Source organism: Thamnophis elegans, chromosome 14 (assembly GCF_009769535.1).
Source record: "Thamnophis elegans isolate rThaEle1 chromosome 14, rThaEle1.pri, whole genome shotgun sequence".
NCBI lineage: Eukaryota > Metazoa > Chordata > Lepidosauria > Squamata > Colubridae > Thamnophis > Thamnophis elegans.
Window position 1 is genome coordinate 21,170,227 of NC_045554.1, and position 58,129 is coordinate 21,228,355.

The window sequence follows — 58,129 nt, forward strand, 5'->3', positions numbered from 1 at the left end:
TTATCCACTTCTCTCTCCCAGAGTGTTGGAAATCGAAGCTTGGGAGAAGATGGCGAAGGGATTATGGAGGATTCACAAAGCAACGCAAAGGCTTATTCAAGAAAGTGGAGTTAGATAAACACAGAACATGGACTCCTGCTTGGAGTTTGTTTTGTGTAGAGGCTTTAATCAGACCCTGTGTGTACTTAGAACTTGAATATTACTCGACAAGCTTTTTTTTAGAAGAAAAGCAAGGCTAAGTAGGGCAAGCACAGCCATCAGTCACATTAAGCAGAGCCATTCCAGCCACAATCGCTCCTTTTAGGCCAGGCTTTTCCACTAAGAAAACCTTTTAATTTTTACTAAGATTGTGGTAGATTTCTTTTTCTCCCAGGGTGTACACATGCACATACACACAATTAACAGCCGGATGTGTGATCCTTTGTGTCTCTGCGGCAAGAGTTGGAGCAGAAAAAACGAACTGTTGCATCTGAAAATTACTTCACCAAGAGCACCTCTTGAATAAATGAGAATTGCCAGGTACGGGGATTGCCTATACAACTCTGGAAGGGTACTCAAGGCTTCAAAAGTGAGCACCGCAATCAAAACCTCTTGCAGCAGCATCAAAGCAAGGGGCGGCCTCTGGCTATATCACTGAGGAACAGGATCCCAGCACTGAACCCATGCCCCGTGAGTGGGAGAAGCAGCCCTGGGCACTGGCCTCAAAATGGCCAGAAAGACCCGTCAACCCACGGCTGCCGTTTTATGATAGTCCGTCGTGCTTGCTGCCTAACTTAAAAGGAGGAAGACCTGGAATAACTAGCCACCCTCAGCATTTAGAGGCCTGTGAGTGTTGCTGCAGCCCTAAACTTTACAGGAACTAAATGGGAGGTTGCAATGGAAGAAATACTGTTCTGGATAAAATCTAACATTGTAGAAACACTAGAAGTCCAGATTATTCCATAAAACCACTCCAGTACCACAAACATGAATTAGCTGCAGGGCTATACTGTTGTTTATCTGATCCAAATTATGAGAAATTTAAAGAAATCCAGGAGGTTGCAATTACTTTGGCAGATTCGGCATTTATCCCACTGTTTGATTCTCAGAGGGGGATTCTTCAGCCCTTTGTGAAAGCGGGGGAGGGCAAGTTACTAAACTGCACATGCTTCCCCTCAGAGGACCCTATTTAGGGCAGTTGCATCCTTCTCTCACCACCACCTTTACCTGGGCAGAGCAGATAAAACAGAGGGACCTCCAGATATGCTGAACCTTTTGAGCAGCTCAGGGACACCCAACTTCAATTCTGGACCACCTTAATTGGCTGTGCCTTGAAGCAACCAGGGCACAAGCAGCTTTAAGATTACCCCGATAGTTAACATCATTGGGCCAATCAAGGCCAATCATAATACTACAATATTGAGTGAGGGGGCAAGGAGCTGTCTGCTAGCAACACCCAGCAGTCGCTTGGACTCCCCAAGGAAAGTGTTTCCCAAGAAAGCTTTTACCTTGGATGCAGGCCCATACCAGATAGGTGGAAAGGAAAAGAAAGTTTTACTGGCCAATAAAGGGGTTACTGGGAAGCAATTTCCGAGGGGGTACCCCATCCCCCTTGGAGTGGACCCTTATAGCAATAGCACTTAGACTTCTATACCACTTCACAATGCTTTACAGCCCTCTCTAAGTGGTTTACAGAGTCAGTCTATTTGCTCCCAACAATCTGGGTCCTCATTTTACCAACCTCAGAAGGAAGGAAGGCTGAGTCAACCTGGAGCCTGGTGAGATTCAATATAGCAATAGCAGTAGACTTATATACCGCTTCATAGGCCTTTCAGGCCTCTCTAAGCGGTTTACAGAGAGTCAGCATATTGCCCCCAACAATCTGGGTCCTCATTTTACCCACCTCGGAAGGATGGAAGGCTGAGTCAACCCTGAGCCGGTGAGATTTGAACCGCTGACCTGCTGATCTAGCAGTAGCCTGCAGTGCTGCATTTAACCACTGCGCCACCTTGGCTCATACTTGGATTCAAACTGCCAAATTGCAGGTAGCAGAAGTAGCCTGCAGTACTGCACTCTAACCACTGCACCACTGTGGCTGATATACAAGTCATGAGCCAGTCAGGCAAAGGCACAGCTGTTAAAAGCCATCCTTCAGGACCAACGTCATCGGCCAAAGGTGACCAGGTAGATAAGAATTTTGTTTCATAACCAACTAAAAGCTCAGCCCAGCACCTGGGGGATTGTCATCGCCTTTCTCTCAAGCAGGAGGAGGCAGAGCGCAGGCGACTCCAAGGGGTCTCCCTTCTCTTCCCAAAGCTCCAGGCCAAGAGATGCCAGGAGCCGCGGCTTTTCCGATCTGCTGCACAGTCAGAATTAATCATAGATTCAAATAGTTTTTCCCAACCTTGGTAACTTTAAAGGGTGTGGACTTCAACTCCCAGAATCCCCCAACCAGCATAGCAGAGTTCTGGGTGTTGAAGTCTAGGCATCCTGAAAGTTGGCTGAGAAAAAGCTGTCCCCCCAAGAGCCGCCAGACTCAACCAGGGTCTTCGGGGGGCGGGGCATCGGCTGAACTCGCCCAAAGGAGCGGGGCTTGGGCCTACAGATGGCGAAAGTTCCTCCCCTGCCGCCGCAACCCCGCCCACGCAGCGACTCGGAAGTGGCAGCGCGGCCAGCCCGCCCCCTGGCGTCCTGCTGGGTGAACGCCGCGCAAGAGCAGCGGCGGTGGGAAGCGACCGTCTGCGCAAGCGCGGAGCTCCCGCGGCGCCTTTGAGTGACGCCTGGCGGGCGCCGCTCCGGCCAGACAGACTCCGGGCGGGCGGGCGGGCGGGGGAGCGGGTAGGCGCGCCATGAGCGGGGACGGGGCGGCCTGGGCGGCGCTGGAGCCAGCGGAGGTGCTGCGGGCCGCGCGGGCCGGGCCGGGCGTGGGGGCGGCGGAGGTGGGCGCGGGCGCGGCGGCGTTGCTGAGCGAGACGGCGGCGCTGCTGGGCCAGGCCGAGGCGGCGGACGGGTGGCCGGCGGCGGCGCGGGACAGCTGCCTGCGGGCGGCGGAGCGGCTGGGCGACTGGGCGTGGGAGCGGCTGCAGGAGGGCCCGTGGCACTGTGTGGGACGCGCCTGGCGCCGCCTCTTCGCTTACGCCTGCCTGCTGCGCGCGCTCTGCCTGTGCCGGGCGCGGGGGCCCTGCGCCGAGGCCCTGCGCGCCTGCGACATGGGGCTGCTGCTGGGCGCGCCTGGCCCCGAACTGCCCCGCCTGGCCGCGCTGCTGCAGCGCCTGCTGCCCGCCCCGGAGGCCCCGCCCCGCAAGGTAGGATGGCGGGAGGGAGAGGAGGCGGAGGGGGCCGCGGGGCGCCCTCTCACCCCTCCCCTCCACCCACCGCAGAAGCCGCGCACGGAGCGCCCGCCGGCCCAGCAACAGGAGGAGGAGGAGGGAGCGGCGGCGGCGGAGGGCGCGCCGGTGACTCGAGCGCGGCGCCCGTCCCTGCAGCTCTTCCGCGAGCGCTTCCTGCTGCCCGGGGCGCCGCTGGTCCTGGAGGGCGTGGTGGAGCACTGGCCCTGCCTGCGCAAGTGGAGGTGAGGGTCCCGCGGCTGCTCCGCTCTCCCTGCCCGCCCACCCTGGATCCGCAGCAAAGGAAGCGGGGGTGAAATCTCTCCAACCTTCGCCTTTTCTTGCCGCAGCGTGGATTACCTGCTGCAGTTGGCCGGCAACCGCACCGTCCCTGTGGAGCTGGGCGCTCGCTACACCGACCAGGATTGGTCCCAAAATCTCATGACGGTGGCAGAGTTCATCAGGCAGTTCGTCGAGCAGGCGGTCTGGGCTCTTCCTTCAGCTTCTGACCTCATGGGGAATTCTCCCCAGCAGGCAGAGCCCCTCTTCATGGGGAGAGGGAGGGGCAGGCAGGGCCTGTGATCTGGGTCAGCCTTGACAAGGGCAAAGAGGGAGGTGGGAGCCTGCTGCAAAGGCTGATTTTGCCTCTCATGACTCGTCTATTTTTTCTGCCTCTTCCTTTTCATGCCAGAATCCCAAGGGATACCTTGCTCAGCACCAGCTTTTTGACCAGGTAAATGCAGAAATTCCTGTGGATCCTAGAAAACAGGGCTTCTCTTTGCCCCAAATCACCCCAGTGTGTTCTCAGGGGCCAAAGGACTCAGCCCCCCCCTCCCCCCAGGCACCCTTCACACACACAGATCTCTTGATGAAAAAGAGTTGTCAGAAGCCTAATCCTGCCCCACCCCCAATTCATTTATTTATGAAAAATATGCTGCCTGCCTGAGTCAGTGACTCTGGGCATAAAAGGATAAAAGCCCAATACAAAAACCATAAACCTGTCACTCTCCTGGCATAACAATCAGATAAGCCACTTGATGGGCTCCATCTCACTTGGGTCTCCTGGCCCGTTGGCAAAACCGAGGGCTTCAGGGCCTTGCAAGAATGGGGGCCAATCTTAACTCCATGGGGATGGTATTCCACAGGTTAGGGAGCCACCACAGAGAAGGCTGTTCTTGGTCCTGCTTCCCTGCTGTGGTGAGTTGGTAAATGTGATGGACAGTCCTTCAGATAACCTGCTCCCAAGACATGAAGGGCTTTGAACGTGACAACCAGCACTTTGAATTGCATCCAGAAGCAAATCAACATCTTATTAAACCTTACTGGGGAAGATCCTGTCCCTTGTAGACCAGCCATGTTGTCTCATGCTGCTGCAGTAGCTCCCTGCATCCTGGAGCACTTTTGGATGTTTTGCATCCTGACTCTGGATGCAGATCATCCACCACACTGGCCTGGATTGATGGCAGCTATGCCCCAAAGCACCCCACTGGGGAACGCTGCAGCTGCCACTCATCACAGGAAGGAGTTGAAAGTAGACTCCCTCGGATTCCATAGCAAAAGCCCATTGCCCACCCCAGTGGTAAAGCTCCATTGGTATTGTTGCATAGGGAGTACTGTATTGGTGCTTCTTGCTGTGGAAATATATTTGTATGAGATAGCCATGCTTGCTCTAAACGGCATTGAGTGTATGGCTACATCCAGTATTATTTCTATTTTTAGCAACCTCGTCCTGCCTCCCTTTTTCTTACTCTTTACCAAAGAGGTACCCTGAGCAAGGAGGGGAAGGCATCAGTGTTGGGACTGAGCATGGTGGATCCCAAGGCAGAAATAACTGCCTGTGAATTGCCGCAGAGTGGCATACATCAGATGGAAGGTCTTTGGGGCAACATCCCACAAGCTACGGGGGGGGGGGGGGGTATCAGACTGGAGTCCAAATTTTGCTATCGGTCTCTCTGATTCAAGGCAAAGGAGCAGGGTGCACAGGGTGATTAAAAGGCCAGGGCCCTGTCGAGGTGGAGAAGAGGAGCAACTGCTGCTGGCTCTTGCAGGAGCCAATAGGGTTGATCCAGCAAACAGGCATGCTAGCCTAATGCCTCCCAATATCACTGGAGAAAGTTACCCTTCCACATATGCAATTTACCGCTGAGGTCATATGCTGGTGAGAGACATATAAGTGTCCTCTCCTTTCTCTTTCTGATGCTTTCACGCTATATATTTTACAGTGTAAATTTTACACTCCCATAAGATGCCTAAGATTTTAATGGCAAGGTACCTACAGATCTTGTTCTCTGCATGATGCAATACCTCAGACACACTCTTGACATTTACTTCTGATGGGACATCACCAGATCCCAGAGCTGAAGGAAGACATTGGCATCCCGGACTATTGTTGCCTGGGCAAAAATGAGGAAGAAGAGATCACCATCAATGCCTGGTTTGGCCCATCAGGGACCATCTCACCTCTCCACCAGGATCCGCAACAAAATTTCTTGGTCCAGGTTTGTTTACATCCTTCAGAAGTTTTTGCCAGGGCAGACACAATGCCGACCCTTTGTCATTCTTCACATAACATTTCAGGCAATAAGTTCCTCTGGACCACCATCTTTACCCAACTTCTGGCATCGCCAAAAATTAATTTCCCACTGCTTCAATTGGACCAAATTATTGATGGGGCACTAGAGATATTTGCTGGGTGTTCCAAGTGCCTTCAGATCAGGCGGCTAACTTTGCCCTGTGAATTAGTAGAAAAAGGGACACCTTCCAGGGCTTTCCTTCTAACTCGGGGCATGAAAAAATCGTGCCATCCCTGCAGGGGCCTAGCCTGGAATGTCTGAATGTGAGAAGGGTGGGTAGAAACAAAAGTACATCTCCCCATCATGACAGCCAATTAACTTTTCATGTTCCCATTTTCAGGTGATGGGACGGAAGTACGTCCGCCTATTCTCTCCTGATCAGTCTGAAAAACTGTATCCACACGAAGGGCACCTTCTTCACAACACCAGCCAGGTGGGTGACACCTGCGACTTATGAAACGATGGCCACTAGTCCACTGCGATTTTTTAAGGCTTTGCCACAGGCACCTAGGGACAAAGACATTTACTGAGGTTGTAAGGAGGGCATTCTTGATCTTGAAGTGTCAAGTCTTAAAAAGACATTTCTTTTGCAGGTCGATGTGGAACACCCTGACTTAGAGAAGTTTCCTAACTTCAAGGCAGCTGCATTTCAAGACTGTATCTTGAGCCCTGGAGAGGTCCTGTTTATCCCAGCTAGTTACTGGCATTATGTTCGAGCCCTGGACACGAGCTTCTCTGTTAGCTTCTGGTGGTCCTAGTTTATGCTGAGAACAGAAGAACCAGATCAAGAGGAACCAAGAATAGGTGCAGGTACAGAATGTCATGGCTGATCCAAGAAAATCACACCCGCCCAAAGATGCAGCAAGCAGAATAATCTAGTCCTCTAGGTCCTGCTACTTCCAAATGCCCTGGAATAACACACTTTGCAATATTCAGTCCCAAGTTTATTTTGTCAGTAGAAAACAGGTCACTCGCAGCTACTAACATTACAGCTTAAGCAAGTCATCCTGCAGAGTCCCGAAAGGGGATCGATCCGCTCTTGGGTGAGGTATGCAAAGAAATTAAAATTCCCTAATGGATCTACAACCCACTCAAGTCCCTCCCATTCAGAGGGGGTGAGTGATGCCAAGAGTAAAATGTCTTTGGGAAGGCAGGGATGGCCCGCTGGGTGAGTGGAGTAAGTGCTCAGACATGTCCAGTTGTGCTCATTGGGACAAGATCTACAGTGATTCCCTTTATAAAATAAAGGAGAAATGTTGAGGACAATGCTCCACAGATAGTAAATAAGTGGTAGGCCAACTGCCCAACCACCACTCAAAGCAAAAAGAAGGCAATGTGGCGGCCAATAAAAATGGCACAAGCCCTTGTGCAGTTTCAGCTCTTAAGCCCCACAAAGGCCCACTTTGTCCAGGTCCGCCCAGAGAAAGAACCCGCTCCTCCATGTCATCCAAGAGGTCAGAGGCTGCTGCTGCTATTGCTGGTGCCTTAAGCCCATCCTGGAGGCCTTCCTACTCTCTCTCCTGGCACTTGAGGGCAACTGGCTGGGAGAATGCAGGTCTGCATAGCAAAGGAGAAAATGCAGGATGAGCTGAAGAAGGAAACTAAGCCAGAATGGTGTTGGTTCACATCCCAGAGCCAGCACTTTTATGGTGATGGCAGGACATCTCATGGGAAGAAAGGCTTTGGCTCTGAGGGGCAGACTAGTTCTCCACTTTTGAAATGTGGCCATTTTTGTTTGGTTCCCCCCTCTAAAGAGCCTCTATTTAAACGAGGCTGCCTCTTCCAGCCCAAAGCAAAGTCTCGCAATCTCATAAAATGAATGAACGGCCAAATTGCCTGTATTGACCAGACACTGCGGCCAGGTTGTCCTCCCTAGGAAAGAAAGATTCGCCAGACACGCCACCTTGCGGTTTTTACCTGGAATCCTGTGAGGCCAAAACTGCTTGCAGTGAGGGCAACGGGGCTCTGGTTGTGTTTGGAAGTACTTGGAAAGACAAGAGCAATGGAGCACAATTCCACAGTCCTCGCACACTTGACTCTGAAATGGAAGCTGTGCCGTTGAGTCACATGTACAGACCAAGGAGATGCCTCTGAGCAGATTATTTTGCCCCTTCAGGGGTTTTGATGGGCTGGGACAAAATGATGCTGCCAGAATCTTCAGTCCCTTGTCTCCCTCCAAGGGAACAAGGGGGTGGCAGTGTTCCATAAACAGACTTGGCTCTAAGCTTCTCCTCTATTCTAAGGCTCACTCAGCCTTCCATCCTTCGGAGGTGGGTAAGATTGTTGGGGGCAAGAGGCTGACTCTGTAAACTGTTTAGAGAGGACTAAAACATTGTGAAGTGATATACAAGTAAGTGCTGTTGTTATCACCACCAGCTGCTCTGTAGGAGAGTCTAGAAATGCATTTGATGGCTTCTAATTATTTTTAGCCTTGTGTGTTCAAGTGAGATGGCAAAGCTGTGTCGCTCAGGCTTCCAGAACAGAATCTTACAAGCAGGAAGACCCCCCTCCCCAAAAACTGCCCATCCACTGTCAGGGACCCTCCAGCCTTTGCTGTGCTGGGAGCCCTGACTCCAGAGGGGCCAAACCACTTGAACAAGGAGACTGCCTTTTTTGCAAGAAGTCCAAAGAAGAGTTGCTAAATGGGCAGGAATTCACTCAAGGGATTGACCATCTTAATGAGGAGGGTTTGGCCCATCACTTACTTACAGCTGGGAACTGCAGGGCAGCAGCTGCATTAGTCTGTGGTAGCCAAACATCAGGAGTCTGGTAGCCCTCTTGTCTACTAACAGATTTTGTTTACAAGGTATGACAGCTGCAACTGATGTAAAGGTAAAGGTTCCTCTCGCACATATGTGCTAGTCGTTCCTGACTCTAGGGGGCGGTGCTCATTTCCATTTCAATGAGGAAGAGCCAGCGCTGTCCGAAGACATTTCCGTGGTCATGTGGCTGGCATGACTCAATACCGAAGGCACACGGAACCCTGTTACCTTCCCACCAGAATTGGTTCCTATTTTTTCTACTTGCATTTTTATATGTGCTTTCGAACTGCTAGGTTGGCAGAAGCTGGGACAAGTAACGGGAGCTCACTCCATTATGTGGCGCTAGGGATTCGAACCACCGAACTGCCAACCTTTCTGATCAACAAGCTCAGCATCTTAGCCCCTGAGCCACCGTGTCCCTGATGAAAGGTTAGTTCACCATTATCAATCCACTACTGATTTTTTACAGGTGATCCATGTCTCTAGCACCTACCACAAGATGGGCTGGTAGAGTTACCTGAACAGAAAGGCTGTGGCAGATATGGCATTTCCGGGCAGACTCTGGGTAATGGCGGAAGATGTACTGTTCCAGTTCAAGGATGCTGCGGACGTGCAGGGTGTACTCCCCTTCTTTCTGTAAAACAAATCAACCAGTTGTCAATCCTCCTTGGAGGCCATCAGCCTCTCCTGTGTAGGAGGTGTGATGTGCCTGTCACCACTGAGACCTTTGCCCACCTCACACAGCCACTTCTTCTGCACCAGCTGTTGGAGCACTTGTTCCACCTCCATTTTCTTCATTTTCTTTGGCTTCAACTGGTCAGCCAAGTTCAAGATCTCGGTGGACGATGCAAAGCCGTTCCCGGACAGCAGGATCAGGTCCAGCTGCAAAAATAAAGGACCTAATGTTACTTTGGCCAAAACCTTCCTTGGCTCCAACATCTTAGGCACTCCCCATCCCAATAGTTTTCAATCGGGGATGGTGTGACTGATGGGTTATTCCCCTCTTCCCCTGGCCCAACAGGAGCCAAGAGGCAGGATGCATGTAGGAACTAAACTATCGTCAATTAGAACTTAATAAATGTGTTTTTCCTGGAATAGGTAATTATGGCTACAGTCCTGGGGAGATTTGTATTGTATTTTTGTTTTTATCTCTACAGACCGTTTTATACATCACATATGGGCCAAAACAGAAGAGAAAAAAGTAGCTGTATCCTAAAATTAGTGAAATGCTTCAAGAAAAAAACAAGGACAACAGAATGTCAGGTCAGGTCTACATCCTGCAGAATCCCCTCCGCTTCAGCAGTCCATTCCAGGAAAGGTTTTGTGATTGGTCATATCAAACAGTTTGGATTATTCTGAAGAAAGAATCTCTGTAGCTCAGAGTTTAACTATGGGGTCCTTGCTGCTTTGTGAGCTAGACTGCTTGCTTGCAGATGTTTCCTTACCCGAGTAGGGAACATCATCAGTGCAATTTACCACCCTCCTGTCAGTACCTATCCTTCCATCCCCCTATCACCACAACTGATGCATTTGCATCCAGTTGCATTTCTAAAAAAGCACATTTGAGATAACTATGATCTGGATGTCCATAAACATCCAGATCATAGGATGTTTATTCAGAATCTCCATAAACATCACCATTGCAACCAACAGCCAAGCTTGGAGACCACACAGAAGCCCTCATGGATTATTTAGAACATATTCAGGCCACTTGACAGCACAAAATACTAGAGATTGAGGAGCTGCTAAAACTTAACAGAAGGTATACAAGGCAGTTCCTCTCCTACTTGCTCTCCCAAATCTTTTAGCAGAATTAATGGAGAGGAAGCAAATAGCACATCCTGGCTGAGGGGAATCTAAAGCTGGACCACCTCATGGGTGCCAGAGCCTTCAGCTGCTCCAGCTCAATTCAATAAAACGTAAATGTTAAACCATGGGGTTACTGTGGTGTCCAGAATTTATCTAACTATCTTAGCAGAATCCCTCTACTTTCATCAGTAGCTCCAATTCACTCAGTTTCATTCTCAAAGTGCTACAAATTATGTGTTTCTGCTGTCTCTGCCGTGAATCAAAGCTGACCACCCTCACCAGGCAGATGGAGCAGGACAGGGGCAGTCACAGGAACAGGAGGAAGATCATGGCTGCCTTATCGTTCTGTTGCATGCCAAACCAAGATCTGAAGGCTATTTTGCCCAGAGTTGGGAAGAGGCCCCTTGTATCAATGCGCTGGACAGACTGCAAGCTCTGCCTTGGGCGAGTGCTCTGAAGTAGCTTCTATGCATGACCCGACAAAACCGCACACGACAAAACCGTGTCGCTAAAACTGCGACATCATCAACATGCCGACAACAGCGTGGAGACAAAAGGGCGCTTTACAACAGCGCGTCAACAGAGCCGATTTAACTTAAGGTAAGGGTTAGGTTTAGAGTTAGGTGTAGCATTACGTTTAGGATTAGGGTTAGCATTACATTTAGGGTTAGGGTTAGTTTTACAGCGCGCTTCTGTCACCGCGCTGTTGTCGGCACGATTCAGCGCTCATTCGTCGGAGCGCTTTAGAACGCGGTTTTGTCGTTCGCCCTTTTGTCAGTGAACCACTTCTATGCTGTTTCACAGAGCTTCACAGCCTTCCAAGCAGTTTACAGAGTCAGCCTATTGGCCCCAACAATCTGGGTCCTCGTTTTACTGACCAGGTAGAAGACTGAGTCAACCTTCAGCCTGGTGAGATTGGAACTGCGGTCCCGGTTATTGCGCCAACACCTCTGTGCTTCTCCTGAGTAACCGCAGCAGCAGCAGCACTCCTGGGCACTGGTTAAAGGCGGCTACTTACCGTCTTTTTGAACAGCTCCAGCTCGCTTTCAGAGAAGTCGCTGGCCATTTTGGTGATGTTGGTTTCCGCCAGATTCACCTGGGATGGAAAGGAATGGGGGGGCGGACTAAGGGCCGGCCTGGACGGCTCAGCGCTGCCGGGGACTCTGGGCGAGGAGCCCACGCAGCTCCGGGCTCTTCGGTTCAAGGGGTCACCATCCCCGAGGTTTCCGGCTGCCCGAAGGGGCCGGCACGCCGCCTCAGCCGGTAGCTCACCAGGGCGACGTAGGTCCTGCCGCTGTCTTCCGCCGAGCCTTTCCGGATCTCCATGGAGAGAGGCTGCAGCTGCTCGTTCAGAGCGCCCACGAAGTCGTCTAGCTGCTCGCTGCCGCCGGGTGCTGCCGGGAGACACGGGGGGGGGGGGAAGCGTCAGGCCGCCGTCGCCCCCCGAGCCCCCTCCCCCATCCCTCCGGGCCCAGGGCCGGCAGAGCCTCCGACCGCGAGCGTCGCCCCAGCCGGGCCAGGCTTGTGCGGAGGCGGCCGGGACCCCGCAGCGGCCCCACTGACCCGGGTGCCGCTGGCAGCACAGCCGCCGCAGCCGCTCCGCCTCGGCCGCCTCCACCACCCCGCGGGCCAGCAGCGCCTGCAGGAAGCGCCGGTGAGCGTCGCTCAGCGCGGCGGCCATGGCGAGGGCTCCGAGGGCGGGGCTTCTGCCCGCGCTTTCCGGCCAAGACGGCTCGTTAGCGCGCCTCCTCCAGTCTCCGCAGCGCCCTCTGGCGGCGGGGAGGAGGGATGTGCCCGTGGGCACCTTCCTGGCTGATGCGGGGTGGAGAGTGGGGAGGGGCGGGTGGCCTCTGTGGGGGCGGATGATCCCACGTCACCTGAGACTCCTTCAGGGTGGGCGAGGAAGGGGCGCCTGCAGTTCCCGGGGGAGGGGTCCCCCGGCTGACACAGAAACCAGAGCCCCCGACCCGAGCTTTGGAGGGGGGAAAGGGCCGCTCCGAGAGGCCTTGGAAACGCCGGCCTGGGAAGCGCGGGAACCCGCCTGGCCTTGGTGGCCCCTCCGGCCGTGCCCAGTGCTGGGCTGCTGGGTGGGACCCAGTAAGGAGCTGCCTCTCTGCCGTTGTATTTTCACCTGGCCCTTTTCATTTACGACTCAAGGCGGTGAACGTATCGAACATAGAAGCTTAGGGTTGGAGTGGAGCTCAGAAGTCTTCTAGCCCAACCCTCTGCTCAAGACAGGAGCCTTATGCCACCCAGCATAAGTCATCCCACTTATCCTTCTCTTCCAGAGACTACAGCAACCCAATCCCTGCAAGCGTTCACCATGCAATTTAGCATCCAGCCCCTGGTCAACTTTGAAGCTCTTCTCCACCTTTCTAGAGTCTCAACATCTTGTTTGCGTCATGGTGGCCAAAACTGGATGCCATATTCCAAGCGTGGCCTTCTAAAGTGCTATTAGCTCTTCACGTGATCCTGATTCTCTCCCTCTGTTGATGCAGCCTAGAACCTTGTTGGCTTTTCTGACCGTGACAGAACATTGCTGGCTCATACTTAAGTGGTGACCCACTGGGACACTTAACAGTTGCTGCTATTGAGCCAGGCACTTCCTATTCTATGCCTATGGACTTGGTTATACCTACCTAATACTCTTTTCTATTTTCTCCCCAACAATCATCCTGTGAGGCGGTTGGGCTGAGAGGGATTGGCCCAATGCTACCCAGTCAAGCTTCATGCTAAAGCAGGAGAATCCATGTTGCCATATTCTGGACAGAGGAAGCAACCCTGCCCTCTGGAACTCCATCCCCCATAGGCAGGCATGGGGGGACCCAAAGGTTGTATGTTGTTGATGGCTCTGGTTGTTTTTTTAACCCAGGCTGCCATGTGCTTGGTTTGGGGTTGTTTTGTTTTGTGTCTTTGAGTCACTATTTATTCTGTCGACTGTCTGGATGTTGTTTTCTTGTCAAACTTTTTAAGGAGTGATTAGCCCTTGCTTCTTTCCTAAGGCTGAATGAAAGCAACTGGTCTGAGGTGATTCGGCTGGCTTTGTGCCTAAGATGGATCTAGAACTCAGGACTTCTTGGTTTTTAGCCTGGTGCCTTAAATCAGTTTCCATCCAGCGTGATATTGTGGTTATGGCAAAAAGTGCTGGCTCTTTAACACATACACACACTTGGCAAATCATCAAAGGATTTGAAGTGCATGTTATGCAAAGAAGCAGAAGAAACAGTAGATCATATACTCAGCTCATGTAAGATGACACTAATAGATTATTAACAACATTACACGGTTGCCAACATGATTCACTGGAATATCTAAAAATTATTGTGCCAATAATAAAAAAATGGTATGAAAACAAAGTAGGAAAAGTAGAAAAAAGTGAACAGGTGAAAATATTGTGGGTTTTTGGGAAGAACACAATGCATCTGACAGCAACACCAGCTAAAAAACTGGTAGCTGTGGCTTCGTATTGTTGTGTATAGCATACAGAACATATGGCTGATTGTGACAAACCACAATAAGGTATACCATACTAGGGGTCTTTAGGGGTGCAATGACTCAACAATGCAGGATGCCGAGCTTGTCAGCTGGAAAGCCAATCTAGACCCAAGGGTTGCAGGATGGAGTGAGCCTCTGTGATTTGCCCCACCTGCTGCCCATGGAGCAATTTGAAAGCCTGCAAATGTGAGTAGCTAAATAGGTACCACTTTGGCAGGAAGCATTAGGTGTCCCTTGGCACATAGTCATGCTGGCCACATGACCACAGAGAACACTGGCTCCCTCAGCTAAGAAACTAGAGTTGGACATTACTGGACAGGTGAAACCTTTATCTTTACTGTATATCAAAATGATCTCAGATAATGTGAAATTATTAAAACTGACATTAATATAACCTATATAGGCAGTTGTGAGTTCCCAAAGATCTCTGGAGAAGATGCCCCCACTCATTATCCTCAGCTGAGGGTGAGTTTCCTGCCTGGAATTTAGGGTGTCTTCCCTCCTCTCAGACTGATGCGTCCTGGGCATCTATGGCTGGAAGAGAAATAACCGCGGCTACAAAGGCTGCTCGCGTTTTTATGGCATTTGAACCGAGCCCCCCAAAGGGATGCCCGGCTGTGCTTTTGGGAAGGGGAGGGTCAGAGCAGCCCAGGGGCCCTAGAATTGGCTCCGGTGCCCTCCTGCAACGGTGGGGCTGCCCCAAAGACCCGCCAACCGGAATCCCAGCCCAGGACCCCCTTGACCCGGGCCGTCCAAGAGGCTTTCTGCGCCACGGGCTCCGCTTTTTGGCAAAGGGCACAGACGGGCCGGTTAACGCGACCCAAGGCGGTCCCCACCCCACCCCCCGACCTAGGCTGGGCTTGGGACCGCGGGCAAAGTCCGGGGCGCCATCCGTCCAGCGCGGACCGTCTGCTCGGGCTAGCAGGCACCCAATGCCAGGAACGGCGGACGGCGCCCTCCCTTCCCTCGGCCTCCGCGGAAGGGCTCGGCCCCAGCAGAAGCCGCCCCCACCCGCGTGGCGCCCGCCCAACCTGCCCTGCCCTTTCGCGGAAGACGCAGCGGGACGGCCGGGTCGCTTCTGGGAAGCCGCGGCCGGCGGGGCTCGGAGGCTGCCTGCGCCAGCGGCGAAACGGACGGCGCGTCCCGGGCGGCGAGCGTCGATGGGCTCGTGGCGGAGCGCGGCGGCGGGGCTGCTCTGCCTCCTGGGGCACCGTAAGTCCCGGCGGCGGGTGGTGCGAGGGTTGCGACGGCCCGCAACTCGGCTTGACGGGGACAAAGGTTCGGTCGCTCCGATGGCCCCTAGTCTCCCCCGGTCAGCTTCGAAGAAGGCGGCGGCGCAGCCTGTCCTGGCCGCGGAAAGCCCCCCCCCCCTCGGAGGGTGTGGGGAGCGGGAGGGCCTCCCCCGGCGGCTGCCCCGCTTTGCGACTGGGTTTTCTTGGAGGGGAAGACCGGCGGGTGGGCGTCGGGTTCTGCTCGCCCGGGTTTCCGACGGTCATTTCGTTAAGTGCCGAGAGCGCCGCGGTGGAGACCGAGAAAGCAGAAACGGGGCCGAAGCTCTGAATGCGCTTCTCGCGGCCCTCCCGACTTTTGACTTCCGTAAACAGGCGTTGAGGTTCCTCCTAGTAAGTTCAGTGCTGAACTTCCACTCTGGGCAGCCCTGGCTCTCTGACTCCTCATTCAGCAAACAGTTCAAACAAATGCTGGAAGAAGCGTCCATCTGGGTTCACAGTGGGGAGGAAGACACTGGAAACACGGAGGCTGTTGGAAAGATGGTTGAACAAGATCACGTGGTTTGGGGTCCTGGGCAAAAAAGGGGGGTGAAGAAAACGGGAGGAGATGCTGAGAGTTCCTGGGTTTTATGCCCTCTCGAGGCTTTTGAATTTGAGCTTGTATTCTGATTGGTTGTCAGACTCCCATGGGACCATGCAGGGGGTAACTTTGTAGGTTGGGTTTTAGGTTCCAGGCTTGGTTGAGCCTTGCTGGGTGATGTAGTTTTCCCAGGTGCCATGCGGTGAGTTCTGTTGCTAGATGGGTCCTATTATGGCATGGAGGTCATATCTTGTGTGTTGTAGATAACCTGGCCTAGGCCTTAATGGCCCATTGAGAAGGCAGTGTGTGTGGCCCATTGAGAAGGCAGTGTGTGTGTGGGGGGGTGAGTTTCTGCCTTCCTTTTAGGGGAAATATTCTGCCTTTTTAATATTTCCTAAAATATCTCATTTCCTAGGAGAGGGTGGGTGCTAATTTCCTACACAAACATGCCCTGAATGAGACCTTACCCAAGTCCTTGACATTATGGCTGTTGTGTTGTCACCACAGTCACATGATCACAACTTGGGCATTTGGCCATCAGCCCTCATTATGAGCGTCCCATGTTTACATGATCAACATTTGACACAGCCGACTTCTGACTAGCAAAGTCAATGGGGAAGCTGTCGGGAAGTACAAGGTCATGTGACATTGTGCTTAACAATCCACAGTCATTCGCTTAACCACCGCAGCTAGATCCTATGAATTGCAGTCATGTGACTTTCACTTTATGACTGCCTCAGTGACAGAGTTGCTGGTTTCAACTGCAGTTACTAAGTGAGAATCATTTGTATTAAAAAGGGTTACTATATCACAAGTTACATTTAGTTTCTCCAAATCCTCCTAAACTAGTAGAAGTGATATGGACCAAATCTAAGATGAATCAGATTTGGACTTTAAAAAAAAAACTCTGCAAAAGTTTCAAAAATAGAACTGTATTTATATTGTAATTGGTAATTGTGAAAGTAGCTATGTTATCCCAAAATAACTGCAAATTCTGCCCAAATGAATTTTTCAAAGTTAAATTTTTCCCCAAAGTCAGCTTTTCGTGAGCACACAGGTCCTCAGCCCAGTCCTTTCCATGCCTGGGTTGTAGTCTGTTGCAGTGGGGAAAATGGAAGGCGTGTTGCTCACCACCTTGACTGATTTTTTTTAAAAATAAAAATAAAGGCAGGATAGGGGGGATGGAGGGAGCCCAGTGGGGCTCTCCAGAAAGAGGTTACCCTGACCGGGACTTGGAGTTAGAATGACCACCCAGTGTTAAATTGGAAAGTTCAACCCACCTGCAGTGAAATCCTCACCCTGGCCAAAGAAAGATTGAATGCCTGAACTCAGAATTAAATCAGCAGGTTTTATTGATTAGTCGCCTGAGCATATAAAAAACCTATAAAACCAGTACAGAGAAGAGAGAAGGGCACGTTCATAATAAGTGCAGCATTCAACCCAATCTCTCTTAGGACGCCTTCTTTGCCTTTTATCTTCTTTGACTCTGATGATACAAAAATTGCAGTCTTGCTAGCGATGTGTGTGTTTGTTCCCTGGAAGAAATGTAAGATGAAATAAGTGTCTCAATGTCTTTTAGGTTTTAAAAGAACACTAAGCAAACGGTTCTTTCAACAGAATGCCATTTGCAGCCAAACAGGATATGTGCCATGTCTCCAGGTGGTGCCCCAGAGATCCTTCTGTTTTTTCTTGATTAACTTGATTTCAAGTTCTGGGTTTCTCCACCCCCAGCAATTGATGAAGTGGGTTTCAGAGGCAGCTGGGGGAAATAGCTGCCAATCTACTACATGGCCTCGCTGAGACCCTGGTGGCTCCCTGGCATAGGGAGTCAGGCAGAGTCTTAGGCACAATGTGGCCTCTCCTGGCCCATCACTCCATATGGTTCCCAGAGGAGTTGGGGGAGCTGGAAAGGATCAAGAGATGCCTGGCATGGTGCTGGAGGAAAAGGAAGAAGTAACTCGACCAAACTGGGGTTAAGGCCACTATTAAGGTTTACTTTGTGGTGGTAAGAGCAGCTGAGCATCAATACCACGTTGCTTTTGTTGCATCTGCAGACTGGCACCCAGCGGCTTTGTTTAGGGTCGCACAGACTCTTCTTGGAATGGGTTACCCAGACCTCTACCTGCAGGGCTACGCAGAGGAATTTTCCAGGCATCTGGAGAATAAAATCACTCAGATTCTTTCCCAGTTGAATACCAAGCATGATGCAAGCCCTGTGGAGATGCCTGGGGACACTTGTCCATTTATCTGGGAAGGGTTTGATTCTGTTGCAGCTGAGGAAATGGACAGGGTGCTTTGGAATGCAAACGCCGCCACTGCGCATTCAATCCATGTTGCTCCTGGATGCTTAAGGCGCCTGGGATGGGTCCAAGCGACGGTGAATTCATCCTTGTTGGAGGGGATGTTCCCAGCTCTTTTAAAGGGGTCCTGCTCCCTACTTAAGAGGCCACTGCTGGCCCCACCATTCTGGACAACGTTTGTTTAGTCTCCCGCCTTTCTTTTTTAGGGAAGGTGACCGAGAAGGTGGTAGCGTTGTACTCCAGAGGATCCTGGAGGAAATGGATGATCCAGACTCTTTGCAAACCCTGATATGGGACTGAAACCTCCTTGATCTCTGTTGTTGCCCTCACCTAGGGAACATTCCTCTCTCCCCACCCACCCACCCCCACCTCAGTCTCCTGGCCTTCGGAAAAGGAGTGAAGGTAGGTCTCTACGGCCTTGCAAGGGGGAGCTTGCAGCCGTGCGGCTGCTTAATCCCCTAAACCTGTGATGCCAGAGGTGGCATGCACAGCCCTCTCTGTGAGCATGGGTACCATCGCCAGCTGCTTTCCTGGCTCTGGTGCATACATGCAAGGCGGGTGGTCTTTTGGTTTCCGGTGCTCTGGTGTACACCCAGTCCATTTTGGGCCCTCAGTGCTGAAAAGGTTCACCATCACTGCCCTAAACCCTCCCCTCACCTTTTGACTACTTTTTTAAAAAAAAGTTTTATTATTTTAATTAAACAAAAACACAAAAAAAGAATCTTCTTTTGTTACATCTTGTAGAAAGCATGTCGATTGGTTACAAATACATTTCATGTGTTTCTTCCACAATCATTACATACACTTCATTCAAATTGAATTGTACATTTTAAGTAAAAAAAATAATTATGTATTTTACTATCAATGTACCACAATTCTCATTTAATTACAATTATTTAAAAGTGCTTTTATCTAAAATCATTTGTATTTAAAGACACAACCACCTACTGGCATTCATTCGCAATTTCAATAAACCTCCAATAACATTACACCTTTATGACATATTCTGAAACAAATTCAGTTAGTAAAATAACTAAGCATTCTCCCCCCCCCTTTCCCCCCAACTCACAATTTAAAGCTTATATCCAATTTGCTTTTACTAGTACAACACACATAAATATATCATTAAACATTATCCATTAACATTTCCTTGTTATTATTGTAGTTAACTAAAAATTATTTACTATTTATATCACCTCTCCTCTCATCAGGCCCAAAAGAAATTATACCTTTATAGCAAGCTCTAAACAAGAATTTATTAATAAAATTTATAGGTCTTTTCCCTAAGTCCCAAATTACAATTTATATTCAAGTTATTTTTACTAATTAAAGATCATTTCATTATTATTATCGTAGTTAATTAGTTACAAGATGAACATTTAATAAGAATCTAAAACAATCTACAAAATGCTAACATTCCTACTTATTAATCACAAAAATATCCATTAACATTTCCTTGTTATTATTGTGGTTAACAAAAAAATTATTTACTATTTTTTTACCATTATTTACCAAGGTGGCGCAGTGGTTAAATGCAGCACTGCAGGCTACTGCTAGATCAGCAGTTCAGCGGTTCAAATCTCACCGGCTCAGGGTTGACTCAGCCTTCCATCCTTCCGAGGTGGGTAAAATGAGGACCCAGATTGTTGGGGGCAATATGCTGACTCTCTGTAAACCGCTTAGAGAGGCCTGAAAGGCCTATGAAGCGGTATATAAGTCTACTGCTATTGCTATATCACATCTCTTCAGACCCAAATTAATTATATCTTTATAACAAGATCTAAACAAAAAATTATTAATAAAATTTATAGGTCTTTTCACCAAGTCCCAATTTACAATTTATAGCCAGGTTACTTATACTAATTAAGGTTATCATTTCATTAATGTTGTCGTAGTTAGTTATATGTTAACGAATAAACATTCAATGATAATCTAAAACAGTCTACAAAATACTGAAATCTCTACTTATTAATCACCTAAAATTAGCTAACTTTTTATCGTCAATTTTCATTATCAACCTGTATCTTTCCAGTAACAAAACAGTCTTATCTCTCTTGCCAGTTGTGTCAATTCTCTTTTCAGCTCCTTTAAAACTTTATTGCTTAAAAGGTCTCTCAAATAGTCTTGTTGCCCTTGAATTTTGTTATTAACATTAGCTTGTCTTTGGTTGTCAAACTTATTTCTGAATAGGTTTCTCTTCTTAACTCCATCTTTATCACCCTTTTTTTTCTCCTGTATCTTGAAATCTGGGATAAAGCTCCAAATTGTCAAGTTCACTTTTCCATTTTCCCTTCTTTCCGCTTTCATCCATATTTGCTCTATTAATAAGTTCATCTATTGTCTTGTCTTTATCTTCTATATTTTCATTCTCTTCTTTAATTTTTGGGGCTCCAACCCCATCATCTTTTGCTGTGATAAACAATAGTCTATCCAACTTCTTCTCAAATCTCCCAAATCCCTCTAAAATATTTTGAATTCCAGCCAGGATGTTTTGAAATTTTAAGGTTTCCTCATCTGGCTATTGATCCATTTTTCCAAAAAAAAATGAAGTAGAAAAAAAGAAAAAAGGAGTCTGATAACCACTGCCACTCTAGCCTTCCAAGCTTTGTGTGTGTGTGTGTGTGTGTGTGTGTGTGTGTGTGTGTGTTAAGTCTTAAGCACAAGTTCTTTTGTACTCTTCAAAGGAGAAGGGTTCTTTTCTTTTTCTTTCCTTTTCCTTCTCTTGCCAAAATATTTTCCAAGAGCACCTGCAAAGAACAATTCGTGCCCTTGACTCTTTTTCAGATTTTGTGAGCTAGTTTCAAACCCTTCAGTTACAAAGTCAGTAAGATCAAATAGGAATGAACAAAGAATACATTGTTTCAAAGAAAGAACTTCAGACTCTGGCTTCCGAATGGCAGATTCCACTTTTTCATACTTTTCTCAATTTTAACAAAAATCTTTAATTGTCTTCGGTGAAATTTAATAACAAATAGAAGGGAGAATTTGTTAAAAATTTAATTTTTTTTTAATTTAAGCCAAAAAATAAGGTGGTAAAATAGAGGGGGAAAAATCAATCCATTCACTTCAAGCAGAGAAACAGGAAACGTTACAATCACTTCAATCCACAAAATATTGTTACAAGAAAGAACAAAAACTTTCCAAGGCAGTCCAATAAGAATTAAATTCATCCCTTTATTATTTTACTTAGAGGACTAATTTATCTTTAAAAAAAGTCTCTTTGGGCAATTTTTCTCAGAGTAAAAAAAAAAACCTCACCCGATGGACTCACTTTCACTTCCTTCCGGAGCCATCTCCGACTTCATCAGCCTGGGGGCTGCCTGTTTGCCGCCGGCTTGAAGCGCTTCCCTTGGGTCAATCAGGGACTTTGTGGTGTCCCTGAGACCAGCAAGGCTTTGTCTTCCTGATCATTGTCTCTCCGGGACAGTTTAGGTCCTGCTGGACCGTCCAGTGGCAAAAGTGTCAACGGCGGTCTCGGACTGTTGAGACGGCACGTTGTGTTGTCACAACGTTGGCTCCTTCTTTTCCGCCTTTTGACCATTTTTTTATGTCTTTCCTCCTCTTAAAGTGTTTACCTTTTATATTGTAACATTTTAATGTATACCTCCCGGAGACCCTTTTTTTAGAGAGATGGGCAGTTCAGAAATACGAAAAATAAATAAATAAAAACTTGTATGGAAGGTGAAGAAAGTGTGTCTGCCAGTCAGGGCAACATCAGAGCCTGGCATCCCCTCTGGGCCACGATACGCTTCTTCCCATGGAGCTCTAATCCTAGCGAGGCCCTGTTTGAGAAGGGGGGGGGGGTCTGGGGGTGCAGAGACATTGACAGCAGCTGCTCGGTGGTCCTTGTCCTCTGGCACGTAAAGCAGAAAAGACTCGTTCCTGTTTAGGACACTGTTTCTCAATCTTGGCAACTTGAAGGTGTGTGGACTTCAGCTCCCACGTCTTGTCCAAGGATTCATTCTGGAAGTTGAAGTCCACACATCTTCAAACTGCCAAGGTTGAGAAACACGGATTTAGGAGACCAATACAGTCCAAAGTGCTCCTTGATCTGTCTTGATGGTGAGAGTGGAAAGGGGAAAGCAGCATTCTGATTCTTGCCTACAGTTTACAGGTTCCACTGGCATTCCTGGTTTAACAACTTCATAATGGGTAGGATTCCTTTGTGGCTGCCTAAAAGGCCGTGGAAGTAGCAAGGAGTGGAATTCTTTGGGAAAGTTAATCTTCTTGTGTAATAAACTTGTGCAGGAGGTCCCAGCCTTGCATTGCAGTATGTGAAGTGACCTCTGCCAAGGTTTGTTCCAAATTCACCCAGATACCTGGAGAATAATATACAGACGTTTGGGGAGTGTATAAACATTCAATACCAGAGGCAAACCATAGATTTGCCTGGCCAAATGCAGGGTTTGTTTTTCCCTGGTGCAAAGTAGCCAATTATTGGACAGTGCAGAAAATTGGAACCTGTTTGTTTAATACAGTACAAAGGTGGAGGGAGTGGGGGCAGCTTAGCTTTTCTACGCCTTTGGAAAACAAAGGCACCTGACCATTAGCAAGCAGCAGGCAACAAGCCACAGAGGATTCACAGCCTGGCAGAGGCTGCCCCTCCCAGAAGATGGGCTCCTCAGCCTTTGTCCCTCACTGGTGGGGCTGGAAGGGAAGTATGCAAAACTCAAACTATCTGCAGCAGGAAAGGGGAAGTTAACCTGCGTCAACTTGCCAGCCTGGTTCAAGTTCTCTGATAAGACTGTCACGTAACCTTCCAAGGATTTTAGGGCATGGATGTGAGGCCCAAAAGGAAAACATCTGGAGAGCAAGAGGAAGGGTTTTACAACAAAATGGACTTTCTCTGGGTAAGACTTTCTACACCTGTCCTACAACCTTGAACTGGAATTTGGCAACTGAAAGATGAAAAGATGAAGAAACACCTATTACGGTAATTTTTTACTATTTTTATTTTTTATTCAAAACATTAAAGTACAAATCCAAAAAATGATAAAAATGAAAATACAAAATAAAGCAAAACTAGAGAAGACAAAAATGTTTATAAAAAGAAAAACAAACATACACACAAATTGTACCCCCAGTCGAATACTGATATATTTCAAGAATAATAGTTCCCCCAACCCCACAAAACAGGTGCGTAGTTAATGAACTTCTACAAGTTTACCTAATCCATTTGACCTGACATCTACCCACAATACAGTGATGTGCAGTGAGGCTTATGGCTGATGAGGCAGCAATTTTTTTAGATTTGTGGACTTCAACTCCCAGAATTCCACAGCCAGGCATGCTCAGTTCCAATTTAAAGCGACAGCATTTGTTTTTCTCCTTTGCTAAATAAGTTTCCTTCTTTCTTTTTCTTCTCCCTTCCCCTCCTTCCTCCCTCTTTCCCTCCCTCCCCACTCTCTCAAACACACACACACACACACACATACATACAGTTGCACCAGGATTCAGAAAATTTAGGTTTTCCTCCTCAGCCCATGTTAGCAATACCACTAGCAGCATTTTGGCTGACAGGTGTAAATAGAAGTAGAAATTCATTCTACTGAAAACTTTTTTTTGCTTATGATTGGATAATTAAAATTTCAGAAGACCCAAAGGCATAGTATTAGAGTGTTACATAGTGCATAAACTAAAGAACTGTCTCAATATGCTCCCTCCCCCCTCTCAAACACACACACACACACACACACACACACACACACACAAAGTTGCACCAGGAGGATGAAGTTTGAATTCCTCCCCCTCCCTCCGACACACACCTACCTTTTCTAGCTGTTTCAGAGAGGATTTCAACTCTGCTCTTGCCTGCCATCATGAAAAGAAAAAAAAAATGTAAAAGGAAAAAGGCAAGAGCTGAGGTCAGGCTGAGCTAGTTGCTGCCAGAGTCACCGTGGATGACCCTGCTTAACTGTTTAAAAAAGCCTCTAAAAAGCGCCCTCTACAAGAGGAGGCAGTAGAACGACGTGCCTCATCTACGTCAGGAGTTTTTCAGCTTTTAAACCTTGCTTAACTCTGCTGGAGTGATCATAAAACGCCAGATTAGATGAGGCATGTTGTTCTCCTGCCGCCTCCTGTAGAGGGCACTTTTTAGAGGCTTTTTTAAACAGTTAAGCACTAAGCAGAGTCATCCATGGTGACTCTGGCAGCAACTAATTCAGCCTGACCTCAGCTCTTGCCTTTTTCCTTTTACACTTTTTTTCTTTTCATGATGACAGTGATGAGGCTCTGCCTCCCCTGACTGCACGTCCCTGCCACGATATATGTTGAAAAAAATATAGATAACAGGTAAATCCTACAGCTAAACTTCAAAGTCCTCTGTTAAGAACCTAGAAGGTCCGCAAAGTCTTCTAATCTAGCATAATCTACCACTATAGTCTCTCATCTGTCCAGGATCAAATATCCTCCACTGATTCTTAATAATAAGGCTTTTCCCTAAAACTTTAGTTGTTTTGTTTTTCTAACACTTGGATCTCGGTCCCCAAAATCTTATGTCTTTCTTGTAGGTATTGCCACAGCATTTGTTGTTCAAAAAAATCTACAGGTTGAAAGTCTCTTAACATTTGTTCTCTAGTTAGAAATAACAAGATCATTTCCCAATCCCCATCAATCTTCTTAGAAACATCCAGTTCATCGCTTGTCAGTTCTGTCCACTTTTTTTTTTAGTTCTGTCCACTTTGAGTCTTTAGAATCCCTCCCCCTTTCAGTCTTTTCCACCGCCTCCTTCAAATCTTCCAGCAACAAATTAGATTCCAATCATCTGATTGTAAGTCTGGTTTAACTGCTGTTCCTTGCATCTGAATATCATTTTGGGTTGATTTAAAACCATTGTTATTTTATCAAACGTTTAATCTAAAATTTCAGTTTGAACGTGTACGTTGAAAAGCACTTTCTCAAGGGCTTTCCAAATGCATCTTTCTGTTGATGTATTCTTTGCATTTTTGGTATACTCCCAGCCCCTTCCTTTAGAGCCAGACATAAACAATTCCTCTCAATGAACAGGGGAAGCACCATAACAAAATAAACTTGGAGAACATTGAGATAATCTTTCCCACAATAAAAATGAATAGGAAAAACAGGGAAATTTCCACCAACAATTTAAAAAATAAGACCAGACCTTTTAAAAATTAATAAAATGTGAAATCCCTATAATGAAAATAGAAAGGTAAATCAAATCAGATTACTTTCACTACCTAGGGAATCACCATCAACTTCCATAAGGAAAAAGTAAAAGTGACTTGAAACAGCAAATAAAGCAGTAAAAGAAAACACAAAAAAAATCATTTTAATATCCAGCAAGGGGTTATAATAAAACAGCATTCAACCAGTCGATTAACATTTAAAAGGAAAAATCAAAAGGAAAAAGGAAACGTCAAAACGTGCAGTGAAAACCGAGGCATTCTTCAAGCAAAGAAACAAACAGCTGACAGGAAAAGATGGAGACCCGACTTCTGGCAGCTCCTACTGAAAATTCCCATCTTCCAGGAACTTCATCCCATGTAGATCCACGGTTGTCCAAGGGTCATTTTGGGTCATTCCTAATTGCTTCCATTCAAATCCAAGAGCCAACTTTGGTGGTGAAATTAGCTGTTTGTCAGCAGGAGAGAACAATCGCTCAGACAGCCTCTTCGAAGGACTTCCCCCACCCAGGACCCTGTCTCTGCCTTCCCACCCTGGTTCTTCCTTGACCCACGTGGCCAATTGCCTCTCGCTCAGCCTTTCCCTCTCCATGCCCTGAGCCAGGTCTTAAAGCAGGTCTGGAAATAGGCTCAGCCAGGTCCGTTTTCTCACAATCGGGCCAGAACTGGACAGAAAATATAGGCAGATCTTGTCCTTCCGTCCTGCTAGATTCCAAGTTAATACACAGAGTGTAACACAGTTAATTATTCCTGTAGGAGAGCGGGAAAGGAAGCTGGCCAGGGTGGATTTTAATAGACCCTCTTCAATCATTCCTCAGCAGGTGTCTGGTCAAGGAAATCGGAAATATTCAGCTGCACACATTGATGGGTAACTTGCATCTTCCTTGAAACAGCTGACTAAGAATAATCAGCTCATCAACATGTTGACAGCCTTTCGTTGCGATATTTTGTTTAGTATTGATGTGACTCTGACTTGACCCTCCAGAGGCTGAGGAGCTTCAAAATTTGGCAGAGTTTGGCAAAGGATGTTGCTTGTGGTGGTGGGTTCATCCCAAGGGTTGAGAGTGATCCTCTGAGGGGCTCATTACAGCCTGTGGTCTATTGGGAGAACTGTGGCCATAGAGAGAAGCAAAACTTTAGAATGGTTTTTACATCAGTGGAGATGCAGCCTTTAGACGGGGGGGGGGCTGCAACTGAGCCCCTCTTTGCCTGTTGCTGTTGTGCTGTTGCCAGATCGTCTTCCTTCTGGTTTTTCTGTTGAAATCCTCTTCCTCCTCCTCTTCTTCCTCTTCTTCTTCCTCCTCCTCCTCCTCCTCTTCTTCCTCCTCCTCCCCCTCCTCTTATTCTTCTTCCTCTTCCTCCTCCTCCTTCTCTTCTACTTCTTCTTCTGAAATATTGTGATTGTTTTCAGTGGTTAATACACTCCTAGATTTAATAATAATATGCTTAGACCAATATGTCCCCACAGTTGCCTTTCCACCAGGAGATTCTCAGCCTATCTCAGAAATCGAGGGCCGTTGATTTCCATACACTATATTACATCTACAACTACAGGCTGTAGGGAGATTCCTTCAGAATTACTCTGTAGCGTATCTAAGTTCACCATGAATCCATTAAAACCTTCTTTGGGAAGTCACATGGGGGTGCCGAAGAAGCCTCTGTGGGGTTTTTGGAGAGAGAGGTGCCATTTATCTGTGTTAATTACTGCTACAGTTATTTTCTCATAACGATAACATATTGCCCCATGTGGGAGTGTGGGTGCCATCCACCCCTTTGTCTCAGGCTATTTGAAAAGCAGGAGGAGGAGGTCACTTCTCCTCCCTAGGCTGAGGTGAAGGAGGAGCCCCCCACTCTTCCATGACAGAAAAAGGGGTGACATAAACAGCTCCGTGGCATGAGCAGGCCCACCTACAGTAAGTCTGCATTCAAAATCAAGACCAGCCCTTGTGGAAGAAAGCCCTGCTCTGTCCCTGTGCAATGAGGGAGAACGAGGCCAGTAACATCGATCGCAGCCCTATGTTTATAACATGTGCTATTTATAACCAGGAACTGGACTACAACCTGGCTGCTGCGTTGCTTATAACCAGCCAAGGAAAGTTACACAAGCCTAGGGAGGGTTCTGCTCCTTCGGCCCAGGAAACCCAACAGTTGAGCGATGTCATCCAATCCAAGAAATGTTCCCTAGGAGTCCTTCGCTTCTGCTCCAAGAGACCAAAGAGGTCCGCTTTTCTGCAAAGGTCAATTCTGCTGCAGAGTGTTGGGGAAGCACCTTGAGCTGTGCCAGATTGTTTGTCTGACTGTATCAGCTTCATCAAGTAACTATTTTTTTGTATTCCTAGTTGCGTCTTCAAAGATTGTCCAGCCAAGATGCCAAAATGATTTTGAAACTAAACTGGTTTGTTCCTGGGAGGTGGCTGCTGTCACCAACTGCACCGCGGAGTTTAAATTTCTCTACCAGGGAAGCTTAGCAACGTAAGTATTAGCAAAGCTGTGTGTTGTGTTGAGAAGCACAACAGTCCTCCGTTCAAGGGTAGGAGGTGTGGGATCAGCTATAAAGCAGGGACTGGGGAACCAGGTGGTCGATCAACTCCTTGGAGTAGCTATGCAACTTCCTCCATCTGTGCTCACTCTGCCCCAGAAAGTTGATTTGGGCCATTGACAGGATCACTGTCCAGAATTCTCTCTTGTCATGATGCTTACATGTCCTCAAGAGAGAGTCAAGTCATTCAGACAACGTCGCTAGATCATCTGTCCCCCAATCTGTTTCTTCAGGTTTCCCAGTGGTGCAGACATCATGGCTGTAATTGCATCCATACAACTTGCTTAATGTTATAATATTGCTGCTTGTTTCTTCTGGCAGAATTTTAGTTCCTTCATGACATGTTTGGCTCTTCCATTTGGCAGAGGCAAATTAGCTTTTTCATAGGGTTGTAAAGTACTGTGGTAACCCTGAGGAGACAGTCCTCTCCATCTTCACATTGGCCCTGTGGAGCCCTCCCAGAGAGCGCCTGGATGGTGGGCACAGGGGAATGAGTCCTGGGAAGTCTTTCCAAGATCTTTTGTAGGGGAAGCTGTTGCAGTTTGCTTGAGATATCCAGCACTTGTCTTGTTCAGCAGTCATGAATGATGGGCTCTGGTCCCAAAAACCAGTAGAGTGGACAGAATCCTTGAATAAATTAGAGCAACTTGTTGAATCTAGTAAGGAGAGACTGGGGGGTCCCTTCAAACTCTATTATGCCACTACTGTTTCCTTCTTGAGAAGAAATCTTCCCAGGGTATCATTGATATTGCTGACCTTGAGAGGTTGCTGACCACTGTCCCCCTCCCCTTTGGGAAAGGGGAGTCTCTCAGGCTGGGCTTCCCACCCCACCTGCGGGGGAGATCATCCTGAGATGGGAGGTGGACTGCCTCTAGCAGGCCCATGAGGCTCATTTCGCTTCTTCAGTGGGGCAGATCCCTGATGTTTGCCTGATCCTTGTTGTGAACTGGATGAGGGCCTGCAAGATCTGCTGTACCCCAACATCTCCTGCCATCAGCAACACCAGGCCGGCCAGGCACAAATCCTTGGCTTCCAAACATGAAGAGGGAGAAACGTGTCTCGGGAGCAGAATTTCTCTCGTGGTCTCTTTTGTGGGCCTGCCTACTATGCCTTGCCCTCTGGCCCCCAAGGGAGCTTCGTGGACTGAGGTGTCTCTGCAACCCAGGCAGCGCCAGGGTATTTGGCACTTTGCAGACCATTCTCTGGCTGTGCAGAAACAAAGGAAGGCTTATGTGCTCTTCTCTCTTGCCGTTTGTCCAGGGAGCCCCAGGAGTGTCCTCTGAAGAAGAAGCAGGAGGGCCCAGGCACTGCCTCCTGTTGTGTTTGCGAGATTCTAGGGAACAAATTCAAAAAAGTCTACTATAACATATCACTGGCCAGGACAGAGAATGATGCTGAGGTCTGGAACGAGACCTTGGATATGGAATTAATTGGTGAGATATCCTTTTCATGCAAACCTCTCCACTCCGGGACCATCCTAAGTCACAGCAACTTTGGTTTCAGGTGTCCACAGGGGCATCTGTTGGCATGATGGACATGCTGGGTAGGAAAAAGGAGATGGGGAGAATTCATTTGGAAGACTGGCTGCATTAGTAGAGAATGCCCGTCAGTTCCTCTCCTGGCTCTGCTTCCAGAGAGGCCCTTATGTTTGTTTCCCAAAGAATTCTGTGCTGATATCCTAACGGTTGCTATCTCAAGCCTCCTTCCTCTTCTGCTTGGATAGTTCTCAGTTGAATGGAGAGGGTGTAGACCTGGGGGGGGGGGGGTGAAAATAGAACCTGGGAGTGAGTCTAAATGGCAGGGAGGGCAGGAGCCACCCTAGGGCTTCCTCCAACACTAGGACAAAAATGGAAGAAAGAGAGAGGATACAGAGAGGCTTTGACTGATCCTCCTTGCCCCACCCAGTGCCCTGCCTTCAGGGTTCTCCTTCCCCAGCTGCTGCTCCCCGTCTCAGTGTCCTCCTCTGCTTCTTCCCCATCACAGTGAAGCCCAAGGCCCTGATCAACTTGAGTGTCGAGAAGAAGAAGAAGGAGCACACGTTCATCCTTACCTGGGAGAGGGATTACAATGCTTCTAACCTACTTAAAAGCTCTGCAGCAAAGTACGAGGTTGCCTATTGGCCCAAGAACCATACAGAACAGGTAAGGGATCCCTTCTCTCCCTTTCTATGGGGGAGGAAGGCAGATTTGATGGATTGGAAGCTGAACTGTCCTATCGTTTTGAGCTCCCTCAGCCTCCTAAGAAGATAGCTGGACTTTATCTAAATTTAACCTTGAGCTAGGAGGAGCTTACAGGTAATTTATTCCTCTCCGGTGACACCTGAAAGGGAAAGTTCCCCTGCTTCTAAATTAGGTCAGCACTCAGCACCTTCGTCCAGAGACAGCCTGTCCTTTGAAAAGGAAGCAGGCTCAGGCATTCCCGGGTAGGATGCCTCAGACAACTTTTCCTCTTCTCAGATTCTTCTTCAAATGTCCACATGGGCTGCTAAGGATTGCCCTGCTATTCAGTAGCATATTATGGACATCTGCAGAAATGTAGGCAGGGCTGGGAAATTTTTCAGAACATTTTTAAAAGCTAAGAAAATGTTAAAAATCCATCAATGTTACAGATGTACAAAATAATAAGGCACATGGATTAAACTCCATTATCTGCCAGATCCTAGAAGCCAGCAGGACCTTCCCTTTTTCCACCCCTGGCCAAGGCCCTGCAGCTTCAGCAGCCGTCATCCAAAAGAGCTTATCATGTTTGTGGCCCTTTCCTTGGCCTGCTCAGCATTTGGGAGAAGTAGAAAGAAAGGACTTCAGGATTCAGGCTATGCCTTAAGTGTCAGCCCCCTAAGACAGATCAGCCCAGAGGATCAGTTCCAGAGGCAAACAAAGGCTGCTTTGATCAACAATCTTTTGGTCTGATTGGGCTTGATCTCCCCTCCTTGGATCTCAGTGGATCAGGGAGGATCAGTTTCTTCCAAATGTTGTCTTGCTTCCCAAATTTTAAAGAATGTTTCAGCCCGCTTTGCCAAGCAAACAGCTCTTGCCTATTTCCCTCACTTGCTGTTGCTGTTGCTCTGTGTGTGTGTGTGTGTGTGCGCGCGCGCACTGACATGTGTTTTCCTCTTCCCAGAAAATCATTGTTCCAGAAGACTCATCCCATCATATCATCTTTGCGGACAAGCTCCGTTCAGGCACCACCTATGAAGCGAGTGTGCGCCATGGGTTGAAACTCTGGGGGGGGAACTGGAGTGAGTGGAGTGCTACTTGTGAATGGCTCAATGGTGAGTGTGCTGAAGGCCACTTTTGCCCTGGGGAAGCAACCTGCCTCTCAGGTTCCCAGAGCAGAACAACCTTGGGACATTCTGGTTGAAAATGGAGGAACGTCCTGGGTGTTTGCTGCGTTGTAGCTATTCTGAATGGTGCACCCATCATCAACACTTCAGCAGTGGCTTCCGAGGGAAATGACTCTAAATATTTCCAGCTAAGCATTCTTTAAGTAGATGTTGTAATACTGCAATTAGCTGGGAGCAAGATTAAAGAGGAGATTTTTCTACAATGTATAATTTAGCAAAGAATTTTTCCAAGGTTAATTAAGAACTTTTTCTTGAGTGGGGCAGGGTTAGATTGCTCCCATTCAGGTTGATTAATTTCCCCTTAATTTATTAGGTACCTTCAGGGAAAAGGGATTGGAGTTAATCTATTGGTTTAATTTTATTGTAAAAAATGCAATCTTGTCTACAGTATATAACCAGAAACTGAGGAATTATAGCCTAAGAAGAATTAATTAATTACTAAACATTTTAGCTATGTTAGGCTAGTAATAAGACAGAAACAGCAACATTTTGCTAAAGTAAGCAATACGATACTTTTTAAAAGCCAATTTATAGTTCTTTGGCACAGGAGTTTGCACTACCTAAATAGTAGCCAGCCCAGTCTGAAAACACACAAGTAATGGAAGAGAAGAGTCTTGGTGAAGACATAAAGTCCATTAGAAGAGATCCCCAGTCCTGCAAAGCTGCCTATAAAGGAAGCCTTTTTCTCTCGCCTGTGGGAATGCAGGGCTTGATGGGGCCAGGCCTGAAGACGGAATCGTGAGCTTAAAAATCTCACGAATGTCTCTTTCATTTCACCAGAAACACTGTAGAAGAAGGCAGAGATGGGTTTGCATGCAAAATCAGGAACTAGAGGAGCCCTAGATTGCGGCAATCCCTCATCCTGTCTCAGGCAAGAAATGAAGAAACATTATGGGCTGAAGAAGACTCCACTGATTGAACCCATCAGTCTGATGTGGGGCAGTCCATCTTGCACTCTGACCCCAGACATCCTAGCCCTGCCCCCTTTAACTCTCCGTCCTTGCCCGAGCCTCAGCCATGCACTTCACGCCATCTTCTTCCTCTTGGTGCAAGAAGTGCCTAGGTTCCTGGGAAGTAGGATTTGTGCAACGGATGAGTTGCCTTCAAAGGCCTGGGAGCTCTAAAGGAAAATATTTGTGTTTCTGTACCTCCGGACTGACATGATGCTCCCTTGCAGCCGTTCTGATCAGCCCTTTCCTGCTCTTTTTCACTCATCCCACTGAGCTGCCTGCACTTCTAAGAGAGTCCTGGTCTGGTACCTGAGTCCTTTCTGGTGAAATCAGTTTCCTCCTCAGGCCAGAGACTCATTTAGAGATTCTTCATCCAAACCAAACCATAGGCTTCAAAGATAATCTATTATTGGTTAGTTTTAACCCTCTGCAAATGTTATATTTCATCTTGGTTTTCTCACCCTCAACCCTCAGTGTCACCTGTATCAGAGTGGAAATGGTGGTGGAACCTTTTTGGAAGGGCTGAAAGGATTGTTTTCTAAGAAGGTGGTCCTTACAATTTCCAGGAAGGCTTCACCACCATTTGCATATCCAGAAGACCCTAAGGTTTTAGTTTTTTCTTCATTAACTTTAATTCCAACTAGTTTATCAAATTCTTTCAATTTTTCCAATAATATATCTATTCCCTTAAAGAAATTTGCAACTATTAAAACCAAACTGTCTGCAAATGCTTTTTATTTTATATAACTACTTTTTCACTTTCACCCCAGTTATTCTTTCCTCTTACGTTATGTCTCTCGTAAGAACTTCCAAAGCCAAACTGAATAACAGCTGTGACAGCTCCTCCTCTTCCTTTGTGTATCTCACAAGGTTAAGTCAATTTATCTTTAACTTCTATTTGTGCTGTTTCTGAGTTATGTATCGGTTTTACTCATTTGATAAAATTATCTTCAAAATCCTTTTTTTTTTCAAAAATGTTAAACAAAAAAATCCAGTTCAAACTGGAAAATGCTTTTTCCACAGCAACAAATACCAACACGGCTTGTTTTTGATTGTGTTGCATATATTGATTATACTCTAGTATGTTAAGAATATTCTTACATTGCCTCTCAGCTGCCTTTGAGGCAAAAAGCCACATTGATCTTCATGTACAAAATCCTTCATAACATCTTTCATTCTTTCAGCTAAGGCCATTTATAGTACTAATGCAGTGAATAAATTGACAGGTCATTTTTTTGGTGAAATAAGAACTTCCTTTATGAATGAAAGCAGATTTTGCTCCTTTCCAATCTCTAGTATCAATCTGTTTTCCAAAAACTGGGTTCATTGTTATTTACAAAAGTTGTATCCATCCATTTTCAAAGCATTTGTGGATCAGATGCAGCTGATCCACCTGTCCTTGTGCGTTTCCCTACTTCTCTCCTTGATTAGTTTCCATTCATTGTTTCTTTTCCTGCCTTGGGTGCTTTGGAAAATAAGTTGACCCTCTCTTCTTTGTGGCAGCCCCTCAAATATTGGAACACTGCTATCACTTTAGCCATCGTCCTTCTTTTCACTAGATTAGACATACCCAATTCTTGTTGGAGAAGACTGGACTCAAGCAGCCTTTAAATTCTTTTACCATTTTCTGCCTGCCATTAAACTGCTGGTTTCTATTTTCTTTCTTTTTCCTTTGGGGTTGAAAATATCCAAACAAGCCTTTTAGGTTGTTCAGAGCTTCATCTTCCCTGACCAAAGCTCTGGGAGTCTCCACAGGCTGCCTCTCCTGCAGTTTGTCTTTGTTTTCAACACTCTGCGAAGCTCCCTTATTTCAAATTGTCCTCCATTTTTCCTTCATGGTTTGCAGCTATGCTTTTAATACGTCGGGAACCTCCACCCATTAGCTCCTCCTGCTGTGGGATCCTGCTGATATTTGCTCTGAGTTCATAAAATCTGCTTTTTTGAAGTCTTAAGATATGAATGGAGGTTGCCTTCCTAGTGTGATGGGCCCAAGGAGAAGATGAAGTTGAGAATTTCTTCAATCAAGAAGCCATTGTTCTGCGAGAACTTGGTTGTGCCAATTAGGGTCAAGTCTTCTCTGTCCATAAGGATAAATAACCCTCCTGGGCCAAAGAAAGTTTTCAGCAAGACCCCTTCATTTCCTGAAAAACCTTGCTTGGCAGAGTTTAATCAATGCTAGGGTACTTAAAAATCTCTCCTCAACACTCATGTGACCCACTTGGTAGGCTTTACTGTGGAATCAGCTGATGCCAATGATACCCAGATCAAGAGGGGGAACCAGATGGTGGTGGCCTGGCCTGGCATGCCTGGGGAGGAAGGGTCAGGCAAGAGAGAGAGCTGGTAGTGCTTCTCGCCCTGCTCCTTCTTCAAGGAAACATACATTTATGCTCGACCCAAATTCTCTCCAGCTCAACCACTTGGGCAGTCCTGAGTTGGTGCTGATTTCTGTTATTTCTCTTTTTGTGACCGTTTCCTTCCTTTGCAGATTTTGAGCCCAGCTCTGAAAAGGAATCCTGGACCTCCATTGTTTGGTTGTGCATGATGATCATCAGTCTCATTCTCTTCTGCTACCTCTGCTTCCTGTGGTGGGTTTTATTTATTGGTTAGCTTGTTTGTTCATTTTATAAGCCGCTTCAACTGACTCTCAGCCACCGACAACATTTAAATCAAAAAAACAAGTAGGAAACTGTAAACAGAAAACAAATATGACTATATTGGAGAAGGAAACTCCAAAAACCAGGGAATAGAATCCCCCCACCCCACCCACTCAGAGTGAGATCAGAAATGGCCTTTTGCAGGAGCCTTATCTGAAGCGCGTTCCTGGGCAACACCAGAGTGGAGTTGAGCAGATATTGGCGTGGGGGATTCTGCCCCACAGACACAGCCAGCGCTACAATTAAGTTCTGTCTCTAGAGTTCTCCACAAGATGACATCATTTTAATCACAGGACCAGGCGCTTGGCTGGATCTAGCAAGATGGCCAGACATCCCTGGAAATATGCAGGTATCCAGGCCCTGAGCCATAAAGGACTTAGTTGGCTACCTTGAATTTCACCAAAAAGCTGTGTGGCAACCTGTGCAGTTTATGGGGGGGCAGTGCTGTCAGGGTGAAGCGAGGTGCATTCTGCACACGATGCAGCTTCTGAGTGGTCTTCAAGGGCATACCCATGTAGAGTACATGGCAGTAGTACAGCTATAGAGCTTCCTGATCCAGGAAAGGATGCAATTGGTGCACAAGGTGGATCTGTGCAAAAACCTTTCTAGTTATAGCTGTCATCTGGTACTCAAGCAAGATCTACACATCCAAGAGGACCAGCTGGGAAGAGCAACCAAGAAGCAGGTGCTTAATCACATCTTCCATGAATCCAGTCACTACGTCTGGTTAGCAATGAAGCTGCACCTGCTCCTCCCCATCCAAAGCCATCAAGATGCAACTTCAAAGCATCCCTGGTCAACCAAGAGTCAAGAGACACAGTTGGGTTTCAACTGACCCCAGCCTGGACTCATTCAGCGACCTCCTGTAGATGTTGACTAGACGTGGAGAGAGATCAGGCCCTGAGGAATTTTCCAAAAAGTTCAGCCTCAACTTCCTCCCCATTCCCCCCAACCCCTGGATTGGAATCAGTCTGAAGAAGAGGAGGGGAACCAGGCGATATTGTGCCCGTTCATGTGGGACCTAATACAAACCCCTTGTGTTGGGGGCCATAAAGCCTCGGGCACAGGAGGGTCCGTCCTGCCTGACTCATTTTCCCTGCCTGTCTTCAGATAATGAAGTGAGTTCTTTCCTTGCTTTGCAGGGTGAAGAAGAAATGGTGGGATGGGATCCCAAGTCCCCGCAAGAGCAAAATGGCAGAGGACATAACAGCGGGAAAATGGGTAGGTTTCCCCAGGGTGGCTCCTTGGGGGGTGGGGGGGCAGGGCACCTTCCATGCAAACCCCCTCAAGTGTCTTCCTGCTTCTTTCAGCTTTGGGTTTTCGGCAAGATGGAGACGGCTACCTGCAGACGGTATGTAGAGCAGAGGGCAGCCAGTCTTGCGCCTCAGGAAGGCCAGGGCCGGCCTGCTGCTCTAGCCCTGTTCCTGGCTGTGTCATCGAAGCCAAGGGAGGACGATGAGCAGCCGGGCGGCAAGAAGGGGGGAGGCCAACAAGCTCCTGGCAATCCACTGACCCTTGTGCTTTCTTTCCTGACATGCCAACTGCAGGCCATTTCCCAGCAAAGGCGGTGCTGATCTCCCTCCCCAGCCTCTTGGTGTGACCCGTGCGCCCTTCCTAATCCCCGAAGAAGTCTTCCTGAGCAAAGGCTCTCTAACCACAGACAGCAGCGCCGGAGGGGTCAAACCAGGAGGCCCGGAAGAGGCAGAGGCAGAGCAGGTCCCACACGAACACGCTGTGGCCGGTCTCTTCAGGGATCTTCTGCTTGGTGCCCTGAGCACGGGGGATCCGGGGGCCCCAGCAACCTCCACCCAAAGCTGCTCTGCTCCAGAGAAGCCCGTCTGCCTGCAGGGTCTCTGCCAGCCAGCTTATCAGGCCTGTCGAGTGGAGCCTGAGGGTTCTGGCCTGGAGCTTCCTTTGTCAGGGCAAGGCCCATACGCTCCCGAAGGACAAGCTGACTGGCTGCCCGGGCTGGAGAGCTCGCCAGCGGATCCCTCCTGCACTGCCCTCCCTCAGGCAGAGAGCAGCCTTGCTGCCCCCTCGGCTACAGGCTACAAGTCCTTCAGCAGCCTGGAGGCTCAGCCAGCGAGCGGAGTCTGCCCAGCCTGGAGTCAGTGGCCTTGTCTCGCCCCAGAGGGTCAGAGCCAGCAGGCCTGGGGCAGCACTGGGCCCAGCCTTCTGCCGCTGCCAGACACTTCTGGAGGCTTCCCAGCAGGGCAAGACACCTTCTCCCTCTATGGAGCAGCTGCCCCAGGAATGTGGCTTTTCCCTGCACAGCAAGGGGCAGCCTTAGGAGCTCCTGGGGGGGCCGAGAGCCTGCCTGGTCCAAAGGGCGCTTTCTTCTCCAGCTACCGGGCCTTCGGCTGTGCCCTCCAGAGCAGCCTTGCCTCCCCGGAGTTGTCCGTGGAGCCCGTCTAGAAGGCCTTTCCTTTGGGCATCGAAGAGAGGCTTTGTAGGGGCAGGGAACTCAGTATGGACAAAGGGAGGTTGTGCTTAAACTCGGAGATAAACAGACGTTGCACCTTTTCAGATAAAAGCAGATTAAGCCACTGCTGAAAACCCATTTCTCCGCTTCACAATTTGTCACTTTCTGTGGACTGTCAATAGGGAACGTGGGTGGTGGGTCAGGGAGCCTGCATCGTATCTGCTCCGGCTTGTGCCCCTCCCCAATTGCAGGTCTTCCTAGAGCCACAGCTTTAGAATGGGGCCTGGGTGATGCCCCTTGCTCTGGAAAGCGGCTGCTGTGGACACCAACCCATCTCCACTCGCCTCCCCCTGGCTCTGCATTCCCAAACCTCAGCGGGCCTTCATCGTCCCTCCAGTTGGCCTTCCTTGCTCTTCCTGCAGCTGGAGATCCACAGGCCACAGCTAGGAGGGAAGGGCAGGCTGGAGCGAGGGTCCTCCTGGAGGGGGAAAGCGAGCTCTGGGGCCTCTTATGCTTGGCCTGAGGAGTGCAGTGCAGCTGCTCAGGGCTTCACCTTCTCTACCTAAAGGAGAGGCGTGACGTGCTGTCCAGGGTTCAGAGAAAGCCATACAAAGACACATGCACTGCAGAGCCATGAGGCCTTTAATTGTGGAGGACACACACTCCCATTACCCCTGCCCTACAGGTGGCTAAACTGGTTCCCAGTTTGCTTCCAGGTTCAATTCAAGGTGTTAGTTTTTCCTTTTAAAGCCCTTCATGGGACCAGGTTATGAAAGGAAGCACCTCGTCCCAATGGGACTAGCCTGCCCCACTCGCTCCGACACACAGGGCTTGCTGCAGACCCCATGAGTCAAGGAACTTCAGCCGGCGGGGTCCAGGAGAAGGGCCTTTTCTGCCATGCCCCCCTCCTCTTTGGAACATCGTGCCTCTAGAGGTGAGATCCATCCCCTTCTGCCTGTCCTTCCAGAAGAGCCTCAAAACTTGACTCAGCTAGTTAGCTTGAGGCCTCAATGGGTGCCTTGCACGCTGGAGATGGGTGGTGGACAGAGAGAAGACCGTTACGTTCCTCTCTTGGTTTTCAGTCTTTTCCTATTTCTTGTTAATGCTTTTATATGACTATTGCATTGCAAGCTGTCCAGAAGTCTCTTTGGATAGTAAGATGGGTGGCATAAATGTAATAAATAACTGAATAAACAAACCCTTTTGCAGCCATGACATTGTCCAAGTTGGGGCCTTGTTCTGACTTCACCTGTTGTTGAAATGCATCGCTCATGACCACCTGCACACCCACACACAACTTGGAGTTCCCAACATGGGGGGGGGGGGAGGCAGCAGGAAGCCTGATGTGGTGTATACAGGACAACTCTAGTAGGCTGAGCTGAATTGCCACCTGAGATGCTTGGGAAGAGGACTTGAGGGACTTCTTGGCAAGCCAGAATTGGTGCTGGTGGTAGAAGGGAGGCATGTGTGGCCACTGGCCAGCCTCGCTGTTGCATGTGGGGGACATAGGGGTCCTGTGTTGCGAGCGCCCAGCCGGGGTAAAGACAGAACAATGCAGCTGCCTCTCTCTAAGGGGAGAGCCGTGAAGAAACCCTGGAGAATGCAACGCCCCCCCCCCCTTGCTCATTCAAGCCCTCCCCCAATCGGAGCCTTCCCTTCGCCTCCAATGAACAGCACATTCTTCTCCTGCAGGTGCCATCTGAAGGCCACAGCCCTGCCAGAGATTCAGCATAAATGTATGCAGGTAGTCTTACGACGACAGTTATTACAGTGTATCATGGGAACATGACAGAAAAGAAGTAAATATGCGCACAATCCAAGTAATTATATATAAAACGTCCATGGATGTACGACCAGGATATCAAAGCTGAATGCCCAATTCAGCTCTCCAGGCGATGGCCTCTGCTGTTGCTTTGGGCACATATTCTAGGGGACCAGAGAAGGCACGTCATGGGCAATAGTTTGTATAGCAGCCCACAATTGCCATGAGGGGACTCTTCCCCCACTGATGCAGGGCAGAGGCACTTCTTCCAGTAAAACACCTTATTCTGTTCCATTTTGTCCAGACAGAGCGAGGCAGGTCAGAAGCAGGTGGTTTGGTAGAGGGATGTCAATCAGAATAGAGCTGGGAGGGACTTTGGGGGTTCTTCTTGTCCAACCCTCTGCTCAAACAGGGGACCCTATAACAGGGCTGTCAAACTCTCGGCTCTTGAGCCAGATGCGTCATGTGTTGGCCCCACCCAATTTAGCGAAGGGGGAAAAAGTCCCAATACATCACATGATGCCGTGTTCCGCGAGTTTGTCACCCCTGCCCTATACCATTTCAGTCAGATGGTTGTCCAATATCTTCTGAAACATTTGCAGGGATGAAGCACCTGCAAGGTCCGAAAGGAAGCCGTTTCCACTGGTTAATTGTCTTCACTGTCAGGAAGGTTCTCCTTAGTTCCAGGTTGCTTTGCTCTCTAATCAGTTTCCGTCTGTTGTTTTCTGTACTGTAATATGACCCAGTGGTGGCATGGGAGCAGATGGACTAAAAAGAACCCCATTGCCTCAGTGTGGTTGGTCTGCCCAAGGAATCCCGGCTGGCAGGCTCTGGGAGAAGGGCCTTTCCTGCCATGCCCCCCCCCCAGCCTCTTTGGAACCTCTTGCTGCCAGAGGGTCTTCCATTTATGTTTCTGCACATGGAACATTCTAACTCAAAGCACAGAACAGGAAGTCAGACCAGCCAATCAGCAGACAGGATGTGCACCTTTACACAATAGCAGTTGGGATTTGGGGAGGGGTTTCTTACGTTAGCCTCCCTGCAGCCGTCTGCTTACCCATCGACCCTTCGCAGCGGAGGTGGGCAGCAGCGGCCGAGTGCAGTCGCAGGCAACTCAATTAGCCTTCAGAGAAAAGAAGACAAGCCTTCCCACCTACCACTTGTCCACTTCTTTCCTAGCTTTAACCAAATCCTGTTAATTTTCATGTTTTTGTCATTGTACTTGCACTGTAGTGCAGGCCAGCCAGAGTCACTTTGTATAGTGAGGTGAGTGGCATATATATTTAATAATCAATCAATAAACACTGGGCTGCACATCCATACTGCCTCTCCTGGGGTCTGATCCCAAATGGCCAGGAAAACCTCCATTCCCTTTCCTGGGCACTTCGGTATTCCCCAGGAGAGATGAATCCCTCTCGCCTGTGACGCTCTTCAATCTCCCAAATGAGCCCCAATCCCTTGGCTGAAGGAGGCCCCTTCTGTGCTCCGTGCCAGGTCCCACAATGTGTTGGCTGAAAGTGCTGAATCCCCGGCAGGGGAGGAAATCCCCAGCTACTTCTGAGAAAAAGTGCATCAGGCAACAACTTTGCAGCCACAGATCTTCCCAGCTGCGGTTGGAGAGAGCTACGCTCTGGCTGCTTCCCAGCAGGGCTAACGTTTAGGCCGCATTCAATTTCCTGCTACCCGGAGACAAGGCAATAATGCCAACTCACTCTCTGAAAGAAGAATGTAGAGCTTATAACCATGCTGGCTAAAACAAACACTGAACACGTAATTCTGCGGATAATAGTGATCCTATCCTGCATTTAATCTGTTGCTTTAGAGTTTAGATCATTCAAGGCTCCCTGATGAATGTTGCGAGCCTTCAAATCTAGATAGGAAGGGCACCCTGTTGCCTCTGTTGGCCATGTAGAGCAGGGGTCTCCAACCTTGGCAACTTTGAGATTTGTGGACTTCAACTCCCAGAGTTCCTCAGCCAGTTCTGGGAGTTGAAGTCCGCAAATCTTAAAGTTGATAAGGTTGGAGACCCCTGATGTAGAGGACACTTCTGGCCAGTTCCGTGCTACCCACCCATTGTTGCAGGGAGGTTGTCTGCTAGTAGCACAGAAGGGGACATAGTCTCCACACAAAGCCCTCCTTGATGCACCTGTGGCCAGCCTTCCTCTGCAGCTGGAATCCCAGTGCTTCCACTTCCGAGTGAGGCCAGGAGCTGCTTAGCTGAGGGCAGGCGGTGGTTCTGAGCAGTCCCGGGGAGCCAGTTGGTATTTGAAGAGGCCACGTGTGCCTTGGAAGGTGAGCTGGCTTGGACCTTTTGCTCCCCCTCATTCACCACTTCCTTTTTCCGCTACAGTAAATGTGGGGCAGGCAGCTCGGGTGTCTAGCAATGACTCACTGACTTCAGTAGCTGTAGTTGGTGAAGCTACGTGAGCTTACTGGAAGACATGGCCGCCTGAGTAGAAGGCAAACGGTAATGCTGGGCACTGGGCAGAGGCTGGGAGGAGGGGGTCTTTCTCCTTGGCTTCCATAGTGGGTTCTGATTGGGATAGTATGGTGTCCAGATGGCATCACAGTGAATGCCTGGCATGGCTGGTGGGCAGCAATGGCCTCTCTTGGAGACCTCCAGGATTCTGGTTGGCCTTCTTTGGCTTTCTGATGTCCACTGCCATGTTCAAGAGGGACAGAAGATCTGAGTGGTCAGGCTGACCCTCTTCCCTGGGAGAACCAGTGTGCAAATTTGAGTTTCTCTGGAAAGAGATGTCAGCCAAAAAACACTCCTCATTTTCAAGGTCAAGAAATGCACAGCAAATGTCTGTTAACGGAAGAGGGATGCGGGAAAAAGTAACCTCAGAATTAAACTACCTAGAGGGGGGGGGTTGAGGCAGGTGATCAATCAATCTTCCTGACATTGTCTTAGTAGGCAATGGATTTTGACCTAGTTGTGTCTTGAAGTGTGAGCCTTGAGCTAGTGAAGCCAGGTGAGTTGATATCTGGGGAAGTTTGCTGGGCTCTTGCCACAAGTAATAATGGGGTGAAAATTCAAGATAGGTGTGCTTGGGGAGGGGGAGAGGGAGAGAAGGGCAGCTGCTCCCAAATTCATCATATGGGCCACAGGGGCCTCTCCGGCTGATCTGCAGAGTGTTGCTTAGAGCAAAAGGCTTTCTTTAAGAGTCTGTGGATGCTCCAGGAATAATTTGGCTGCTATCCTTTCCAGAAAACTAAAAGCTGCTTATATGGAAGTCTGAAAAAAGATTGATTGATTGATTGATTATGATTGACTGCTATTGAGTCACCCTTGCCTACTCTCTTAGTTGACCCCACAGGTAGATCATTTTTCCAGGAGGACCTGACCCCAACTTGGTCTTTCAAGCCTCCTAATAGTGCTTCCACGCACAGCCACTGTAACCGAGCCCATCCACTCTGCTATCAGTTCTGGTTTTCTCCTCTTTCCCTGCACAGCAGCCTTTCCCAGAGAGCTGAGTCTCACACAATGTGTCCTAAATAGGATAGGATTTGAGGCTAGTCATTTATCCCTCGAGTGACAACCCTGGCTTATTTTGTTTGATGATCCATTGATTTCTTTCTTGACCATCCACAATATCCTCAGGAGTCTTTTCCAAGACCAATTCAAATGAATCCGTACTCTTCTTCCCCTTTTTCTTTAAAGTCCACTTTTTGCTTCTCTAGAACGTATCAGCTGACACAATTCTGACCTTTGTAGGTGTAGACTGGATATCACCACCTTTGAATACCTTTGCCAAAGCCTTCATGTCCATTCTACCAAATGCTAATCCACAGAGAGCATTTTGGCCGCTCGATTCTTTGCCGATGAGAGTCAAGCCTAAGAGGCAGAAGTGCAAAAACAACTTTGATGTCTTCATTCTGGTTGCAGTATTTGTTGCCGATGGTTTTGTCCTCTTTATTTTTAATATTTAGTTTCACTTTGCTCTTTGACTTGCATTACTAGAGACCGCAGATCCTTTGCATTTCCAACTATCAGAGTGTCAGATTACTGACATTTCTTCCTCTGGTTTTAAGATGCTCTTACAATTCAGTTTCTCTTGATGTATCTTGCATGTATACTGAACAAAAATGGGCTACCTTAGTGAATAGCCAAGAACCTCAAACTGCTGGCTCTTCTTCTGTCTGCAATTCACTACTAGTGTTGGATTGGGTAATGGAGAGGCACACACAGGCTTAACGGTAACAACAACTCTTTATTAAGTACAACAAGTGAGAACAATCCAGTGAAAATTGAATCTGACAGCAGCCCTTTTATAGGGAGCTGTTAGACCCTTCGACCAATAGGATTAAACCTCTGTTCCCGCCAGAACAGAGGACCTTGGTGGAAGCCACTGTAGTTAGATCTGATATCTAACAACTAGTGTTTTAAGTTAGGCATTTTGCACATACCTCTGTCAAATTCCATTAATTTAGTTTCATCCTACAATAGTTTTTACAATATTTATTTGTTTATTTGCTTATTTACTTACTTATTCACTCATTAATTCATTCATTCATTCTTTCACTTTTTCACATTTCTGAACCACCCATCTCTTTCAAATACAGATTCTGATGTTTTATTGGTGTGCAATAAAATGTTAAAATATTTTAAGAACTATATAAAATTAATTTTTAGAATGAAAGTATTTTATTTGATATACTTTAAAAAGTGATATATGAAACCCATTTCTCTAGGGCAGTGGTCCCCAACCTTTTTATCGCCGCGGACCAGTCAGATGAGCCTCCCTCGGCCTTCCGGACCGGCGGGTGGGAAGGCGGCCATCCTGGGCGCGCGTTCCGCAGGGCGGGGGGGGGCTTCCTTCACGCCAAGGCCGACAGCCCACGAGGCCGCCCCGCCTCCTCCTTGGCCGTCGGGGGAAGGGAGGGGGAACCGACCCCGCGATCCGCTCGCTCGGGCAGCCCTTTTTCCTCACTGCAGTTCGGCGGGGGAAAAAGATGGCCCTGTGTCCTACTTTGGGCGGGCGGGCGGCTGGCGCGGCGGAGGCCGGCTGCTTCCGAGGGGGTGGGCCTCCGCGCCGCGCTCCATGAAGGGAAGAGGGGGAGAAGGCGGGCTGCGGCCGAAGGGCCCCCGAGAGCCCCGCCGGCCTGACACAAAAAGCGCTGCGGCGGAGGGGAGGGGCGGGAGGCAGGTGACACTCCAGGAGGGGGGGCAGAGCTGCGCCGCGAGTCTTACGTAAAGCCCCCCCTCCCCGCCTCGGCGGAGGAAAACATCTCCCACCTGGGTGGGGCTGCGTGCGAAGCGCCTCTCGGAACGGCAAAGCTCCCCAAGTTCCCCCGAAACGGCCGCGCTGCGCCCCTCCCCCCCGCAACCTTAGTTTCTCCTTGGGAGGAAAATGCAGCGCCGCCGCCCCCTCCTGCCCCCCCCTCGTCATTCCACGGGGCAGGCGGGCCGGGTGAGTCCGCGGACAAAGTTTCGTCTCCCAGGCAGCCTCCGCCAGCAGCATCCCAAGTTCGGGCCGAGGCCGAGGCCGCCGCCGCCGCCCCTTCCCTCACGGGGCGAGCAGAGCAAGAGGGTGGGGGGGGAGATCGGGCCTCCCCTCGCCCCCCCAGCCCCGCACATCTGGGGCGGCGGGGGGGGCAGAGAAAGGGCGCGTTCATGAGGACTAAAAAGTTGCAAATATGGCCCCCGGCCGCTGCAGCGATCATGGCCCCCGGCCGCTGCGCGGCCCGGTGCCAGGTACTCCACGGCCCGGCACCGGTCCGCGGACCGGGGGTTGGGGACCACTGCTCTAGGGGGAAAGGAAGCAGGGGGAAAGGAAGAAAAATATGTTGGATATGTTCGCTGCTTTGAGTTATTTGTAAAAGTAATAAAGGTGTGATAAAAATAAATGAATGAATATATGAAGTATAAAAATAAAATTTCCCATCAATGTATAAGTTCACAGTTGTTTTGGAAAAAAAGAGTTGGGGGCTGGCGAGGATGTGGGTGAGAGAGAGAGACTGCCCCAGGTGCCTGGGATGCCATCTTGGGGTGTGGTCTGGAATGAGTTGGTAATGCTTGAAGAAGTACATAGACAGGGTTTTCAGGTATGTTTAGCCTTGAAGGAGATGGTACTGCACCTCCTCAAGAGGCTGTCCTTAGACCCAATACTTTTAGATAACTATCATGTAGGAGAGGTTTTTGAAAAGGTAAGTCTGCAGAATTCCTGAGAAACTGGATTATCTAGTCCTATTTAAGACTAGAACTCAATGCAAAGATTGTACATCCATGCTTGTTCTCCTTGATCTCTCCATGCTTTTGATGCCATCTACCATGATATCCTTCTAGATTGGCTCTGGGAACTGAGAGGTTTGTGGCACTATTTTACAACACTCTTCCTCCATTGAGGCCAATTCCAGTCTCTCCCTAGGTTCCACCTTTGAGATGATACCATGGAACTCTGTCTCCGCTTTCTTCTTGTTCCAACATCTACATGAAACCGATGGGTGAAGTCCTTCACGGCAGATTTAGCTTTAGGCTAAGCTTGGTAGACACTGGTCCAGGGCACCAAAACTGAGGATATACCCATGCTGCCTCTTGTTCCAAATAATTCTCATTGGCTGGAAATGACAGCATCAGTTAATTTTATTTAGGTTTTATCCCAGTGCTTAGAGGTTGTGTGGGGTTTAATGGGGAGGACTCAATCTTACTAAGACTCATTGGCCATAGAGACTAAGGCCATTTCAGATCTGGCACCTCTTACCTTTAACCTTGGAAAGGGTTGCACCTCCCAACTGAGTAGCAATGAACAGTCATGGGGGTGTTCCTGATCAATGAGCAGGTGGCAGCTGTGGCCAGGAGGGCCTGTATGCAGCATGTCTGGCGGGCCAGTTGTGCCCTCTCTTGGATCAGGAGGTCCTTCAGAGAGTCACTCATGTCCTGCTTGCCTCACAGCTTGACTATTGCCATGCACTCAGTGTGGGGATGTCCTTGAGACCACTTGAGAACTTCAGCTGGTGCAGAATGCAGCATCACAAGCACTGATGGGCACTCGGCATATGGCTCTTTTGCTTTGGGACATTTGCCAGTTGGTTTCCAGGTAGGGTTCCTGGTTAAAGTCCTACATGGCATAAGTCCTGGGTGTTTGGGGGCCAGCCTGCCTCCATAGAGACTGCTCAGCTGATGCACACTGACTGGGCAGTGCCCCCCTGGCTCCTTGGAGGAAACAGGGCCATCAATCGTGACCTGGAAGCAGGCTTTCTTGGTCATGGCACCTGCCCTTTGGAATGCAGTTTCCCCCTAAGATGCCCTGGAGCACTGAAGAGCAGGCTGTTCTGCCGGACCTGGGCTAAGGTGGCTGGAGCAACCTCTGGATATTGGTGGCCTTTGTTCTGCGTGGTCTCCTCAATTCACCTTCTGGTTCTTTTCTTTCTTTTCTAGTCTTTGGTTGCATGGTTTCCTTTTTATTACAGTTTTTTATTCTGTTTTTTTTTTATTGAAAATTTTGGAAAAAAAAACTTTTACAAATGTTTACTTCCCTCCCCCTACCTTTCCTTTCATTTGGATCTTATTAAATAGTTCCTTAAGAGGTTCTACCATTTCTAATTGTAAATTTTTGTAATAAGCCGATGTCAGCCCGTCTGTACCCAGTGCTTTCCCTACCTTTAGCTCTTTAATTACCTGGAGAATTTCCCCCGAAGTTATTGGTTGAATCAATCTCTCCCTCTACTCATCTTTACTATGGGTATTTTTTCTTTATCTAGGTATCTATCTATATCTAAACCTTGTATTTTGTCATTCATGTACAATCCAGTGAAAAATTCACGAAAAACCTTTTGAATCTCATCCTGTTGATACACTTCCTTCCCTTTATAATGTAATTTCGATATATTGCGAGATTTCTGTTTCTTCCTAATCAGATATGCTAGCCATCTACCAGATTTATTTGCGTTACAAAAAGTGTTATGTTTTGCGTATAGCAAATTAGTAGCCACCTGGTCTGACATCAGCATATTAAATTGCTCTTTTAATAAAGTAATTGCTTCTTTAATTTTCTTATCTCCTGGTTTTAGTATTAACTCCTGTTCTCTCTTCCTGATTTCTTCCTCTAGTTCTATTCTTTTTTCCCCGTTTACATCTATGTAACCTATTTAAATTTATTAGTGTTTTTTATTCTGTTGATCATACTCTGACCCAGCCGGAATCTCTGGACTGGTCAGTGCCAAGTCAGATCAAACAAACAAATAAGGATTTCCAATTGCAAATTCAGGCATGATTTGGGCATGAAGTGAGGGCGATGTGACTGGTAAAAAAAAGTTTCGAGTTTCGAGTTTAATAAAATTTGTATGCCGCCCACTCCCATTGGGACTCTGGGCAACTCACAGCAAGACAAAAGAAACATATAAAATTTAAGAATAAAAAATACAATTAAAAGTCCACATCATCCATTCCATCTAAGTGGGGCTGGATATCAATCAACAGCCCCAGGCCTGCCGGAACAGCCAGGTCTTGACGGCTTTACGGAAGGCCGGGAGAGTGGTAAGGGTCCGGATCTCTATGGGTAGATCGTTCCACAGGGCCGGTGCAGCAACAGAGAAGGCCCTCCCCCGGGGGGCCGCCAGCCGGCATTGTCCGGTTGACAGCACCCGGAGGAGTGATCCCAATCTGTGCGATCTTGTTGGTCGTTGGGAGGTAAGTGGCAGGAGGCGATCTCTCAGGTAGCCAGGTCCTAAACCATGTAGGGCTTTAAAAGTAACGACTAGCACCTTGAAGCGTGTCCAGAGACCAATGAGGAGCCAGTGCAGCTTGAGGAGGATAGGTATAACATGGGTGTATCTAGATACACCCCATATCGCTCGCGTGGCTGCATTCTGGACCAACTGTAGTCTTCGAACACTCTTCAGGGGCAGCCCCATGTAGAGCGCGTTACAGTAATCCAGTCTTGAGGTGACGAGGGCATGAGTGACTATTCAAAGTGCCTCGCAGTCCAGGTAGAGCCAAAACTGGTGCACCAGGCGAACCTGGGCAAAAGCCCCCCTGGTCACAGCCGACAGATGGTGCTCTAACATCAGCTGTGGGTCCAGGAGGACACCCAAATTGCGGGCCCTCTATTGAGGGGTGTATAATTTCACCCCCCGGGCTAAGAGGTGGAATGTCTGGACTAACCTTGAGAGGCAACATCAATAGCCACTCCGTCTTGTTTGGATTGAGTGCAAGCTTGTTCGCTCCCATCCAGACCCTGACAGCCTCCAGGCACTGGCACATCACTTCCACTGCTTCGCTGAGTTGTCATGGGGCGGACAGATACAATTGAGTATCGTCCGCATATTGATGATATTTGATCCTGTGCCGGCGTACGATCCCAGCCCCACTTGAATTGTTGTGACTGTTGTGTTGTTTTTAATCTGTTTTGTGTATCTTGTTTCTGTCTTGTTTGTTTTTTGTATTTCCCCCTTCCCCATTTGTTTGTTAGCCGCCCTGAGTCCCTCGGGAATAGGGTGGCATACAAGTATAATAAACATCCAAACATCTCACCCAGCGGCTTCATGTAGATGTTAAATAGGAGGGGGACAGGACCGAACCCTGCAGCACCCCATATTTGAGGGGCCTAGGGGTCGACCTCTTTCCTTCAATCAATACCGACTGCGACCTGTCCGAGAGGTAGGAAGAGAACCACCTTAAGACGGTACCTCCCCCTCCCACCTCCCGTAACCGTCGCAGAAGGATACCATGGTCGATGGTATCGAACGCTGCTGAGAGGTCAAGGAGCACTAGGATAGAGGAATGTCCTCTATCCCTGGCTCGCCAGATATCATCGATCAGCGCGACCAAAGCAGTTTCTGTGCCATAACCAGGCCTGAAACCTGACTGAAAGGGATCCAGATAATCTGCTTCATCCAAGGTCCGCCGGAGTTGAAAGGCCACCACCTTCTCAACAACCTTCCCTACCAACGGGAGGTTGGAGACTGGGCGATAGTTGTTTAAAATGGCTGGATCCAGGGATGGTTTCCTTTAGAGGATGCGGGAAGGATCCCTCCAGAAGAGAGGTGTTAACAATCCTCTGGAGCCAGCCACGTGTCACCTCCCTGCTGGTCGAGACCAGCCAGGAGGGACACGGGTCCTGTAAACAGGTGGAGGCACTCACCAGTCCCATGGCCTTGTCAACTTCCTCAGGAGCGACAAGTTGAAACTCGCTCCATAAAATCTGATCAGGACCTTCCCCCGGCACCTTGGCTGGTACCATCCAAGTGGAGTCCAGGTCTGTCTGGATCCGAGCAATTTTATCCGACAGAAACTGAACAAATTCCTCAGCTCTACCCTGTAAGGGTTCGTCCACATCCCTCCCTTTCAAGAGGGAGCGGGCTATCCTAAACAGGGCGGCTGGGCGAGATTCTGCAGATGCAATAAGAGCGGAAAAATGCGCACATTTTGCCGCCCGGATCGCCACTAGATAAGTCCTAATAAAGGCTCTTAATTGTGTTCGGTCAGATTCGGAGTTACTAGCCCTCCAGCGTCGCTCTAGGCGTCTCTTTTGGTGCTTCATCTCCCGGAGTTCCTCGGTGAACCAAGGAGCCCTCCTGGATCCACTGCCATGGAGAGGCCGTAAAGGCGCAATCTGGTTTAGAGCCTCCGCCGCCACTATATTCCAAGCTGTGACCAAGGACTCCGCCGGACTGTGGGCCAGAGAGTCAGGTATCTCACCAAGTGCCATCTAAAATCCCATAGGGTCCATCAGGCACCTGGGGCTGAACTACCTAATCAGTTCCCCCTCCCTACAGTGGGGGATTGGTTTCCGAAAGTCGAGCCTCAGTAGGAAGTGATCTGACCATGACAAGGGCAAGATCTTAATGCCCTTCAAATCTAGATCACATCTCCACTGCTCCGAGAGAAACACGAGGTCGAGCGTGTGCCCAGCTGTATGAGTCAGACCCTGAATTACCTGGGTCAAGTCCATGGATGTCATGGAAGCCATGAACTCCTGTGCTCCATCAGAGCATTCACCGAGTGACGGCAGGTTGAAATCCCCCAGCACTATAAGCCTGGGGAACTCAACCGCCAGCTCGGCTACTGACTCGAGGAGTACAGGCAGGGCTGTTGTAACGCTGTGGGGAGGTAGGTGCATTAGCAACAAACCCATTTGACCCTCAAGGTCCAACTTCACCAGAAGGGACTCACACCCACAGTCTCCGGAGCAGGGATCCCACGAGGGACTAATGACTCTCAGATGATGGCTGCCACCCCCCCACCCCTTTACTGGTGTCACGGCTGATGTAGCACCTGAAACCCTTCTGGGCACATTTCAGTGAGGGGGACTCCTCCCTCATGGCCCAGCCAGGTCTCAGTAATACATGCCAGGTCTGCCCCCTCGTCTAATATTAGGTCCCAGACGAGGGGCGGGGAAGAAGTTCCCAGGCATATTCAGGGCCTGGGTGGGTGCAAATGAGCAGCCCTCTAACTCAGTGGCCCCAAACCTTTTGGGCACCAAGGACTGGTTCCATGGTTTTTTTCCACAAACCAGAGGGGGCCTGGTTTTGCATGCCATCCACATCCTGCGGATGGGGCTTCATTTGTTTGCGCAGCCTGGTTTTTGGCATGCCACAGCCTGATGCAGGAAAATGGGCTGGGGATGGGAACCCCTGCTCTAACTGCCCTTAGTCCCCTCCTTTGTCCTATTCTGCTTCCTTGTATTTTTTTCTTTGTACTTTTGTACAAATGCAGCTGTGTTTTCATTCAGGAGTCATTTGGGTTTCATCAGCTACAATTTCAGGTCCATTTTTAAGTCCTACAACTAAGCCAGGGGCCTCACAGCTGCCCCTTGACTTCTCTTTCCTAAAGGACGAAGGGCAGAAGGGCCAAGAGTGGATCTTGTAAGTCCCTACTCGACAGTCTGCAGTTGAGTGATGATGATGATGTTATTGGTCAGTCGAATCTGACTCTTGGCGATTCTCTCCAGGGCCAGGTCTCTCCATGTCTTTCCTTGAGTTGTTCTATGCTTTGGCTGGTGTCAGCCTTGATGGCATCCATCCACCCTGTTCTTCGATGGACCACTTTCCTTTTCCTGCTAACTCTTCCCAGCATAACTGCTTCCTCCAGTGATCTGGCTGAGTACTATTTTCAAACCAATTCAGTGTTTATTTAATTGCAGTGGCAGCCAGCTCACTCTTTAACTAGCTTACTAATCAGAATGTTATGTTCTTTGTCAAGCGGTTTCATAGAATCAAGATATGATATCCTAAGGAAGTTACCAGATTGAACAGTCAGATAATCTTTAGCTTGGCAAGCCTCGTTTCTTGATAAATAGGTGCTCATTTCTGGTAATTGCTGCCTGGTTCTTAAGATCCAGCCCTCCATTAACTGCTGCACAATATTGCCAAGTCCTAATTCAAACTGAGTGGCCTGAAATCTGTAGGTATTCTCTGTCCCACTTTTGAAAGTGGGGGCCTTATTTTCTCTTCACCAGCCACCTGGCTGCTATGCTGCGACTCAAACAGGCATAATGCACAAACGTTCCTCCATTCCATCAATTAATTACTCCCTTGCCCTATGTCACAATTTGAACTGGTTCTGGAAATTTAAACTCAATTAAAGTACATAGCCAAGGTGGCGCAGTGGTTAAATGCAGCACTGCAGGCTACTGCTAGATCAGCAGGTCAGCGGTTCAAATCTCACCGGCTCAGGGTTGACTCAGCCTTCCATCCTTCCGAGGTGGGTAAAATGAGGACCCAGATTGTTGGGGGCAATATGCTGACTCTCTGTAAACCGCTTAGAGAGGCCTGAAAGGCCTATGAAGCGGTATATAAGTCTACTGCTATTGCTATAAGAATTATTGGATTCTGCTTATATGAGACTTCAATCCTGGCTCCTCATCTCTCTTTTCAAAATCTTGCTTATTTGTTCACATCAAAGAACTGTTGGAATCTGACCTCTGTCAAGATTAACATTATTTACAAAACCAGTAGTAAGTCTTACTCTCCACCTCAATCTCTTCTTTCCCAACATCACCACTTACTTCATTTGAACAGTACAAAATAACAGAGTCTGAAGGGACCTTGGAGGTCTTCTAGTCCAACCCCCTGCTCAAACAGCAGATCCTAGACCAGTGGTTCTCAACCTTTTCTTCACCACGGACTGCCTGTAAATAGCTTCTGTGGCCATGGACCACCAAGACTTAACTCAAGATTCAAACGTTTCTTCAAGTCTTTGCGGATCCCCTGTGATGATGTTGCACCCTCCACCCCAGTGGTCCACAGACCACCGTTGAGAAGCACAGTTCCAGACCATTCCAGACAAATGGCTGTCCAATCTCTTCTTTAAAGTCTTCCGTGGAGACAAGCCATTCCACTGATCAATTGTTCTCACCGTCAATCCTCCCACCTAGCAACTATACTACCCCCCTCCCCAAGGAATTCTAAAGCTCCACATTGACTGCCATATCTTCAGCATTTCCCACTAGGCCTTTGACTTCCATTCTGTAGGTTCATTAACATCTTCCCTAACTTGGACTCCTTGGCTTCCATAGTGGGTTCTTGGACCAGCCAAGGCAGGGCTCCTCTAGTGATGGAGCGGCCACAACTCCAGGAGGCCGGATCTGCTTTGACTTAAGTACTTGATGCTTAAGTTGTGAACCTTGGCACCCCAGATTCAGATGAGGTGTTACCGAATTATATGACATTCAGCAGTTACTAAAACTTACATTGGTCTCACTACAGTAGTAAATTATCCCATATGCAAATGCATCCATTGTAGCAAGGTTCCCATTTCCACTTAGAAAACATCAACCGTCATCTTAGCCCCACTTTAGATTTTCTCTTGATAACAGATTCATTCCAAGTCAGCCCCACAATTCTCTACACAACTTCTACTACTACTACAGCATCTTTTACTCTGGAATAACCCATGCAGGCCTGTCTGGGTGGCTGACTGCAATGATCCAGCCACGATGCTTCTACGCCAAGGATGTCAAACTTGATTTCATTGAGGGCTGCATTAGTGTTTGACCTGGAGGCCCGGGGTGGCCAACTTGATATCACTAGTGTTGGGGGTACCTGTGGCAGCCTGAGCGCTCTGCCAAAGAAAACAGGCTCCCGAGCTGTGTTTTTGGCTGGGATTGCCTCCTGCAACCCTCTGCCAGCAAAAACGGAGCTCGGGAATGCTGCGTTTTCGCTGGCAGAGCACCAATCCTTCATTTCCAGGACGGCCCTGTGGGCCAGATTTAAGTACACCACAGGCCAAATCTGGCCCCCGGGCCTTGAGTTGGACACCCCTGTTCTACTTAATGTAAATGAACTCTCGACAGCATGAAAAGCCCTCAAAACAGCTGAGGTATATTTTCTGAGGCAATTGTTCAAGTAGCTACTGACAAGACCACTTGCATTCACTGCTTCTCTGGAAAGGAGCAGGCGAGCAGCCTCTCTTGGGGAGGATTTCCTGCATCTGTGGCCACTGCCACTGATTCCTGTGCTCACCAGAGTAATTCCCCAAAATCAACAAGATGAGTCAATCCCCGTCTTGATGACTCCACAGTGGCCACACCAGCCCACAGTTTTCTCTGCTCTGGGTGGCGCAGAATTGCCCATAACGTTGGCTGTTCCATTCCCCTTGATCTCCTACAGCGTTCCCTGCACCTCAGGACTTGGAGGATTCAATGGTTTCACCAAGGATATCGCAGAAATTCTAGGAAGAACTAAGCTTCCATTTATCCACTGGGAAGATTGAAGGGCTAAAGAGAGGCTTTCCACAGCAAGAACTCTGTCCATCTACAGGGGCTGCTGTGCCTTGTAAGCTTTCCACTTTCCCTGGCTAGCCATTCACAAGGGTCACAGTAGTTCACATTCCAATTGCAAAAAGTCCATATTTTCTCAGTCTTTATAACACCATTTTTAAGACTGACCATGACACACTTACAATATTTTTTCCTATCCAGTCACTAAGCAAGTCACTAAGCAAGCCATTAAGTGAGTTGACCTCTTTCCTTCATGGGAGGGAACAGTATCAGTTGGCTCCCGTCTTCTGGGACCTCACCAGCCCTCCAGGGGTTCTCAGAGGCAACCCAAAGTTTACCTTGGCTTCTTTTTTCCAGTCTCCCTCTGGCCTGAGGGATTTCCGTTAGCTAACTGCCCTTTACCCTCTCCTGGTCCAACCAACACCTGCCACGTCCTCCTTCCATTAGTGGGACAACCATGGAGAGCCAGAGTTCCATTTCCTTCCTAAGAAATCTAAACTATGAGTTGCAACTTTCTGCCTTTTCACCCTTCTAAGCTTTTTACCCCTTTTCCTTTCACCTTTCTCTTCATAACGGTCTGACAGCCTCTTTGCATGTCTGGCATACACCAAAATTTCCTTTTAGTTTCTCCTAGGTTTGAACATTCCTTGCCTCAGCTCATTCTGTGCATCAGCCTTTTGGCCAATCCCTGGAGTTTCTGATTGCTGTCTCGGATCATCCTCTTCTTGGACATTTGTATGTCTATCCTTTTTCTTTTCAGTATGGAGCTAGCCCTGTGTGTCTCACACTAAGCTCCCACCTAATAGTATTTCATGCCCCATTTTTCTTTTTTCTCTTTCAGTGTTTTAAACCACTGGATCTGACATTTCTTCAACAGAGTTGATCAAAATCCGTTGTTCTGAAATCTAACATTCAAGACTGTTCCTTCTTTCTTTGTTACCATTAGCTAGAGGACTTTTTCCTAATATTTATAGCAATAGCAATAGCAGTTAGACTTATATACCGCTTCATAGGGCCCTCTCTAAGCGGTTTATAGAGTCAGCATATTGCCCCCAACAACAATCCAGGTTCTCATTTTACCCACCTCGGAAGGATGGAAGGCTGAGTCAACCTTGAGCCGGTGAGATTTGAACAGCCGAACTGCAGAACTGCAGTCAACTGAAGTAGCCTGCAGTGCTGCATTTAACCACTGCGCCACCTCGGCTCTTGAAATACTTTCAATCAACTTGGCTCTTGGTAAGGAGTAGGAGTAGGGCGGGCACCTTATTCCATTTCCCACCTTCTGACACATGAAAATGTTGGCAAGAGAGGATGGAAATGGGCTAGACTTCTCTCTTGGCAGAGTTAGATTCCCAGGTGACGTCGCAGCAACTGAAATCGCCCATGACCATGCCTGCAATGCTGCTGGGTCTTCCCCATCACCTTGTTCAAAGCCTGGGGTTCAAGGGGGACTAGGGAGCCTCCTACAAGATGGACAGGCCAAAGCCTGAACATTTAGCAATTTAGCCACAACAAAATCAAGCCTTTCTCTCTGATTAACAGAACAGAACACAATACTTTATTTGGTCAAGGTTGATTTGTCTCCAGTGCTAAGTTCTGTGTACATGCAAAATGACAAAGTAATAATAATAACAATGTAATTATATTCATAACAATGATACTAATAAGATACTAATAGGTGTTCAACAAGACAACGAGAGAAAAGAAGATTATGTAACTGACTAACTGTCAGTTACAATACAGATGAGACGCTCCAGATGGATTAGTGGTCAACTACCTGGGACAAAGATATCGTCTCAACTCAGTTTGGAAGGCCAGAGATTTTTACAGCAATGTACTAAAGACTGGACATCCCCCACCTCCAGGATCCAGAGAAAGGGAGCAAGAAGGACAGACCAGACAGCAAGATACTCAAGGACCATTGGAGGTGGCCCAAGTTCGGAACCCTCTGGTGGAGTTAGAAGGATCCAAGGAGCAAAGACAAACCTGAGCAGTTACCAGACGTAAGGAACAAGAACTAAAGAAGCAACAAGCTCAGCAACAAGCTCAGACAATGGTTCAAGAAGCCATAGATACTAGCTCAGAAGCGGTGGGAGGAGCCAGGCCGAAAACCAAACTACAGGATTTCCAGGTGGCTCTTAAAAAGCTTCAGGGAGCTAAAGATGATAATTAAATTCTTAACTTGGAATGTCAATGGCTTAAATTCACCACAGAAAAGGGAAAAAAACCATTATTTGAAACAATTCAAGAATGATGTAATTTGCCTGCAAGAAACACATATTAGAACAAATGGCCAGAAATATTTGATGAATGCAAGACTTGGACAACATTTTGTAGCCTCCGGCTCAGAGAAGAAAAATGGTATAGTTATATACCTAAGAAAGGATATGAAAGCTGAACTAATTGAAGCAGACTCTCAAAGAAGATATATTGCAATAGAATTATTATTAGAAAGGAAAAAGATACTTTTAATGGGAGTATATGCCCCTAATCAACAACAAGAGAAATTTCACAAGATGCTCCATACCAAGTTAACACAAGATCCTGCATCCTGCATACTAATGGGTGATTGGAATGGAGTCTTGGATACCAAGAAGGATAAGAAGGGTCTTCTATAAAATCTCCAAACACGAGCCAAATTATTTAAGTCTTTCTTCAATATGATGGACGATTTGGAGCTAAGAGATGTCTGGCAAGAAAGGAATGTTAAAGAACAGGACTTTACATTTTTTTCTGATAGACATCAATCTTTCTCTAGGATTGACTTTATACTAACTACAAATGATTTGCTTTCTAAGGTAAAGAAGACGAAGATATGTTCCAGAGCCTTAACAGATCATAACCCGGTTTGGATAGAATTGGAATATGGGAAGGAATCTAGAAGGTGTTGGAGGTTAAACAAAAATTTATTTAGATATGAGAAAAATGTCAATGAATGTAAAAAATTGTTGAGAGAATATTTTGTTTTTAATATGAACAAGGGTACATCTATGGAAATGGTTTGGGATACAAGCAAATCGTATATGAGAGGAGTCCTAATAAATTTAAATAAGTTACATAGATGTAGACAGGGGGAAAAAAGAAAGGAACTAGAGGAAGAGATTAAGAAGAAAGAGCAGGAGTTAATATCAAACCCAGGAGACAAGAAGATAAAAGAGGCAATTACCCTCTTACGAGCACAATTTAATATGCTGATGTCAGATCAGGTGGCTACTAATTTGTTATATGCTAAACATAATACTTTTTGCAATGCAAATAAACCAGGTAGATGGTTAGCATATATGACCAGGAAGAAACAAAAATCTCGTAACATACAAAAAATATATTATAAAGGTAAAGAAGTTTATCAACAGGCTATGATCCAAAAGGCCTTCCTTGAATTTTTTACAGAATTGTACATGGGTGATAAAATACAAGGCTTAGATATAGATAGATACTTGGACAAAGAAAAAATACCTATAGTTAAGGATGAGCAAAGGGAGAGATTGAATCAACCAATAACTTCGGGGCAAATCCTCCAGGTAATTAAACAGTTAAAGGCTGGGAAAGCACCGGGCACAGATGGCTTGACAGTGGTTTACTATAAAAATTTACAATTAGAAATGGTAGAACCTCTTAAGGAATTATTTAACAGAATCCAAATGGAAGGGAAGGAACCTCCATCTTGGAGAACAGCTTTTATATCCTTGATACCCAAAGAAGATCAAGATCTTAGTCAGCCAAAAAATTATAGGCCTATATCATTACTTAATACAGATTATAATTTTTTTGCCAAAATACTAGCGAATAGGTTGATGTTGGTTACTCAGCAACTGATTCACAATGATCAAACTGGTTTTATACAAGGGAGACAAATGAGAAGTAATGTAAGACAAATTGTTAATATATTGGAGTATTTGGGAAATAATAACCAAGTCCCCGCAGCACTTATATTTCTAGACGCAGAGAAAGCATTTGATCGAGTGAATTGGCAATTTTTTAATGAAAACAATGCAAAAGACACAAATTGGAGAGTATTTTCTACAATCAATCAATGCAATATATCAGGAACAAACAGCACAAATTATAGTCTTGGATGGCTTGCATGTATCCAAATTTACAACCTAAATACTGGAGATGTGATTGTGTTGATGCTACATATTACCATATATGATGGACTTGCAAAAAGGTTAAAGCATTTTGGATAAAAATATGGTGGATTATGCAAAATATTTTTAAAAAGAGGATAAAGTTTACCCCTCAGTTATTCTTGTTAGGTATAACTACTGATTGTACTGTTATAGAGACTAGTTTGATTTTGAACCTAACAAGGGCAGCAAGACTGTTGGTGGCGCAATACTGGAAGAAGGAAGATTTGCCTACTATTCAAGAATGGACATTAAAAGTAACAAACAGCAGAGATGGCTAAAATATCAGCATATCTCAAGGATCACTCAGACGAGAAATATAAACTGGAGTGGAGAAGATGGATTGATTATATTCAAAATAAATATGGGACTAAGAAACTCCAGATAGCCTATGATTGAAGAAGCAAGGAATGACATAATTTGTTTAGAGTTAGCTTAACAAAAGAGGAGTTAAAGTACAAGTGAGGATGATGT

The 58,129-nt window shown here is 47.8% G+C and overlaps 3 protein-coding genes across 6 annotated transcripts; 2 read left to right on the plus strand and 1 right to left on the minus strand.

Moving 5' to 3' along the window:
- The first annotated feature begins 2,811 nt into the window (after positions 1 to 2,811).
- KDM8 (lysine demethylase 8) lies at positions 2,812 to 6,676 on the plus strand. Of its 3 annotated transcripts, none has more exons than XM_032230642.1 (7): positions 2,812 to 2,873; positions 3,360 to 3,550; positions 3,656 to 3,788; positions 3,997 to 4,038; positions 5,654 to 5,803; positions 6,219 to 6,311; positions 6,472 to 6,676. In XM_032230642.1, exons 1-7 carry the CDS (start codon positions 2,829 to 2,831, stop codon positions 6,634 to 6,636), a joined length of 819 nt encoding a protein of 272 aa, XP_032086533.1. In that variant the 5' UTR covers positions 2,812 to 2,828; the 3' UTR covers positions 6,637 to 6,676. The 3 variants fall into 3 exon arrangements, with proteins under 3 accessions (XP_032086533.1, XP_032086531.1, XP_032086532.1); XM_032230640.1 differs by lacking the exon at positions 2,812 to 2,873 and adding an exon at positions 3,090 to 3,284; XM_032230641.1 differs by lacking the exon at positions 2,812 to 2,873 and having other exon boundaries at positions 3,195 to 3,550; positions 3,656 to 3,772.
- NSMCE1 (NSE1 homolog, SMC5-SMC6 complex component) lies at positions 6,299 to 12,173 on the minus strand. Of its 2 annotated transcripts, none has more exons than XM_032230645.1 (7): positions 12,013 to 12,173; positions 11,722 to 11,843; positions 11,468 to 11,545; positions 9,376 to 9,522; positions 9,158 to 9,274; positions 7,796 to 7,916; positions 6,299 to 6,385 (listed from the first exon to the last, which is right to left on the minus strand). In XM_032230645.1, the coding sequence occupies exons 1-7, from the start codon at positions 12,128 to 12,130 to the stop codon at positions 6,330 to 6,332; spliced, it is 759 nt and encodes a 252-aa protein (XP_032086536.1). In that variant the 5' UTR covers positions 12,131 to 12,173; the 3' UTR covers positions 6,299 to 6,329. The 2 variants fall into 2 exon arrangements, with proteins under 2 accessions (XP_032086536.1, XP_032086535.1); XM_032230644.1 differs by lacking the exon at positions 6,299 to 6,385 and adding an exon at positions 6,806 to 7,435 and having other exon boundaries at positions 12,013 to 12,172.
- Positions 12,174 to 18,365: 6,192 nt separating this feature from the next.
- Positions 18,366 to 38,315, plus strand: IL4R (interleukin 4 receptor). Its single transcript, XM_032230639.1, has 9 exons — positions 18,366 to 18,455; positions 27,535 to 27,667; positions 28,995 to 29,167; positions 29,718 to 29,875; positions 30,855 to 31,005; positions 34,513 to 34,612; positions 35,824 to 35,902; positions 35,992 to 36,032; positions 36,229 to 38,315. The coding sequence occupies exons 3-9, from the start codon at positions 29,155 to 29,157 to the stop codon at positions 37,094 to 37,096; spliced, it is 1,410 nt and encodes a 469-aa protein (XP_032086530.1). The 5' UTR covers positions 18,366 to 18,455; positions 27,535 to 27,667; positions 28,995 to 29,154; the 3' UTR covers positions 37,097 to 38,315.
- Positions 38,316 to 58,129: the final 19,814 nt, after the last annotated feature.

Excerpts from the sequence above, each read along its gene's own strand:
- KDM8 (XM_032230640.1), top strand. The coding sequence starts at position 3,189 with ATGGGGCTGCTGCTGGGCGCGCCTGGCCCCGAACTGCCCCGCCTGGCC. Across the intron at positions 3,551-3,655 it reads CCCTGCCTGCGCAAGTGGAG|CGTGGATTACCTGCTGCAGT; the intron begins GTGAGGGTCCCG and ends TTCTTGCCGCAG. Across the intron at positions 5,804-6,218 it reads AACAAAATTTCTTGGTCCAG|GTGATGGGACGGAAGTACGT; the intron begins GTTTGTTTACAT and ends TCCCATTTTCAG.
- NSMCE1 (XM_032230644.1), bottom strand. The coding sequence starts at position 12,130 with ATGGCCGCCGCGCTGAGCGACGCTCACCGGCGCTTCCTGCAGGCGCTG. Across the intron at positions 11,844-12,012 it reads GTGCTGCCAGCGGCACCCGG|CACCCGGCGGCAGCGAGCAG; the intron begins GTCAGTGGGGCC and ends GTCTCCCGGCAG. Across the intron at positions 11,546-11,721 it reads GCAGGACCTACGTCGCCCTG|GTGAATCTGGCGGAAACCAA; the intron begins GTGAGCTACCGG and ends TTTCCATCCCAG.
- IL4R (XM_032230639.1), top strand. Across the intron at positions 34,613-35,823 it reads TGCTACCTCTGCTTCCTGTG|GGTGAAGAAGAAATGGTGGG; the intron begins GTGGGTTTTATT and ends CTTGCTTTGCAG. Across the intron at positions 36,033-36,228 it reads GAGACGGCTACCTGCAGACG|GCCATTTCCCAGCAAAGGCG; the intron begins GTATGTAGAGCA and ends TGCCAACTGCAG.